Source organism: Podarcis raffonei, chromosome 10 (genome assembly GCF_027172205.1).
Source record: "Podarcis raffonei isolate rPodRaf1 chromosome 10, rPodRaf1.pri, whole genome shotgun sequence".
Classification (NCBI taxonomy): domain Eukaryota; kingdom Metazoa; phylum Chordata; class Lepidosauria; order Squamata; family Lacertidae; genus Podarcis; species Podarcis raffonei.
The window spans coordinates 64627401-64688348 of NC_070611.1; the positions used below are offsets into that span (position 1 = coordinate 64627401).

Below are 60948 nucleotides of genomic sequence, written 5' to 3' on the forward strand. Positions count from 1 at the left end.
TTTCTTAAAGGAAAAAAAAACCTGTACAAAAATCATATTTAGAGACATATTAAATTTCAGACTTAATCTCATGAATATGTGTTTTATCTCCATGCACACATTTCTAAATGAATATCCTAAATTACTTTTTTAAAAAAAAATCTTGCAAAATTCAGTATTTTATTCTATTTGAGCCGGGGAACTGTATCCACAAGATTTAGAGAAGTGCAAAATGCAAAGGATAATGGCATTCTGATCCCATGTGTTAGACTAGGAGGTGGAAATTAGGTCAGTTCACTTTGAAGTAAGGACCAGACTCAATTCTCTCCCTTTCCTAGGCCTACCTTCACGCTTTGAGAATCCGTTTCTCAAACAGCATCTGACCCCCCCAATCCATTGCATCCTCCTGTTTAAAAATAAATCACTGGGCACGTACAAAAGTAACTGCAGCTATCCCAGGCAATCTACTTAAACCGTGATTCATTCATCCATTTAACTTAGACACCTTTGTCCAGCAGGTCTACACACTTTAGGTACCTTACAGAGGATTGTATAATCTATTCACCATCGATTTAGAGGGAATGCTAACTTCCCCTCAGCATTCAAGCCCATGATTTCCTTCGTCCAAGTCACCTCGTTAAAGAAGAACTTCCTCAGCTCAAGAAAAACCTGTCTTTTAAAGAGCAAACGCCTCGTGGTGGTGTTTCCACCTTGCCCAACCAATTAAGGTGAATCAGTCTTCGAGCACTTAATCCGAGGCCATTCGAATCTTCAGCAGCCATGGTTTGGTCTACTATATCTTCAGCACTGTCAGAGCCGGCTCTGCCATTAGACAAAGTGAGGCGATTGCCTCAGGCAGCAGATGCCATGGGGGCAGCAGAGGCAGCCCCACCAACTGTTTCACTGAAGCTCCCTAGCTGTTCATCCTTGTTGGAAATCAGACCTGTATACACCACCAGCCCGTCACACACTTCGTAAACAGTGCAGAAATCTGTCCTCCCACTTCTCAAAAGTTTTCTTCTTCTGAAAATGAGGCTTCCATTTGTCTGTCTCAGTCTCAGATCAGGTAAGAACTACTTCAGCATTTTGGTGGGCACATGCTGCTGTTGTTTTTAAGCTTACCTGATACTTACAAACTGGCAAAGGGCAGCGTGTCTGTTATTTTTTTCTGTAAACATTTATTCAGCACTCTGCCAGCCTCCCCTGCTACCCACATGTCCTAATCTGAAAAGGCCCTCTAGGAGGAAGGCTTCACAATGTCTCGCTCTGGGCTCTAATTGAAGTGCAGGCACCCAGGGAGGCTGCAGAGTGCCAAGCGACTGCTGACTTGATTGGCAGAATGGTGGAAAGGACACCTGCAAACACCCCTCAGGCACCTCAAAAGCAAAGTAAGTGCAAAAAAAAAAAACCCTGCACCCCACACTCATGAGAATTTCACACCAAAAATTGCTCTCCCCTATTTTTTTTTATTCAAAGTTATAACAAAACATATTTTCCAAAAACATATCCTTATTCCCCCCCCCATTTTTCCTCCCCCCTCTCCCCACAAAACCCACCCCCACCCCCTGACTTCCCTCAGTTCCAGTCTTTGGTTTCTCCAATAATGCTATTTTCTGCATGTTACAGAGTTGTATAGATCCTCCAACTGTTTAGCTAATTATTATCAGTAAAAAAAATTTGTGGGTGTTTATTCAAAACCTGCCAAGGAGTCCAGTTCACTTTGTTGCATCTTCAAATACTTTGCGAAAGGTTCCCATTCATCCTTTGATCATTTTCAAATGCAATCTCATGTTTTGTTGCAGCTGGGGCAGATGAAGGCGTCTGGCTATCCTGCTGAAGACAGAGCCGTCTTTCCCATTGGGTTTACTGGTGCGCCAGGGTGCCAGCCTCTCAGTGGCACCCCAGTGAGTGGGGGAGCTGCACGGCTTTGCTGGCGGCCTCCCCTTTCCCTCCTGCACACCTGTCAGCTGAGCCCCGTCAACCATATGGCTGGCAGACATGCAGCTTCCTTCCCAAGCCTCCACGGGAGAAGAGCAATCCCGCAGAGGCTTGGGAAAAGGTCGACAACTCTGGGAAACGGGGGGTGGGACGCAGGAGAGATCTTTGCACCACGGCGCCGGATATGCTTAAGATGGCCCTATTGGCAAAACCTATTTGGTGGTTTCACAACAGCCTGACTTATTGCAGGACCTTAGCCGGACCTAGCAGAGTAAACGCAGAATCCACGGAAGCAATTGGCAACTTGGCTGCAGACAGGATAGACGAAGCAGGAACCAGGAACTTGTAGTCAGGTGTTTATTATATACAGTGGACTATTTACAGGAACAGAACACAGATCTTTAGCTAGCTCTCTCTGACACGACTCACAATTCCTACACTCACTGACACCCTGAATTCTGAACTACCAGTTAGTAGGCCATTAATTATCACTCCCTTGAGAGAGCTTGACCAATCAGGAAGCTGTCTTCAGGTCTCTGTTATCTCCAGGCAGACTTACTCCTTCAGATTGCCTTCTGGCTGTCTGCCAAACCTTCATTGACTCTGTGTGAGTAGCTGCACGTACACAGTTTCCCAACAGGCCCTGGCTGCAGATGCACCATCGCAAGACTTCTCTCTGTGCTCCTCCCAGCAATCATTCCTCCTCTGGTCACTGGATACATGACCTGTCTGTCTGTGTCCAGGCACTGTGGTCGTCTGCAAGGGATTCCCACATTGAGGTTGATGTTGCTAGCCTTCATGCCACGTTTGCAGAATTTTTTTGTATTCATAGGAGTCAACTCCTAGGGGCTGAGATGTTAGGATATTTCCGTTCCACCTTAAAAGGGAGCAGGATGTTTGTATAACAGCCTGCGTAATTTCCTGTCTCACAGGATGTTTATGTTGTAAGTTCCTTTCGTTTTCTGCTGTTTTGCCTGAGCAGTCGGAGCAGACGGTCATGCCTTCTTTGTTCTGACCAACGCTGAATAAAACTGTAAATATGCATGTTCTGCTCTCATGCTGTGCAACTTCATGCTGTGTGAATTCTGCTGTCAGAGTGTGCACTAAGCCTGAGGCTTAGTGTCGCTAAATTGCTGATATTGCCTGACTACGGGAGGTCGATGGATCGTCCGGCACCGAGCTTGGGGGCTCAGATGGACTTTATCTCCCTGGCAGTATCCCAACAACAGGTTTCGGGCCCAGATTCACGGCACTTGCAGGAGAGTAAGACAGCGACAGACTGCTGAGAGGTATGTGCTGGGAAAGTGAAAGCAGAGGCTTTTCTGCATGCCGGCATACGTCTTTGATGTCCGGCAAAGACTAATTGGCCTGGGAGCCGAGCCAGAGGCATCGTGATTTATGAGCTGCCGAGATAAGAAGTCTTTGGAGGCATATCGGCTCACGTAAAAAGCTGGAATGGAGTTTTTCCAAGCTTCGGAGGCCACTGAGTGCCCTAAGTTAAATCGGCACAACTATCAGAGCTGGGCAGAATGGTGTGAGAGTTTGCTGCGTCAGTTTGGAGTCTGGCATACTATATCAGAAGCCACTCCAGTTCCTCGGACAGAGAAATGGCAGGCCCAGGATTCGAAGGCCGTGGATATTATAGTTTTATCCGTCTCTCTGGAGGAAATAAAGACGCTTGCTGGAAATCTCACGGCACGTGACATGTGGGATGCTTTGAAAAAGGCCCACCAGCCAATAATCCCAGCCCAGTGTTTGAATGCATCGGAGGTCCTGGCTGTTTCCCAGAATGCTAGTGAATGCAGGGATGCTGAGGGCACCGGTTGCAAGCTGCAGGGGGAGCAGACTATAACGTCATCCCAGGCAGCATTCCAGCCTCCAGGGGGAGCCAAGGAGTCGGCTGCTGAGAGCTCTGTTTCTCGTGAGAACCAAGGTCAGAGCCTATGCAGAGGCCGGAAGGCCAGATGTAAACAGAGCAAGATGCTTGCAGGTGGCCAGGAGCGGGGGGGCAAGTTGCAAAAGCCCATGCCAGTGGAAAACAAGGCTATGTTTGCTGGCACAGCTCCACCAAAGGCTAAAGGCACGTCTGATGGCCAGGAGCGGGGGGGCAAGTTGCAAAAGCCCACGCCAGTGGAAAACAAGGCTATGTTTGCTGGCACAGCTCCACCAAAGGCTAAAGGCACGTCTGATGGCCAGGAGCAGGGGGGCAAGTTGCAAAAGCCCTCGCCAGTGGAAAACAAGGCTATGTTTGCTGGCACAGCTTCACCAAAGGCTAAAGGCAAGCTGCAAAAACCCACGCCGGTGGGAAACAAGGCCAAGGCCAGGTTTGTTGTGGACTCTGGTGCGACGCGCCATCTCACCAAAGACCGCCATCTGTTTATCTCCTTCACACCTCAAGATGGAGAGGTCCACCTGGCTGATGGAAGGACTTTGCAAGCTACAGGAGTTGGGACTGTGAAACTTGCAAGTCTGCATACTACCATCAAAGATGTACTTTTTGTTCCAGGAGCTGCGGACAATTTGATTAGTGTACCACAGCTGACTGGGCGTGGTTTTGAGGTTTCCTTCAAGAGGACTGTCTGTGTCATCAGAAAAGGCAAAGAGGACATTTTGCATGCAAAGTTGATGGATGGTTTGTTCTGTCTAACTTATGATGACAATGCTTTTATATCTAATGCTGATACTTGTTGTGTTGCACAAACTAACAAGGTTCTTCATGCAGGATGCATTCATGATGCACATCGCAGATTTTGTCACCTCTCTTGGCAAGCGCTAGCCAAGATGCCTGGGTTGGTTGAAGGTTTGGACATCAAACCTTGTAAGTTTCACATGAAATGTGTATCTTGTGCAGAGAACAAGGTGAAGGTTGCTCCAAAAGGCAAGGAGTCTAGCAGGCAGGCTTCCAAACCCTACCAGCTAGTTCACGCAGACCTGGTAGGTCCTCTAGCGCCCTCTTTGGGAGGAGCAAGGTACTTCATGGTTCTAATTGATTCTTTTTCCAGGTACATTCATGTGTTTATGCTCGAGCAGAAATCGCAAGTGTCGGGGCTACCCTAGGTCCCAGCTCACAAAGGACCAACGCTGCTTCGTTGTTAAGTATAAAAGTCTTTATTGAAGTTCAGTTTCATTTCCAGAGCCGCAGCGCGCAGCCCCACGTCTAAAGTGTCAGACCACTGATGCTCCGTCTGAGTCTCCTCCCCCCTGACACCAATTTAAGATCCTAGCCTTGCTCCACCTTCTCCGCTGCTCCTTCCTCCTCTGGGTCCGCCTGCCCGCCGGGGTTCCGCCCTTTCTAGCCTCTTCTCCCGCTGATTCCCCTGAGCCTTCTCCCTCCCTCCGGCGGGCTTTAGGAGCTGGTTCCCCATCCGGGTCTCCTGCTGTTCCGCGCGCCTGCACATTTGAACTTGGCGCGCGCGCGCAGCCAGCAGCTTTCCTCCTGACCGTTTCACTGCTGCTGCCACTGCTTCCCCCTTCGGGGGGGCTAGCTGCAACTGACCTCCCTTCCGTTCCCCCACTCTCCGATGGAGGCGTGGTCAGCCCTGACTCCCTCTCTGGAGGAGACGCTGGCCCTGACACATGTGACTCCTCCCCCCCACTATGCTCTGGTGGGGAAACTGGTCCCGATCCTCCACTGCTGCTTTGGGGTTCCCCTCTGGCTCCTTGTTTCTGGTGCGTCCCCCCTGGGACCCCCCTTGCCCTGACCATCGGCGCCCCCTTCTGGGAATCTTCTGATTCGCTGGAGAAGCTCATGGAATCTCTCGGGCCACTGTCATACTCCCCTACGCTGCCCTCAGATTCTTCCCCTTCGCTCTCCCAATCCTCTCTCCCCAGTGCTCCTGCTCCTGATTCCCTGACATCCATCCCCCCCTCGAAGCCCCCCCTTCCCCCCTCCCCCTCTTCGGGTGTGGGTTCCGGGTGCTCCAGTCCTGTGGGTGTGAGTGCGGGATACCATTCTTCCCCCCTGGTGTGTAGCCGGTCCACTGGATCCGGCCCAACCGCAACGGGCTCGTCGACGTCGATTTCCTCTGCTTCCATCTCTCTGCTGATGTGCTCGAATCCAGGATCCTCCCCCAACACGTCCATGTCCTCCCCTCCCCCGGGTACCTCTGGTGAGACTGCTTGCAAAGGTCCCCGCAGCAGCTCCCTGTGCCACCCCACCTCCGGTTGAGTGTCCCACCAATAGGAGCGGTCTGTGGCAAACCCCGAGAGAGACCCCTCCGGGGAGCTAGTGTCCGGCGTCATCTCTTCAGCTGATGAAAAACCCTGGAACGTACTGGCTGACAGTGTGGGTGTGAAGAGCCAGTCGTCGAAAAACTCTGCCGGCATAGGTCTGTGTGGGAAGAGTGCATGGAACTCGTCTTTAAGATAGTGCTCCTCCACGGCATAGCACGGTACCCACCTGTTGGCACTGGCTGGGGTACCTTCCCTGGCGAGGAGGTATTCCACCCCCTCTTCCCCCCACCTCGAGTCCAAAATCTCCGTGACCTCGTTGAGTGGCGTCGCCCTCCGTGACCCCTCCCTCTTCGGAGATTCACTAAGTGTGTCTGGCGCGTTCCCTGTCGCCTGAAACCTGTGGGGTTCCCTGTAGGGTGTGAGCACTGACCTATGAAAGACTGGGTGCATTCTGGAGCCCTCCGGGAGTGTCAACCGGAAGGCCACTGGATTGATTTGTGCCGCGACCTGGTAAGGTCCCAGCTGCTTGTGCTTGAGCTTCCTCTTAGCTAGCGTCCTGGCCGGCACTGCCTGGGCTGCTAACCAGACCCAGTCCCCCACCTGGATGTCCTCCCCGACCCTCCTGTGCTTGTCTGCCTGCATTTTGTAGGCGTGTTTCGCCAGTTCCAATTGCCTTCGGAGTTGCTCGTGGACCTCCTGTAACTCTGCTGCTAAGTGCTCTGCTCCCCTTGGCTCCCCCTCCCCCTTCATCTCTAACCCCGGGAAAGTTCTGGGATGCCGCCCATTATTGGCGAAGAACGGTGTCACTCCCGTAGACCCGTGCTTCGTGTTGTTGTAGGCAAACTCGGCCAGCGGTAGGTAGTCCACCCAGGTCGAGGGTTGTTGATTGGCGTAGCATCGCAGGTACTGCTGCATGATGGCGTTGACCCTCTCCGCTTGTCCGTTGGTCTGCGGGTGTCGTGCCGACGCTAAGTTGATCTTGACGTTCAGGATGCCCAGCAGCTTCTGCCAGAAGCTCGAGACGAATTGGCGACCCCGGTCGGACAGGATGGACCGCGGCAAGCCGTGAGCTTTGAACACGTGGTCTATGAACAGCTTGGCGGTCTGTTCCGCTGTGGCCACCTTCGCGCACGGAATAAAGTGCGCCATCTTGGTGAACATGTCTACGACCACGAGCACCGCTGTTTTGCCTCGCGAGCTGGGCAGATCTGTGACAAAGTCCAGGGCCACTCTCTCCCACGGTTCGAGCGGCGTCTGTAGGGGTTCTAGTAGACCCGCCGGCTTCCTGTGTACTGGCTTGGCCCTTTGGCAGGTGTCACACCTGGAGACGTAATCCGCGACTTCTCCCCTCACCTTGGGCCACCAAAAGTCTCTGGTTACTAATTCCGCCGTTTTGTCCTTGCCGAAGTGCCCAGCGCTGGGCGCGTCGTGTAGCTGCTGCAAGACTTTCGCGCGGAGGTCGTCTCCGGGCACGTAGAGAGCCCCTCTGCGGATGAGCAGTCCGTCTCGTATCTGGAACTCGTCGTCCTTCGCTGTGCCTTTTCGCACCTCCTCCATCTTGGATTGTGCGAACGAATCCGTCTGCAGCGCTCGACCCACCGCGTCCAGGTCCACGGCAGCTGAAGCGCACGCCCACGCTTTCGGTGCGAAAATGTGCTTGGCCGCCACCGGCGCCGCTTCCTCGAGATACTGCGGCTTCCTGGATAGTGCATCCGCCATGACGTTGTTGTCTCCCGGGATGTATTCTATCCGGAAATCGAAATCCGCAAAGAACTCCGCCCAGCGGATGTGTCTCTGGTTCAGGAACCACGCCGTGCGCCAGTACTCCAGGTTCTTATGGTCCGTGCGGACTTGCACTGTGTGTCTGGCTCCAACGAGGAAGTGCCGCCACGCCTTGAAAGCTGCATGAATGGCCAGCAACTCCCTGTCCCAGATGGTGTAGTTCTGTTCCGCCTTGCTGAGTTTCCTGGAGTAGAATGCGCACGGCCTCCATTCCCCTTGCGGATCTTGCTGCAACAGGACGGCCCCCACCGCTCTGTCTGAGGCGTCCGTCTCAACCCTCATTGGTCTGCTGGGGTTTACATGTAGCAGCTGTTCTTCGGACGCGAAGAGACGCTTGAGTCTCCGAAAGGACTGCTCCGCCTGGTCCGTCCAGGTGAACTTCTTCTTCTTGGAGCTGAGGGTGTCCGTGATGGCCGCCGTCTCCTTCGCGAACCCTTTGATGAACTTGCGATAAAAGTTGGCGAAGCCGACGAACCTCTGGACCTCCTTCCGATTGCGCGGGCTCTTCCAGTCCAACACCGCGCGGACCTTGGCGCTGTCCATGGCGATTCCCTTGTCGGACAGCTTGTAGCCCAGAAAATCCACCTCCGTCATGTCGAACTGGCACTTCTCTAATTTGGCGTAAAGTCTGTGCTCCCGTAGCCTCTGCAGGACCTCCTTGACGTCCCTCTCGTGAGCCTCCTGCGATTCCGAGAAGATCAGGATGTCGTCCAGGAAGCAGACGCACTTCTTGTAGAGGAGTCCCGCTAACACGTGATGCATGAAAGCTTGGAAGGTATGGGAGCCATTTTGCAGACCAAAAGGCATTACGCGATATTCATAGGTGCCTAAAGGTGTAAACATGGCTGTCTTCCACTCATCGCCCTCCCGCATGCGTATAAGGTTGTACGCCCCTCGTAGATCCAACTTGGTGAAGATCCGTCCCTTCCTCACCGTCGCGAGCAGGTCGTCGATCTTGGGCATGGGGAATGCTGCGGGCTTTGTTTTGGAATTTATGGTCCTATAATCAACTATGAGTCTCCGTTGGGGCGTGTCCTTCTTCTTCACGAAAAACACGGGACTGCCCCCCACTGCTTTAGATTCTTGGATGAACCCCCGCTTCAAGTTGTGATCTATGAACTCCCTGAGTTCTTGCAGTTCATCTTCAGACATGGAATACAGTTTCCCAGTCGGCAGCGTCGCTCCCGGCAGGAGGTCAATCTTGCAGTCGTAAGGCCTGTGGGGAGGCAGCTTATCCGCTTCCCTCTCGCAGAAGACCTCCAAAAACTCCTTGTACTTGTTGGGTACCGCTTGCACCATGCCTAGGTGTAGCTGCGGTTCATCCTCTTGCCCCTCCTCCTCCTGGCGGGTCTGGATGCAGTGTTCTGCGCAGTAGGAGGAGCAGAAGGTCAACTGCCGCTGGTACCATGCTAATGCCGGGCTGTGCCTATCCAGCCAACTCATACCCAACACTATGGGCGTGTCCGACAGGTGGGTGACGTTGAAGCTGATGACTTCGCGGTGGTTTCCAATTTGCATCACCATCGGTGGTGTTTGCTGTACCACCTCTCCTCCCAGTAGCTTCCTGCCATTGACCGTGACGACGTTTAGGGGCATCGTGGCTGGCATGAGTGCTATGCGATGTTGCTTGATAAAGTCCACTCCAATAAAGTCTGCGTTGCTCCCAGAGTCAATGGTTATTGGTACTTGCATGGTGTGCCCATTGGGCAACTGGAGCGATGCGGTGAGTTGCACCACTGGTTTGGGTGGGAGGGGGTCTGTGGGCTGTAAAATCTCTGGGGACTGCTTCACTGACTTGCCTGGTTGGGCCCCAGTGGCTCTGTTTCCAACCAGGCTTCTTCTTCCCCCTGCAGCTGTTTCGGCTGCTCACCTGTTCCCTTTACTGTTGCTGAGGCTGCAGTGTGCTTCTGGAGCCTCTGGGGACACTCTTTGGCCATGTGCCGTGCACTGTCGCAGATGTAACACTTCCTGGTCCCTCTAGGAGCCTTCCCCTTGACTGCTCCCGGTGCTTGGGCTCTGCTGGCAGTCTGAGCCCTTGCACCACCAATCTCCATCGGCTCTTCTCCCCCTCCCAAAGGAGGCATGGACAGCGCCCGCCCCGCCTCTCTGGGAAAGAAAGGGGTTGTCCTGGCTGGGGTGCTTGCCTTACGTCCTTCCTCCCTGCTCCAAGGGCGTCCTTCCAGGCGCACACCAATCGCCAACGCTCTTTGGGCAACTTCTTGGGTACTTTGGGGCCGTTCCCCTCTTGCCAGCTCATCTTTCACCTCTCCACTTAGCCCCTCCCAGAACAGGTCTCTGACAGCAATAGAGTCCTTCTCCCAGCCCAGCACGTTCAGTAAGGCAAGAAAGCGCGAGTGATATTGCCTCACCGTCGCTTTCCCTTGCTGTAGTCCATGCATTTCCCTCCGAGCAATATCTACATCTACCGTAGATTTAAAGCAAGCGTCCATAGCTTTGATAAATGCATCGGAATCTTTGAGGGCGGGGTCTTTTTCGCGCCACAAATTCCGCAGCCACGCTTTTGCTTCCCCATGCAAATGAGTGATTATGAAGCCCACCTTCTCTTCCTCATCTCTAAAGTCTTTCCGAAGCAAATTGAGCGCGTAAACCACGTCAGCTCTGAAGTTAGGGTATTGCTGCAGGTTCCCATCAAAGTGGGCTACTAGGCTGCCCCCCCTCTTTCCGAGGCCAACTCCCTCCGGTTTGGGTCCTGGCAGCCCCTCTTTCCCCCAACGGTCCCACCTGGCCTGCAGATCCCGGCAGAGCGCTACTGCTTCTTCTTCTCTTTTCCTGGATGCTGCTACTTCTGCGTAAAGCGTCGTGACTGCTTCTTGCAGTTCTTTCACCTGGCTCTCTGTAGTCATCTTTGCCTATCTTCGTGAGCTCGCAAAACACCAAGTCTTGCCCCTCGCTGCACCAACTCACGCTGCGAGGTTTTTATCTGAGACGGAGCATACTGTCGGGGCTACCCTAGGTCCCAGCTCACAAAGGACCAACGCTGCTTCGTTGTTAAGTATAAAAGTCTTTATTGAAGTTCAGTTTCACTTCCAGAGCCGCAGCGCGCAGCCCCACGTCTAAAGTGTCAGACCACTGATGCTCCGTCTGAGTCTCCTCCCCCCTGACACCAATTTAAGATCCTAGCCTTGCTCCACCTTCTCCGCTGCTCCTTCCTCCTCTGGGTCCGCCTTCCCGCCGGGGTTCCGCCCTTTCTAGCCTCTTCTCCCGCTGATTCCCCTGAGCCTTCTCCCTCCCTCCGGCGGGCTTTAGGAGCTGGTTCCCCATCCGGGTCTCCTGCTGTTCCGCGCGCCTGCACATTTGAACTTGGCGCGCGCGCCCAGCCAGCAGCTTTCCTCCTGACCGTTTCACTGCTGCTGCCACTGCTTCCCCCTTCGGGGGGGCTAGCTGCAACTGACCTCCCTTCCGTTCCCCCGCTCTCCGATGGAGGCGTGGTCAGCCCTGACTCCCTCTCTGGAGGAGACGCTGGCCCTGACACATGTGACTCCTCCCCCCCACTATGCTCTGGTGGGGAAACTGGTCCCGATCCTCCACTGCTGCTTTGGGGTTCCCCTCTGGCTCCTTGTTTCTGGTGCGTCCCCCCTGGGACCCCCCTTGCCCTGACCATCGGCGCCCCCTTCTGGGAATCTTCTGATTCGCTGGAGAAGCTCATGGAATCTCTCGGGCCACTGTCATACTCCCCTACGCTGCCCTCAGATTCTTCCCCTTCGCTCTCCCAATCCTCTCTCCCCAGTGCTCCTGCTCCTGATTCCCTGACAGCAAGCATTTCCTAGGTTCAAGGCATTCTGTGCTTGGTTGGAGAATGCTCACAGTAAACGTATCGGCTGTCTGTTTACTGATCGGGGCGGGGAGTTCACTTCTCAGCAGTTTGAAGCTTTCCTGACTGAGAAGGGAGTCCAGCATGATTTGTCAACGTCTAGATCGCCATGGATGAATGGGCTTGCGGAGAGAGCAAATCAAACGTTGCTGCAAGGGATAAAAACCTTGTTGCATGATGCCAATCTCCCTGAGAAGTTTTGGGGGGAGGCTTTGGCGAATTTTGTTTATTCTTTTAACAGGAGACTGTCATCACCTATTGGCTGCACTCCCTATGAGAAGTTGTTTGGTAAGAAACCTAATGTCAAGCACTTGAGAATCTTTGGTTCTGACATGTGGGTACACACCCCACAAAGCAACAAGCTTGGGAAGCGTGGGGCACATGGTTTGTTCATGGGGTACGAAAAAGGTGCATACAGGGTATGGATGACTAACTCTAAATCCATAAAGTTCACAAGGAGTGTTGAGTACAATCCTAAGTGGGGGGAAAATGTGGGAATTTTCCAGAGTTACCCAGAGGAGGATGAAGGTGATGTGAAGAAAGCAGATCATGCTGAGAAAGCTGAGGAAACTGAGGATGATGATGATGATGATGATGATGATCAGAGTTCGGATTCCAGTTCAGTGGGTGGCGCTGCTGCTGCTGTCAGTGACAGTGATGACACGGCAGACTACAAGAGCGCAAAGGCCTCAGTCAGACCATCTGATGAGTCTGACAATGAACTGGAAGAACCACTGTTCACCATTGGTCACTTTTCTCCTAAGAAGGAGGAGATGAGTCCAGAAGACTTGCGTCTGGTTCGCAGGTCTGAAAGGGCGACCAAAGGCAAACCTCCAAAGAGATTTGCTGATGAGTTTGCTAAGACGGCAACTGCTGTTCTTAGTAGCTCAGAGAAGGTGTGGGAACCTTCAAGCTTCAAAGAGGTCCAGGAGTTAACCTCTAAAGATGCTGAGCCTTGGCTTAAAGCCATGAAGGCTGAAGTTGATTCCTTGAACAGGAACCAAACTTGGGAGCTGGTACCGGTAGACCCAGGGATGAGACTGGTTGGCAGCAAATGGGTCTTCAAGGCCAAGACAGACCAGAATGGCAAGGTTGTCAGACACAAAGCCAGATTGGTTGCCAGAGGTTTTTCACAGGTACCAGGGCAGGATTACCACGAGACCTACTCACCCACGGTCAAATATGAGAGCATTCGGCTGATGCTCAAGATCGCTGCGGAGGAGAAACTGCATGTTTCACATCATGACATTAATACAGCTTTTTTGTACGGGATTTTGAACGAGCAGCTGTACATGCTTCCACCTGATGGGATGCAGATACAGAAGGGAATGGTCTGTAAACTGCGGAAATCCTTGTATGGTCTCAAGCAGAGTGCCAGGTGTTGGAACACAAAACTCACTGAAACGTTGCTTTCTCTAGGTTTTCACCAGGGCAAAGCTGATCCATGTGTGTTTGTCAAGGAGGAGGGGCAAAACAAACTGTATTGTTTATGTTTTGTTGATGATCTTCTGATGTTTTGGAAGAATCAGGCTTTTTACCAAAGCACCCTAGCTCAGCTGAAGGAGCACTTTGACATGAAGGATCTTGGTGAGGTATCCAACTATCTTTCTCTGCAGGTGGAGAGGGACCAAGCAGGTAATTTTCTGGTACACCAAACACAGAAAATTACTGATGTATTAACCAGGTTGAATTTGGTTGATGCAAACCCAGCAGACACACCGATGGTGACAGGTTACCAGGTAGATAGTACTGCTGAAGCGTTTTCTGACACAACGCTGTACAGATGCATTCTAGGCAAGTTGAATTTCATTGCTAGATGTTCGAGACCTGACATTGCTGTAAGCACTAACCTGCTGAGCAGACATGCTAACAATCCTACTGTTCAGGATTGGAAAGCTCTGAAGCGCATAGCCCGCTATTTGAAAGGGACTATGCACTACAGGCTGAGGTTCACCAGTCAGAAGACTGGAGGTCTTGAAATCTTTGCAGATGCAAGTTTTGGAAGTGACACCACGGATGGTACAAGCACTTCTGGAGTATGCTACATGTACAACCACTGCCTGTTTGACTGGTTGTGCAAAAAGCAGACGACAGTTAGCCTAAGTTCCTGTGAAGCAGAACTCAATGCTCTGTCATTTTCACTCATGGATTGTGAATGGTTGATGCAACTGTTTAAGGACATTGGGGTTTCTGTGAAATGTCCTATACAAGTGTATCAAGACAATAGATCTTGTTTGGCTTTGCTGAACTCGGAGAGTTGCAAGCAAAGGACCAAGTACTTGCAGATTAAGCTACATCGTGCAAGGGAGTGTATTCAGAAAGGACTCATTCAGGTGTCCTACATGCCAGGAAATGAAATTCCTGCTGATCTGTTGTCTAAGGTTGTTAACAGAGAACAACTGAAGGTTTACGCACAAAGGTTGCAATTGGGTTGAACCACAGGTACTACAGGTTACACGGAAAGGGGGAGGATGTTAGGATATTTCCGTTCCACCTTAAAAGGGAGCAGGATGTTTGTATTACAGCCTGCGTAATTTCCTGTCTCACAGGATGTTTATGTTGTAAGTTCCTTTCGTTTTCTGCTGTTTTGCCTGAGCAGTCGGAGCAGACGGTCATGCCTTCTTTGTTCTGACCAACGCTGAATAAAACTGTAAATATGCATGTTCTGCTCTCATGCTGTGCAACTTCATGCTGTGTGAATTCTGCTGTCAGAGTGTGCACTAAGCCTGAGGCTTAGTGTCGCTAAATTGCTGATATTGCCTGACTACGGGAGGTCGATGGATCGTCCGGCACCGAGCTTGGGGGCTCAGATGGACTTTATCTCCCTGGCAGTATCCCAACATGAGATCCCTTCACCCCCACAATAAAATATATGAGGTGGCCACCCACCCACCCCCCAAAAAATTGGTGGGCATTGCCATCTTGTGATTATGTGGGGTGGGGCTTACCTGGAGCCCTGCAATATTTCATTCAAGTTTGCACCCCTGTTTGCAATGCAAAGTTGTTCTGCCAACAGGCCAGGTGCCCATAGAGCACGTCTTTGGGGAATACAGAACAAACATCTCAAGATGTTTATTTTTAAAAACCCTTTGCTTTTGACTGGTCTCATATACTTTCAGAGGGACTTAGATGTTCTTGAGAGCAGAAAGAACCCAGCAGCAAATCTGGTACTAAAGGACCAAGTTCGGAAGTTCTGTTATAAATGATTAAAGCAAGTGCATAATCAATTTGGTTGAAGCAACCTGATGAGTCAGCTCAGGATTTTGGCAGGAGCATCCGTTAGAAACAAAAAAAGGAACCTGAGCAAATCTCCTTTAAAAAGCAGTGAGAAAGAATAAACTACAATGTGTCACTCACAGAGTGGGCTCTGCATCTACCTGCCATAAACGCATGCCAAGGATGCTTCCCAGCCAATATTATGTGGATGGGGAAATTTTACCCCTATCCGTAGGAATGGAGGAAAAGAGGGGCTCTGGAATGGTTCAGAAAAGAGCAACCAAAATGATTGAGGGAATCACTGTGTCCAGTGTCTGACTATTGCTTTTTGCCAATCCTACACTGGGCGGGATATTCACAGAGAAACTAAAATGTTTGTTTACAAAGCCATTGTACTACCAACTTTACTGTATGCTTGCAAAACATGGACCACCTACAAACACCATCTCCAACTACTTGAAAGATTCCATCAGTGGTGTCTTCAAAAAAAAATATTAAATATTAAATATTACTTGGAAGAAAGGCAAGCAAATGTCAGTGTACTGGAAGAAGCAAACATCACCAGTGTCAAAGCAATGATTCATCAACATCAACTTTGTTTGACTGGGCATGTTGTTTATCATTTTCCAAAGCTATTTCCAACTTAAGAATAGAAAGCAAAATACTGGTAGACAACAAAAGAGGTTTCAATATTATCTTAAGGCATTTTTTTATTTAAAAAAATATAGTATAAGCATCAATAATTGGGTAACACTGCCCTGCGAGTGCTCCAATTGGAGAATAGCCTCTACTAGAGGTGTCATGGATTTTGAAGAAGCACAAATTCAGGACAAAAGGGAGAAACATGCTGAGAGGAAGGCACACTTGGCAAACCCTCACCGTGATCAACTCCTGCCCGGAAACCTATGTCCCCACTATGGAAGGACGTGACACACCACTAAGACTGGGGTGCCCAAGCTTTTTCCAAATAGGGCCAGGTTTGATGAAGTGAACATGCGTGAAGGCCAACCAAAGTTGCTGAGCTTTTTAAAGGATTTTTACCCCAGGACGTATACTGCCACGGGGGCCGGATTAGGCTCCCAAGACAGACTTTGGACATGCCTGATCATAGAAGACAATCTTACTTGGTGAGTCAGGCACAAGTGTTGTCAGAGAGAGAGAGAGAGAGAGAGAGAGAGAGAGAGAGAGAGAGAGATTCTACTTCTTCCCCGGTTCTCTTAAACTTCTGGTTTGCCTTCTCCTGCACTTCTTTGTCTCTTCACCTCTGTATCTTAGCGTTACAGCTTTGTGTTCGCAGGAGCTCCTCATCTATGCACCCCTCGCAGAGTGCTACCCCTTGTGAAATGCAAATTCCAAATGATCAATGAGAAACCACTCTCCTAAACTGTTTCATGTATCCTTATTAACGAGCATGAAAAACATAACATCCCTTTATTCCTCCGCCTGTGCTAAGACTAATGCAGAAACAAAGTTTCTCCTTAATTTCTACCAGAGAACACACAGAGCTTCTGATTTTCCCAGCCACTGGCTTGCTCAAGAGAACCCCAAGGTTTGCAGAAGATCAAATCAACTTTAGGAGAGGAGGAACATAAAAAAGGATGCAATCCCCTCAAAACAACCCAACAGTGTTCTATGGCCATGGGATAGTTATTGACTGCTTCAGTTCTCCCATTGTTTTGAAAAGTGAAAATGAAGTAGGTTTGCCTTGAAATATGAATTTAGTTGATTTTCCCCCTCATCCCTACTCTGTACCTCCTAATCTAGCTTATTGCCCTCAGGAAAATGTGTTCCTTTCATCAGTGTTGAAGGAAGATTCATCAGAACAGCATCACTTCTCATTCACAAATCTTTTCTTTATCATGAGCAGCATACTTATAATCTAAGTGTTGCTATTTTCTGATTTAGGGCTTCTTTCTTTCAGATGGAATGTTTTTTCAGTGAAAGAGTTGCTTGCTTGGGGTGTCACAGGTATTCAGATATCTGAAGGGCTGCCACATGGAAGGTGGAACAAGCTGGTTTCTTGCTGCTCCACAGGATCGCACCTAAAGCAATGTATTTATTTCATGTAATTTATATACCATTTGATTGGGAGGGAATCTCAAAGCGGTTTACAATTACAGTGGTACCTCGGTTTAAGAACAGCCCTGTTTATGAACTATTTGGTTTACAAACTCCACAAGACCGGAAGTAGTGTCCCGGTTTGCGAACTTTACCTCGGTCTAAGAACGGGGGAAGGGCACCGGCGGCAGGAGGCCTCATTAGGGAAAGCACGCCTCTGTTTAAGAACGGTTTCAGTTTAAAAACGGACTTCCGAAATGGGTAAAGTTCGTAAACAGAGGTACCACTGTATATGAAAAGGTATCCCTACATTCTATCGCGAGATCAAATTCCAGAAATTTGGTGTGCTGGGTTTTTTTGGGGGGGGTTGTTATCATTTCAGAAAGTGCAAATATGTTAGGCTTGTCTTTAAATGCAAACTGAACCCCTCATTCCTAGCCACAGGTACCTAGCTCAGCAAAACCTCTCAGCTACATGGTAAAATTGGAGATGAAGGCCGTGATGGGTACCTGCATCTCAAACTGGCCTTCCCTGGGCTCCAAGCTGCTGTTCACCAAGGTGCAGGAGACAGTCGTAAATGCATAGCGAGAAATGGTTGTGGATCTCACTGAGAATTCAGGCATCCCGGGCCTGGTCTCCTGTTGGAAGAGAGCAGCCATTCCTTAGCGGCCTCACAACGTGTCGATGCACCTCCAGCAATCCATTACAGCTCTCTGAGCTTTTCTTCCCGGTTTGCGAACTTTACCTCGGTCTAAGAACAGAATCCGAACGGTGGAAGAGCACTGACTGTGGGAGATCTCATTAGGGAAAGTGAGCCTCAGTTTAAGAACTGTTTTGGTTTCTGGCAAAACTAATATACAAGCTACGGGACAAGGATAACTGTGACTTTATGGATGAATGGGAACCCTTTACAAAGTATCCGAAGACGCAACAAAGCGAACTGGACTCCTTGGCTGGTTTTGAATAAACATTCACACTTTTTATTGATAATAATCAGCTAAATAGTTTGAGGATCTATACAACTGTGTAACATGCAGAAAACAGCATTTTTAGAAAAATCAAAGACTGGAACTGACGGAGGTCAGGGGGTGGGGGTGGGTGGGTTGTGTGGGGGGAGGGAGGGGGAGGGAGGAAAATGGGGGGAATAAGGATGATATGTTTCTGGATAATATATTTTGTTTTAATTTTGAATAAAAAGGTTATTAAAAAGGGGGGAAAGAACACCCCCCCAAAAAAAAAAAAGAACGGTTTTGGTTTAAGAATGGACTTCTGGAACGGATTAAGTTCAGAAACCACCTGTTGGGCATTCTTAAGCTGTGATTCCTGCATTGCAGAGGGTTGGACTAGATGACCTTCGGAAGTACCTTCCAGCTCTAAAATCCTGTGGTTTTATGATTCTATTTCTATAGCCCAGGCCACGTCAATGCCCCACAGTTCCTGTTATTAGGTAGAAAGGATTTATGTCATCACCTCATTTGCTGCCGTCTTCTCTCCACTTCTTGGTGTCATCTGAGTCACAATAACAATAATGGCAAATTTTGGGACTGTCCATTAAAGTATTCCAGTGGCATAGAATGCTACAGGGTGCCTCCTAATTAAATCAGAGAAGAATTAAGACTGCTGTGTGTTTCTGTTCACCCAGAGAGTGAAGTAATTATGCCTAATAAAAAGATCAGGTAGGCAAAAGCAGACAGTCATGGCAACCTTACAGTTGCTTCAAAAACTGAGCCGGCAAGTACATCCATACATCTTGATCCGAGGAGCCTCGGTGCCAAGATTATTAATACAACACGGCTTTAAGAGAATAACATGAGCAAGAAGAAAATATAGAGGAGGTCCCTGCCCCAATGACCTTGCAGTCAAAATGCCAGTATGTGTGAGGCAAGAATTAACAAGGAATAAGTGCGCTGGATCGGGTAAAAAGTCACAAATCACCCAGCTGCTTTCATAAAATCTCACAGGCTCAGAAAGGCTCAGAGCCGGCCCTATTATTAGGCAAAGTGAGTAGACCAGGCATAGGCAAACTCAGCCCTCCAGATGTTTTGGGACTACAATTCCCATCAACCCTGACCACTGGTCCTGTTAGCTAGGGATCATGGGCGTTGTAGTCCCAAAAACATCTGGAGGGCGGAGTTTGCCTATGCCTGAAGTAGACTCTTTTCACTCACCTTTTTTAGATAGGATGTGCCAAAAAAATTCCCCCTGCACATTTTTCGACCGTTCTCCATCAATTAAGGAGAAAAGAAATTACACTCTAAAATGATCAAATGGGAGAGAAAGGTTCAGAGCGCTTCTCATTGGTATAGGTGTAGGGTTTTTCTTGCTTACCTTTCTCTCGAGGAGGTCAGGGGGTGTTTACGAGTAGTTTCTCTCCCTTTCATTCTAAAAATAAATAAATTCTGCAGCCTTCCTGGGTGGCCTGTACTTCTTGAAAATGTCATGATGACATCAGCTGGGCTTTTCTGTTAACACAGGAAGCTGGGGAGGCTGCCTTCTGGACACCCAACTCGTGTGTGCATGTGACAAATTTAAAAATAAAGAAAGATCAAAGCCATCCTTCCCTTACTTAAATTACAGCTCTGAGGAACATGTTGCGAGGTCACTTCTCCCATGGGGCTTTTCCAGATCAGGAAGTATGGTCAGCCAGGGAGGCTGAAGGGTGTGGGAGAAAGATTTACTGAAAAGAAATATACCAGCTGGAGCCACCTCACAAGAACAAAGCGAGCTCCAGTCCACACTCACCAAAATTCTGAAGAAATCTAGATGCTCCCTGAGAATGAAGAACAACAGAAGCCTTTCATTTGGGAAGACACCTTTTGAGAAATTGAAGGACAGGCATCGCTGTTTGCTGTTTTTATCTTGCCCTGCAAGTGATGTTATTGGACATCCTTACTCTGTTACATTGTCCCCTGGTCTTGGGGTTGCTTGTCGATGGAAGGCTGATTAAAACTAATCTTAAATTTGATAAAATAAATGGTGCCAAGTGCCATTTTAAATTTGCTCGAGGATAAACCGCCCAAACAAAGCCTCACACCTCAACGCTCTGGAGGGCTCGGTAACAAATACCCAAACCTTTTTCCTCTTTGGCTGCACATTTCCCCTTTTGCATAGCAGAAATGGATGTCCTCAGGAGTAAGAAGATGGAGAAATTTTTGAATAAGGGACATCTGGCAATCCTCTGTGTCTAATGATGGGTGAACTCCCTTTGGCTCATTTTGGAACTGGACTCGGCTAATAAGGTTTAAAAAGAACAAAAAGGAAACCAGAGTTTCCCCACTGTAGAGTTTCCCAAACTTGGGTCTGCAGCTGTTTTTGGGACTACAACTCCCATCATCCCTAGCTAGGACCAGTGGCCAGGGATGATGGGAATTGTAGTCCCAAAACAGCTGGAGACCCAAGCTTGGCAAACCCTGATCTAAAGCCTGGCCAGACATTCTGACCCCCACACACTCGGCGATATGGAAATAAACTGTCCTTACACAGACCACTGCCCTATATAGTTCAGTATTATCTACCCTGACTGGTAGCAGCTTCCCAGAACCTCAGGCAGGAATCTTTCCCAGTGTTGCCTGCAGATGCCACATAGAGTGAATTCATGATGAATGTCTGGTCTTTAGCCCGTCCAGACAGGAGGGAGTTTCTGTAACATTCACCCGCATTTATTGTGTGGTCTTATTTGTAGAAAATGACTTCTACGGACTACCTGATCTCAGAGGAGACCACCACAGGAAAGATGGATCCTAGTTGATAGGGGGGAAAGAAAGACAAACTTTGGAGAGTCCGAGTACTAGAAAATGAGAGAGTGCAAAAAGGGGAGCAGCTCTTTAGGACCCAAGTTTCCTGTTACCTGGTGTCCAAACAGCTCACTTATCAGTCACAGCTCTAACCTAGAGCAGACAGACGAGAGGAGCCAGGCTGGTTAATTTCACAGAAACTGCCTAAGATACCTTCACATTTTGCTTCATAACTTTCTTTCTAGGAAGGCTAGAGGTATGCTTTTTAAAAAATAAATAAATGAAAGCTTGAAGTCGGGGGCATCGCTGGTGCAGCATCAACAACCCCTATCTTTCTTGCGTTAATAATGGCGTCCACTTTTGGATCCTTCAGGCCATAAAGGTAAAGGGTAAAGGGACCCCTGACCATTAGGTCCAGTCGTGACCGACTCTGGGGTTGCGGCGCTCATCTCGCTTTATTGGCCGAGGGAGCCGGCGTACAGCTTCCGGGGCATGTGGCCAGCATGACTAAGCCGCTTCTGGCGAACCAGAGCAGCGCACGGAAACGCCGTTTACCTTCCCACCAGAGCGGTACCTATTTATCTACTTGCACTTTGATGAGCTTTCGAACTGCTAGGTTGGCAGGAGCAGGGACAGAGCAATGGGAGCTCACCCTGTTGCAAGGATTCGAACTGCCGACCTTCTGATCGGCAAGTCCTAGGCTCTGTGGTTTAACCCACAGCGCCACCTGCATTCCTTCGGGCCATAAACAGGCATATAAATACACCATCGCATGTTTAAGCCACCTTATATCCCAGGAAAACTGACATAAATGTTTGCAAATATTGGCATAGCCAAAGCTGGCATGAACCTAGAGCATGTTTTGAGAGTAACGGTTGAGAAGCAGCCTATGCAATTCACTGCTCTGGGTTTATTCAAGGAAAGGTAATATTCTGGGATAGTTGGACAGTTCCATCAAACTCCACACAAGACTCCCTATGAAAAAAATCTGCAATAATGGTTGATAGAATATGAACCTCGGGCTCTTTCAAATGTATCAGTAATAAGATGGTCAGAAATGATCATGCATTTGAAGCCTAAGGCAATATTGGTAATGGCTCGCTGTCACAAAAGAGACAGAGAAGCAGGCTAACAAATTCAAGATGCTCTTAAAAGTCAAATACTCGCTTGCTTCCTCTTAAGGTAGGTTTTTTTAAAAAAAATAACCAGAAAATCTGGGGGGAAATATGCTGTTTTTATAGCACAACACAGTTGGCAATCCTTCACTTTCGCAAAGTGTGGGTTGGAACATGCCTGACTAACGATTAATGATGCTCATTAAAAAATGAAGTTCTGGTAAAATTCATTAATGCTTGGCTTGAGTCTTGCTAACAGTTACGCAACATTAAGAGCAAGGCAATTACAGATCTTGGCTGCAGCTCATCAGGAGATAAGCAGGGTGGGAGAAGAGAGAATAATACCTTTTTTCCTGGGTAACACAAGTGTGTGACACGTGGGTTTTCTCAAAAGCGACTCGAAAGAGCAGCATGGTAGATACTTGCCATCTGGAACTAGTTCCGAGAGGTTGCCCTAGGACAGGCATAGGCACACTCGGCCCTCCAGATGTTTTGGGACTACAACTCCCATCATCCCTGACCACTGGTCCTGTTAGCTAGGGATGATGGGAGTTGTAGTGACAAAACATCTGGAGGGCTGAGTGTGCCTATGCCTGCCCTAGGAAAAGTGTGACTATAGCTCAGGGTAGGGTGATGGTTCAATCCCTAGCATCCTCACAGGTAGCAGATGACAGTAAAGGCTTTGGGGCCGAAACCCTGGGCTTCCTACATGCTTGGATCTGGAAGCTGCCATTTCCGCAGAATGCTGCAGCACAATTGCAGGCAGCAGTGACAGTAACCTGTCAGCATGTTAACAGCTTTGCTTGGAAACCTGCACCGTGTTGCCAATCTACTACCAGGCCAAATTCAAGGTGCTGCTGTGTGTATATAAAGCCGTTAATGGCTAAGGCCTAGTTTATTTGTGGAACCAGCACTGTTAGATGTGCCACAAAATATTATTTCCACACTTGTAAGAAATAAGATATTTTGGTGTGGCAGCATCTGCACTCTGGAAGTCCTTGCCTATTGGACATCAGGCAGGTGCCTTCACTGTACTTTTACAGCACCTGCTAGTAACATTTATTCTTTAGGTAAGCCTATCTAGGTACAGTGGTACCTCGGGTTGCAGACGCTTCAGGTTACAGACTCCGCTAACCCAGAAATAATACCTCGGGTTAAGAACTTTGCTTCAGGATGAGAACAGAAATCGTGCTCCAGTGACACGGCAGCAGCAGGAGGCCCCATTAGCTAAAGTGGTGCTTCAGGTTAAGAACAGTTTCAGGTTAAGAACGGACCTCTGGAACGAATTAAGTACTTAACCCAAGGTACCACTGTACGTAGAAACTGTTGTGTGTTTTAACCTGGTGTTAGCTTATTTTCAATTTTAATTATTGTTGGAATTTGCGGGGGGATGTGTGTGTTTAGCTGGGATTTTATTTTTGTAATTTTATTGGTTTTCTCCTTTTTGTAAGCCGCGTGGTTTAACTGGTAGCAAGTAATGTTTGTCTTGACAAAGGCTTGCCACAAGTTGCAACAAGCTTAAGTAAAATAGCCGCCAGGACAAAACTCATCACTGCAGTTAGAAACCAGCTTTATTGTTACAACCAATTTTGAATTATTTACATAATATAAATCTCTTTGCAAGATACATTCCTTCATTGAAATCAATAGTAAAAGGCCTTGTTACATAGCTCCAACAATGCTTAGCTTAAAAAGAAATACATTTCACTCCAGTACAAGCCAATGAACAGAATGCACAATTTAATTCCATTCATAACATACAGATGAGGTTACTTTTCTCCTTTCCTTAGACAGGCAAACCCATTATATTCACAGGACAAGATTGGACTCACAGACATAGGTTTAGAAGTGTAATGGGACAAAGAAAGTTACAGGAAGTGCTCCAGGTGTGCTGTTGTCAGAGATAAGGACAGTGGGCCTCAAGGGAATACCCCTTCAATGCTCTTTTTAATTACCTGAGGTACCAGAATATTTTCAGTGCTGAGACAGTTAAGTACCAAACTATCATGGCCTTTGAAGATGGGCAGCTGCATAAAAAAAAAGGGCATCCCAGAAAACATGAACTTCTTACACCCATGTTGCATGGAAATTGAGGTCTAGCCAGTTACATTGCTGAGTTATGGGCACTTTGTGACTGCTGTCTACTCCTGATCCTTATTTCCCCAGCGGCCATGATGCATTTAATAGTGTTGTTCCACTATTTCCTCTTTTGCCCTTAAGAAATCACCTTCGCTACAGGCACTTTCAGCTTGCAGTGCTTTGCAACCCAACTTAAGTGCTTTATCACATCCCTTCGAATCCAACCTGTGAATTAGTACTGCCGCTGTTCAGATGGAGAGCAGTCTGAAAGAATTTACCGAGGACCATCTAGAGAAGATTCTCGATTACTATTGGCTGGCTTCCAAAGGGCTTTCAAAATGGCAGATTCCCACACAATCTTAACTCCCTATATTTATTCGTCTTCTAACACACCACGAGATCAAGTTGATTCTATTGCCATGAGAAAAGCTGGATGTTGTGTAGCAATTTTACAACAGCTGACACCAAGGTGTTTCTGGGAGAGTGGTCAGTAATGGGTTTTTTTTGGGGGGGGCGAGCAGGGGAGCATGTCACTGAAATCAGAAGATAGTACAATGTGATTTTATCAGTGAATAATGCTATTTGCCTAATCAAGGTTGGTAACAGATATTTTGGTAAACTGTCACCAAGCTAGCATATATTAAGGTTGTAGAACCACTTTGGAAAAACAAAATGCCCTATCAAGTTTTTCCTGTCATGGACGTTGGCAAGGAATTGTCATACGCACTTTCCTCATTCCAGAGGTCTACGTACTAAAGAGATACTGGCTTGATGGGGCACCATCTGGCTGTATCACTTTTGAGTGTCTTCCTTGTTATTCTAGGACTGCGATTATAAAAAAAAATCCAGGCTCAATAGGAACACAGCAATTATGCCCTTAATTCACAGTGCCAAGTTCAAAGCACCAAAATGTGAGGTGCCTGAAACTACAACAGGAATAAAACTGCTTGCCATTCTATTACGGACAGTTGTAAACTATGTAGAGGACTTGGGACTAGCAGATAAAACTGCTTGAGGGGTGGGGTGGAATCAAATATTGTGAAATAAATATTTGAGATAGGCTCAGCTGAATAGAACGCAAGTCCGCATGGACGGAGGTTTTACTAAAGAAATGGGATCAATTATTTACAGATTTTGCTGCAACAGAAAGAAAAAGCTAGTTGACACATGCAATGTCAACAATCTTCAAAGATGCCTCCATTTCTCCTTCTATGTGTATAAGGCTTTGTTTTTTTTTTAACCCCAGAACATCAATGTGTGCCAGTTTGTAAAAAACGTTATGAATAACTAAGCAAGCCTAGATGCAAACTGGAGTTCTTCTAAGCAATTTAATGAAATATTTCATCTCATTTCCTTCTAGTACCTGCAACCAAGTTACAGCCATGTCAGAACACAGAGCAATAATATATAGGGTTTCATTTTTCTATTGCATTCGACCCGCCTGATGTTTCTGCCATTTACATCACAGGGCCTCTTGCACAAGCTTTTTCTTCAGCAAAAGCCAACGACCCATGCGCTGAGGAACCGTAACGTTTTTAGGAATTAAGTCAGCCTTGGAATGGAGCTTCACAATTCACCTCACATAAGCATTTCCCCCTCTAACTGGCCAATCTGCTTCCCATTGGAACAGTAGGCATTGTGAGTTAAAGCCAACTATTGTACCAACTCGTTTTCAGAATGATTACTTCCTCCAAAGTAAATGTGTGAACATGAAAGCAGACACCACGGGCACAATGAGAAAGATGCATTATGAAAGCTAATGTGGTTACCTCCTGGTACTATTATTTTGTTCCCAAATGTCGTTTTCCCCTTTGAATGTGGTCAATTTAACAATAAGGTCAGCACATTTCGGATTTCTCTTTACATACATCAAAATTTCTACAAAAGGAGAGTACAATGAAATACATGAGTTCATAAATGCGAGGTACCATACAATTCACACTAATTTACAAATGGTTATTTACACTATTGTATATACACAGTCAGATCCGGTTACTGTGAATCAGTTCGCTAAGCCATCCGCAAAATTCACCAAGAGAACCCCAGGCCAGAGTTCAAAACAATGCAAAAAATAAAAATCACCATCATTACCTAGGATGCTTTGATGTTTGGATCAATCAGGCATAATGATTAACCTGGTCTGATTGCCAAACTGTGAAGTAGAAGGAGGAAAGAAAATCACGCAATTCTGCTTTACAAAAGCTACTAGGCCACTACGGTCTGTCAGGTGATGTTACACAGGGCTGAACGCCACTTCTAAGAACCCTCTTCACGTTTTCAGTATTTTATTAGTGTCGTCGGTGACGGCATTCAGAATCAATAGCTTAACGGTGAAGGCAAGAGAATAGATTTTGGCAAGTCACAGCCAGAATTACATGAGGTTGTTTCTAGAGCTCTGGAAAAAATAAGAGTTCAAATACTTGATAAATGTGAACAAGTTTGGGGGGGCAGTTCTAATTTAATGACAAGACCACCACCCTTCTAACTGAGATTAGAACAGGACAAGACAGTGTCGTGTTAGAGGCAAAACAGCTAGTTTAGAAAATGAGAACCAATTTTCTCTCCATGGCACCATTACATTTGTACAAGGCCTGTGTCAGAATTATTTTAATAGTCTAAATCCATGATGCGGAAGATGCCATACCAAGTAGACCCTTTTCCCCCTCAAAGTAGTGTTTCACAAAGAATAGGCTCTCCCCTACTTGTTATTTTATCAATGCTTTTATGGAGTTAAATTAGTGGGTGTTCTGTTTCCCTGTTCAACTTGGAACATGCCAAATGCAATGGCAGAGACCAGCTTCATATCAGTTAATGACAACAGCAAAAATGAAAATAATGGGAATGTAGTTAGCGCCTCTTATGATTTGACATCCTTGTGATCAGCAGCTACCTTGGAGATGTACACAGATTTTGAAAAAACCCAATCATCAGAGAAGCATTTTTCTTCACCAGGGATGTGCTTGCCTTTAACATCTGGGAAATATATATTGCTGCCTGATGATACTTTAATTTGCTACTACTGGAAATGCTGATTATAGGATGATTCACAATACGGCTTTGTCTGCCTTGTACAGCAGCAACTATAGAGGGGCATAGAAAAAATTCATCAAGTCAGCCAAAATATCCAATACCAAAGAAGAAATCCACACAGTTGGATGATGCCCACCTGTGAGATCGCACATCGCAAGAGTGGACACCAAGGTCTAAAAATAAGTTTAATGCAAACTGGAGAAGAAACAGGGAGACCTGGGGGGAACTGTTCCCTCAAGGCAGGAGGAAAAAATTGAGATTCAGCCTGCCTCCCACAATTCTTTGCTCCTGCCTCGGTCACATGGTGAGGTCTAGCAAATATAGTAACACAAGGCAGAAATACAACCAGCCACTTATCTCTTCTATAGAACTCAGTATTTGTCAAGAATGGAGGCAGCCTGGGTCATTCTTTACTACCCAGAAAAACTGTCTTCCAGCAGATGCAACAAGCCTTCTGAGAGAACACTGTGATCTGTCTAGCCAATTTCAAAAGTAGCCATTATTCCTTAAAATCTGTGAGTGGGAAGAACTAGTTCCTGCATTCAACAATGTATGGCAATTTTTTCTTTAAAAGCCTTGTACACTTTGTTGAAAAACATTAAGGTTTTCAAAAATAATATTTTAATTCCATCTATTCATCCAGTACCCAAGACTAATGATTTTAGAGTAAGATGCCATTAAAGACTACGAAAAAGCAAGGACCAGACCTTGGTAAAGAAATTCAGTTTTCGCAAGAGAGATTTACTCTGTGCTGACTTTTTCTAGAGCTCCAGCAACACCCTTGACCTGATAAATTACACTTTCCTCTAACTAGTTAGGTCAACACTGAACATCAAGAGAAGCTGCCCAATTTAAGAAAGTATATCAATAAGTGCTTTAAAAAAAACCTTATTAGAAAGTATAGATACCATAATCCATTAGTATTAAAAGTTTTAATAGTGACTAGATTTGAATGCAGCCTACTGTCTAGTGATTAGTTCCACTGTCCAATGGAACTACCCTCCAGCAGGGCGTTTGAAGATTGTGGCTTTAGAAACGAGATAATTAGACACCTCAAAATGTGTAAAACCATGAGATTATTTACAGAAAGAAACAGAAAAATCATTCAGTGATCTTTGGGGTGAACTTTTCATCCTTGTTAATTGCTGTATGTATCATTAAACAAGCCAGGCTTATTTTAGCCAATGTTTAATTTACAGAGTACTATAAAATAATTCTGAATAAATATCCTTGCTGAGTCTGTGCAACAGGCTCCCCGTAATATTTCTTAAGGTTTATTTGGGTTTACATATACTGCGTATGAACACAGACTTTGTACAAATGGGCACTTAAGTGGCCAAAGTGAAGTGTTTCAGACTAACAGAGTTGACTGTGTGGCAATTCAACTCAATGCAGTGACTTTCAAAGTTTAAAGCCTTTTACCCTACCTTCGAAGACACACACACACACACACACACACACACACAGCGCGTTAGCTAAGTAAACATTTGTTTCCCATTTCACATTTCTGAAATTCAAACCATTCTTGGGTAGGATAGCTTTCGAAAGAAAAAGAAAGAAACGTGATTGTGATCAAATCCTCACTCTTCAAACACCATCTATTTCAAGAATGATCTTGTAACTTCGTGGCTTTGTGCTGGCCACGAACTTGCCACCATCTGGCAAAGAAAAGAAGGCAACCTACCAAATAACAGATCTAATGACCAAAAAGGAAGCAAGGTAAGAACAGATTATAAACGAAACATGGCAGAGTTTTGCTCCCAAACGCTACAGGACTGCTCGGCGGCTTGTCCTGCTAGCTCCTTTTTGCGTCTCTTATGAACATGTATAGTCCCTAGACTACATGCCAAAGCGTTCAAAGAGTTTTTTTGGGGGGTGGGGAATAAATCATTTTTTAAGGGAGGGGAATGACAATGACACTCTGGAACAGTGGTCATTTAAAGCTTGCATTTGAAGCTAGAAGCTGCCTCCGACAGTATGAAAACATCTACAGTAACTATGTGGTGGCATGTTTTTCTTCATGAGCGAGCAGACCTCTGTAAAAAAAAATCATCTGTATGTTACATAAGAAGGATGTCCAGTCTTTTTTCACAGTACTGAGGTAGAGCTTGGAGAAATATCAGCATGGGAATTACCTCCCATCCTCTCCTAGCAAACCCAAGTCAGCACCAATGAATTGCACTTTAATGCAAACTGCTTCTGTTCATGTACAGGTTTTTGTACACAGTCTGCAAGAGCACTGAAGTTGCTCGTAAGTTAATGTCAATGTAACATCAGATGTGCGAAGTCCTTCACAGTATTAGAGCCCACACCCCCTCCTTTGAAGAGAACTGATGAAAAGCAGCAATGGAATGTTAAATTCATAATAAATAATTCACATTTCACGTTAAAAATTACAAGAGAAAAGATTAAATTTGCTCTCCCTATGTTTTATAAATCTAATGCTTCTATTCCTTCTACAACAGCAGTAAGATCCTCATTTTAGGTTTAACATTAAGAGATTGTTGTTTAGAGGCAATGAAAAGCAAAAAACCACCATAGGAACGATACAAAACTAACAAATGTTTAGCTTTTTCCATTATCTGTACTCGGATGGAAAAAAAAACTTTTAAGGAATCTGATCCAGATGTAGATAACTGAAGCTCTCAGTTGTTACTCAGGAAGTTTTAATGTCATGACTTCATTTTTCATTTTGAAGTACTGATTGAAGCGAACAATTGCATACCTATTAGAGGAAATAAAAAATGTTAAATCATGTCTTACTGCCTTTGTGGCACAATTAACATGACTCTACTTACAAGCTTTTTGCAGTTAACTTTAGTTTTTCCTGCCATCTAGTGGTTATAGAATGCCTTGCATATTTGAGAAACTTAGTTGTCATATGCAGGGAAGTAGCTAAAAGGTATTTCATGCCAAAATGGAAGACAGGCCATAATGCTTCATTCAGGGGTTGGTGGATTCAGGTTTCCTTTTTGAGACATTTCAAGCACAAAACAACTACTTAGGCTAATAAATTCAACCCAGATAGCACCATAGCCCCTACTCTGTAATGGCAAAATATTGGAGCTGCAGGTTTTGATAAATGCTTATTTAACTGGCATTTACACAGAGTTTGCACAATGCAATCTTAAGCATGGTTATTCAAAAGTCCCAATAAATTCAATGTGATTTACCTAATAGCAGGTGTGCTTAAGAACACAGTTCATATACATTGCTGCCTTGTAATCCTAAAAGGTAAAGGGACCCCTGACCATTAGGTCCAGTCGTGACCGACTCTGGGGTTGCAGCGCTCGTCTCGCTTTATTGGCTGAGGGAGCCAGCGTATAGCTTCCGGGTCATGTGGCCAGTATGACTAAGCCACTTCTGGCGAACCAGAGCAGCGCACGGAAATGCCGTTTACCTTCCCGCCAGAGCAGTACCTATTTATCTACTTGCACTTTGACATGCTTTCGAACTGCTAAGTGGGCAGGAGCAGGGACCGAGCAACGGGAGCTCACCCCGTCACAGGGATTCGAACTGCCGACCTTCTGATCGCCAAGTCCTAGGCTCTGTGGTTTAACCCACAGCGCCACCTGCGTCCCTGTTGTAATCCTAACCACCGCATAAACCTTAATTAGTACTGTTAGCCCTATGATGCAGGTGCAAAGCTAAGTGTCACATGTTAGTTCACCTACCGAGTTCATGGTAAAGGCAAGATTCAAAACAAGGACTTCCTTAATCATAGCTCAAGGCTTCTAGTATGCTAAAACAACTCTCAAAAAATTAATCTACTGAGATTAATCTTGGTTTAGCTGATTAACTGGGGGGTCAATTCTAATTTGTGGGGCTAAGTTCAGTACATTTTTAAAAGGGTGTTTTAAGCCTTTTGGCTGTTCAGCGACTGACAGGAATGCAAGAAAGTATTAAAAATTGCTTCCAGCACACAGAGCATTGTTTTTTAAAAAACTAAAATAGTTAATATTGGTCATTGTGACAGAATACTGTAAGAAGCAGAACCAAATTTTCTAAATTCCAATTTGAAGAAGAGTAGCACACAAAGGATATAGAACAAAAGTGAGCAAAGCCAATTATAAAGGTAAAGGGACCCCTGACCATTAGGTCCAGTCACGAACGACTCTGCGGTTGCGGTGCTCATCTCGCTCTATAGGCCGAGGGAGCCGGCATACAGCTTCCGGGTCATGTGGCCAGCATGACTAAGCCGCTTCTGGCGAACCAGAGCAGTGCACAGAAACACCATTTACCTTCCTGCTGTAGCGGTACCTATTTATCTACTTGCACTTTGACGTGCTTTCGAACTGCTAGGTGGGCAGGAGCTGGGACTGAGCAACGGGAGCTCACCCTGTCGCGGGGATTCAAACCGCTGACCTTCCGATCAGCAAGCCCTAGGCTCTGTGGTTTAGACCACAGTGCTACCCACGTCCCAATCCAATTATAGTCACCTATATATCAACCAGTTTGATATACCAACTACTACCACCTTTGGTAGTAGGAAATTTTACTTTAAACAATTAGGCAGTTAAACAGTGGGTAGCTATTCGTCTTAAACAGTCTACAGTACAAGAAAACAGAACTAGTTATATTTCAGAAACAGCACTTCAAAATTCTGCATCTCAAACCTGATAGTTCTCTTTACAGAAACAGCACTAGTCAGAGGTTCACAGGCAACAGAAACACTTGTAGACTAAGTTACCTACCCAAGAAAATCGAAGTCAATGGTGGAGTATTTGGCTTGAATCAGGGCCCACAATCCCCAGAAGAAGTGAGAGGCCTACACAAAAAAAAACACACAATGAGGGTTAACACACACTTTATGTCCGTAACAAGAAAGTTATGCTACTATCTCATTAGCACTGTTAGAACAGTGCTGTTAATTGACTAGATATGCATAGCAACACAAGAACTCTTGAACACTTAACATAGCCTTGTCTTATTGGATTTCAGGGTATCTGAATTTGATAAATTTACCAATGATTTCACCATCTCCCTTCCTCCTCAAAGTAACTGAAAGGAGTCCTCTGATTTTTAAACGCCCCAAAATATAACATTATTAGATTTTAATCCCACCCTGTGTTTCAAAGAACACAAGGCAGCAAGCAATACCAATATATTAATTTTTAACCAAGTGGCCTTGCAGCGAACAATTTCAAGGTTGCAAACAACAAAATCAAAACCATGACTTACAACTACCAATGGAATGCCACCTTGGGGGGAAAATCCACTTCCAACTTACTCAGTTACTGTGTGACACAAGTGGTTTGTGGGTGTATGTTAAACATTAAACCACAGCTATAATTTACCCTACTGCTAATGCGTCCCTACTGCAAAAGACACAGGCTGTTGCTAGAGACCTTCAGAAGAGAGAGAAATGCAGGGAAGGACGCCAGGTGAAAATGGGATGCAAGCAACAGATGAGAGCACTTAAAGGCCAAGGCTGAAGAGAACCACCTCAGATGAAGGAAGCAAGAGTGCAGCTGAGGTCTTCAAGGCAACTCTTCCTCAACTTTCTTGTTCACTACCCTTTTATGAATAAGCTGGAGGAGCCCACCTCCACACCCAGAGCTTTATGCCAAGCATCCTGAACATGAATCAAAGAAAGGCAAGTGTGTTCTCTTAGCTGCATCCAGCCCATTAAGTGCTCTTGCGTAGGGAAGACTATTCCCCAACAACCGTGATGTTTACAACAATGTCATCAGGACACAAATACATATTCCAACAGATTAGGTCTTGCTGTATAGTATTTGCCTTTTTCTGTGGCCTTTCCTGGATCTTGTCTCACGTAGCAGTGAGATGGCCCAAGAGTATTTTATTTCACATTTCAACGATCTAGAGATAACTCTAAGCCATTCATTTGTGTGCAAAACAGCTGCCAACCCAAAGGATCTGTAGAAGCATTATGTAACGTTCATGCTACGTTTATGTATTACTGTAATTACTCAAATGTAATGCATTTTTTTTGCCAAATTACATTGCAAAAATTAGGGTGTGCATTAGATTCGCGTAAATATGGTACAGTGGAACCTCAGTTTTTTAATGTCCCAGCTACCGAATATTTTGGAAGCCGAACACTGAAAACCCGGAAGTGAATGCTTCCGTTTTCAAATGGCTTCCGAGGCGCATTTCTCAATTTTCACCATAGACTTTGCCAACAGCCCTTTGATCCTCAGTTTTCGACCATTTCGGAAGTTGAACCGTCTTCCGGAATGGAGTACGTTTAAAAACCGAGGTTCCTCTCTCTCTCTCTCTCTCTGTGTGTGTGTGTTACCTAAATTGAAAGAGTTTATCTGAAATTTATTAAGCCAAAGAAATCTTTAACTTACCAGAGCAAACTGGTTGACTTGGACGTAAAGCACCTCAACCTCTTTCTCAGTCACATCTGTTCCAAATCCTTTATACTCCTTGTAGGCTTCCAGGTAAGATCTCAGCCACTGCTCTTGCAGTTTTCGGCTTGGATAGAGGCTATAGTCAACCTCACTCACACCTAAGAGACAATTGTTTTTGTTTTTTAAAAAGCCTAGTATTTCCAGAAATGTTTCTTCTGCACTGTCATTAGCTCACATGCATAACAGATGTGTGTGTCCTGTGTTAGAAGTAATAACAAGGAACAGTACAGTTGTACCCTGGTTTTCGAACAGCTTACTTCTTGAACGTTTTGGCTACCGAACGCCGCAAACCTGGAAGCAACTGTTCCGGTTTGCGAACTATATTTGGAAGCCGAACATCCAATGCAGCTTCTGTGGCTTCCGATTGGCTGCAGGAACTTTCTGCAGCAAATCAGAAGCCGCGCTTTGGTTTCCGAACGTTTTGAAGTCAAATGGACTTCCGGAACAGATTCCGTTTGACTTCCAAGGTCCAACTGTACATATACCAAGGCAAAATACATTACGATTTTTCAGTACTAAAAGGATGCAAACTTTTTGCTCTACGAAAACATGTACCTTAATGGATGATACTCCTGTGTGGCAGAACCAAATGTATGCTTTATCTATGGATGTTAACTTGTTCTCTGTCTTAGCCTGCTAAGCCATGAAGCTTGTTGGGTGACCTTGGGCCAATTGCTATCTCACAGCCTAACCTACCTCTCTCAGAATTGTTGTGAAGGTGAGAAAAACTATGCCACCTTGAGTTCCTTGGAGGAAAAGTGGATTATAACTGATAAATTTAAAAAAGTGATAAAGGGTACAGGAGGCTAAAAATGTTAGGATTCTTGCTCCATGTTTGCAGTCATGAGATTGTTATCTATCACATCACTGTGTATGTTTTCATTCCACAGTGTGGGAAGTGACAGAGACAGGATGTTTATGTTACTGTGTTCCATGAAGTGGGACTATTGTCCTTCGTTTCTTTTTCTCTTTGCTGTCTGATGAGAAAGAGGAAGAAGCGGAGTCAGAATGCTCCGAGTGTATTATATGTAAATAAATCAGATTAGCCAAGATGCTGTGCTACTGAGTTCTGTTACGCAAACTGCAAATACTCTGCAGGATTGTAAGTGTACTGATGCTTTTTGGTATCAGTCGCTGTGATGTTCGGGATGAAAAAAGCTTTTGAAGCTCCCGAACGACAAACCAGAAGGGAGAGAACTTGCCAGTCGGGCATGTGCCAGGGTCCTACACGAGAGTAAAAAGGTAAAGGGACCCCTGACGATTAGGTCTAGTCGTGACCAACTCTGGGGTTGTGGCGCTCATCTCGCTTTATTGGCCGAGGGAGCCGGCATACAGATTCTGGGTCATGTGGCCAGCATGACTAAGCCGCTTCTGGCAAACCAGAGCAGCGCACGGAAATGCCGTTTACCTTCCCGCCAGAGCGGTACCTATTTATCTACTTGCACTTTGACATGCTTTTGAACTGCTAGGTGGGCAGGAGCAGGGACCGAGCAACAAGAGCTCACCCCGTTGCGGAGATTCGAACTGCCAACCTTCTGATTAGCAAGTCCTAGGCTCTGCGGTTTAACCCACAGCACCACCGGCGTCCCATTACACACGAGTAGGACAACCCTAAAAAAACCCACAAAGCCAATGACATATGACCTGCTCAGCCATTTCTTCTGCATGGTGGGATCATTGAGAATCATGGGGATCTCGAAACATCGTCTCCTTTGTATAAGATTCAGTAGCTGTGTTCAAACCCCACCACGGGATCCTTCCTCCAGTCCCACTTCAGCCATCGTCCTGCATGGACTGAGGAAGTGGGCGGGAGGGAAGGGGAGTAGTAAGGATCACTGCTCACAATAGGAAAGGAGAATGAACACCTGAACAGAGACAGGCTTGCCATACGTCCAAAAAATTCCAGACACTACGGAAATCAGACACCTAAAATGGAGGGGGGGGGGATTTTTGAATGTTAAGAGATCTCCGGAATTCTCAACGCATGGCAACCCGTTTTCTGCTTTTGGGGTTTTGTTTTTTTCTCCCAGGGGAGACTGAGCCCCAGTGGCAGTGGAAGTGACAGGAGGTCACTTCCCTTGGTGGGGGAGGCAGACAGGCGAAGCAGCGGCCTAGCCGCCCCTAGCATGTTGAAAAAGGGACCCCGTGCCAGGTATGTCCTGCAGGCGGCTCAGTCATAGCGGCAGTGGCAGTGAGAGAGGGACAGCAGCTGGCGCAGCCACCCTGCCCGAGGGGGTTGAGGTAGCGGTCTTGGTACAGTTCGCCCACCGGGTACATGGCAGCAGGCACTTCCTTGTGTTGCTGGGGCAGGCTGCAGCCGCTCACGGTCACCGTCCTCGTCCAGCTGCAGCATCGTAGAGGTAAAGACAGGGCCCAGGCAAATAATGTGTGTGTATGTGTGCGCAGGAAAGAGTTTAAACGAGGCCTGGATAGCGAGGGGCAGCAAACTATGAGGAAGGGGAACAAAACTGGCTGTGGTAAGTTTGAGGTTGGGGGGGAGAAAGGTGGAGGCGCCTCACTACATGTTTCTAAGGGCTGTTGCGGGCCTGAGCAGTTGGGTGGGGTGTAGTAGTGAGGAATGTAAGTTGGGGGGCTATGTTGGAAAAGGGGATGCATTAGGACCTGGCCATTTTTGCTTTTTTCCAGGAGGGGTTTCCAGAGTTTTTTCCCCCCTAGGTTTCACCCCCCTTTCTTTCCCTGCTAGAAGAATTGGCTCCTCAATATGCTTGGGGGGAGGTGGTTTTTTGTCTGTTTTTAGGCATTTCCTAAAAAAAAAAAAAAAACACCTCAACGACTTTGGGTGTGTAAGGAATTTTACTTTTTGAAATATTGCAAGCCTAGACATATTAACAACTGATCCAGATCTCAACAACAGAGCTTTAAATGAGACGCGATATAAACAAACCAACTAAAATACCTGCAAATTCATTGAAGTGGTTCCCAATGTCATAAGCCAGGTAATTGTATCCACAGTACTCATAGTCAATGAACTTAACGTCACCTACACGAGACACAAAAAATAAATTTTGTAAGAGTAAGCACAAGGCAGTACCCCAAAGCTTCACTGTGCCTTTAACCACTTGCCAGTGTGTCAGTCTGTTGTGCTCAGATGCATGCACTTAAAGACATTCAAGGTTAGGGCTGTGTTTTTGTTTGTTATAACAAGTTTATTAAAGATATATACTGACCATAGTCTCACTAGAGAGCTTAAGATCTCTAATCATCACATCTGCTTTTGTGCCACCAGGGGCATCAGTAATGAACATATAATACTTTTCTTATTAGCTAGCATCCTTACAGGATGTTTGTTTTTTAATGCAATGCTAGTAATTTTGCACAAGGGAACGTGTGCTACGCTATTTTGTCTAGCCATTTCTTCCTTCACACAAGACTGAATGCTTTAAAGAGTTTTTATTTTATTTACATTTCGGCACATATTCTCCCTGGCAAATTAATCTAAAATATCAGAACAAAAAAGCTGCATAATCCATTATAAAAGAAAATACTGAGAGAGGAATTCAGTAATCTTTCAATTAAACTTTCCTCACATTTTAAACTAAAATTTTGAATAATTCTAGTAGCACTATTAGAGAGTTTCAAAACAATTTGGGAAGAATGGATATACATCTCAAACCTTGAAGACTTTTGAGTGGGAGAGACTAGCAGTACAGTGGTGCCTCGCAAGACGAAATTAATTTGTTCCGTGAGTTTTGTCATCTTGCGATTTTTTTCGTCTTGCGAAGCACGGTGTCGGAAAACTTTTGGAAAAGCTTCAAAAATCACCAAAGTCTTCAAAAACCTCAAAAAAGGCTACCACACCGCGTGCTATGAGTTGCTCCTCGAAGTCAAGTCGCAACTGTATTAACGGTGTTAAGAAAAAGGAAACAAACTTGCAAGAAGTTTCCGTCTTGCAAAGCAAGCCCATAGGGAAAATCGTCTTGTGAAGCAGCTCAAAAAACAAAAAACCCTTTCGTCTTCCGGGTTTTCCGTCCTGCGAGGCATTCGTCTTGCGAGGTACCACTGTATGACTGATTAGGGGACAATATTGGGTTGTGATGGGAAACATTTTATTGTGAAACCTGGTGTTTAACATTAGGTGTTCCCACTACATGAACATTTTGCTAGTAAGCCTTATCTGCACTACAGAAATGAAATAGATCTAAATCAAGTTAACTTATAGTTCTGGAAGGGCAAGTTAACTTATAGTTCTGGAAGGGGCCAGGAATCTCAGTCTCTCCATAACTACAGTTTTAACAGGATTCTTTGGGTGACGTGATGACAGTTAAGTTATAAAACCAATACAGGATTGTAGCATATATATTCCCTTAAGAGTTTACAAGAAAGTTTTTAGACTATACTTTAAATCAATGGAGTTTCTACAGAGGCTCCCACACCAATGCATTAACAGCAAGCTTGCGGACAAATCATTTAGACCCTACTGGCAAATCATGAAACTAGTTGTTGTAGCCTCTAAATGAATGCCATTTCCTAAAGTACTCAACTTGTTTCATAAAGATATACTAGTAAAAAAATCAATTCTGGTTTAAATCTCGTTTTGCCCAAACACATTGTTTTAATGCATATGTCCACATTAAAAAAAAAATTCCAATAAAGATGGCAGGTGTAAGGCCTGCATATACAAAATGTAAGATAGTTATTTAAAGATAAACATTGTTTGGATTCAAGCTTATATACATTAAAATATAGGTCTGCAGTGCCATCATCACCACCAGACAACCCTTGCTTTTATTCAAATGCTAATTTCCAGGAATAATTAACAGTATTACAAAATAAGAAAATGAAGCTAAGATACAGATGAGGCTGTTACCAGGCTCCGTGCTCTCCTAGGGGGGAGGTGCATGCGAACAAGTGATGCGATAAACCTCCAGTCAGTGCCTTTAAGTAGCACGGTGCACGCCGCCACTTGGCAGCAACAATGGCATACCTAATCTGTAGCAGATGAAGAAAATTTGGCAAACTCATATTTGACAAGACACAAAACTTTAAAGAGAAAAGTTCTGCATTTCACTGGTCCTCCTGTTCTAGACTTGATATCACAGTGGAACTCAGCCTTAAATTTTAAGTTTTGCAAGAAATACAAATGTTCAAGATGCACTGCTCCCTTCGATTTTGGGGCTTCAATGAAACTTGGGTGTTGGCAAGCGTAATTTCGTCTGTCCCCTGTCCCGTCCCCCCATGTTTCATTTTTTAACAAATAAGCATTTCAACAAATAAATTAAAACAATTCTCACCTATCAAGCCTCCACTTCCATCCCTCTCAACGGTTCCATGAGTTTTCCCTCTTTTTTTCTTCTATATAACCCAGTTAATTCTATTTATTCTTTTCCTCATCTGTTTCACCTATGTTTCGTAATTTTAATTTTTAAGCATAATGCTCTTCAACTGTATGGCAGAATCAGTAAGCATGTTTTTTCTTGAAGGGCAGCTATTCTTTCCAACAATGTGCCAAGATGAAATTAACAACTTTGAAACATTCTTCTCCTTATATCAAAGAGGTATCATTACAACTTAAAATGTGAGCAAAGACTGTAGACACTTAAAATATCACTTCTTGAATGTCTGATTTTGTGACTAGTAGGTTGAATTCAATGCAGCGCAAGCAACCGGGGGGGAACTGGGTGGGAGCAGCTGACACAATTTCCCCTTCCACCCTGCTCTACACCCAGGCTTGGTACCCTGCCTGGAGTTGGGAGAGCAGGGAATTCTCTTTATGCTCACACTGCATTGAATACAAACCAACCCTTTCAAGAGCCTCAAATGAAAATCAGAAGTAATCCTAGCTGTTCCATAACAACTGGGGCTTTGAAATGGTGAACAGCTTCTCAGGACAGTTCTACCAGAAAGAAAAACTAGAAAATGGGACAGGGAGATACATAAATGCACTTGGATTTAGAGTCAATACAGAGACTACTGCAGCAGTACACTATATTATTGCTGGGAGAGTGAAATATGAAAGCAAGAGCTAGGCTTCCATGGTTGCTTCTTAAAGGTGTAAACGAAGTGTAAAGTCCCGACAAAAGACTAGCAGTAAGAACAAATGCTAAAGCTATTCAGCAAGCTGCTTATTCATAAATGATAGCTGGCAATTATATGTGTTTTATGCAAGGCAATACAGCTTAAAACATTTAACATCCTGAATGTTAGTAGCCTGAATTAGTAAAGCAGGAAGAGGCAGCAGCTTCACCTGGCATATTAAAACTAAATATTATTGATTTTAAAATTATTATATATAAATGAGAATCGGACCAAGTCTGTCAAGTTTGTCAAGTTAGAATGTGCTGGAAGAAGGCATTTTGGAACCCTTATTTTATGTGAACTGTTATAAACAGACATTCAGATATTTTATAAAATATATTTATAAATATTTTCCTATTTTATAAAGAATTGAAAGCCCATATGGTAACTTTAAGACATAGCTGTGAACCACTCTCCTCTAGCAAATAATTAATATAATGGGGATAAAATTAAAGGGGTAATCAATGTGGCACATTAGTACTGTGGGCCAAAAGATTAAAATCAGAATAAAAAGTTTTAAGTAAAGAAGATAGTTTAAAAGGGAAGAAAATCCAGAGAGACGCGTGCTTCTTTCAAGTAGCTTGCAAAACATTTTTAGCATGGCAGCAATATTTTAACTGCATGATTTTTATTTCACTGCATGACCAGGTTAAGTTAAAAGTTAAAGCTGAGTTTCCACTGCAAAAGTATATAGTTCCTCTTAAAATACTATTATGCACCAGATTCATAAACATTGTGCCCAGTACAAGACAATACACAGTGCCAGACTTTTATTCATGGTTTATTTGTTCTAAGATAAAAGCAGTGCTCAACATTTCAGCATTGCAGAAGTCTTCAGCACTGCTAGAGATAATTCACAAGACCTCTTGAGGTGGAAGTTATCAAATAATAGCATGGCTATAATTTGCTAACTGCAACTTTCACACTGAAAACATAATCAAAAAAGATCTTTCCTTGCTGTGAATACTTAATGCACTACACACTTAGTATTTACCCCGTTTTTAAAGAGTTGCAAGCATTTCCCCGTATTTAGAATTCTCCCTCTCCCCCTCCCTGTTCCCAAGTGCTAAACACTCACACACTGGTTTTTGCAGAAATGCTCTTAAATGATGCACTGCTCTCACTGATTTATTCTCCACTCTGTTTACAAAAGAAAATGACAGCAGATTTGTTTCAAAGGGGGGGGGTGTCAAGCCTAGAAACTCTGACAGTGTTCAATTCTGAACTTTTTGTCTTGGGATATTTAGTAAAAATGGTTCCAGTATGTTGTAAACTGCCCTGTTATCTTCAGATGAAGGGTGGTACATAAATTTAATAAATAATAACAAACTGCCTATGCAGAAAAGTCACTTTTCTCAAATTTGAATAATTCACACATAATTCGATTAGGTTTACATATCTCTTTTCAAAATATTTTAGGACTGCAAAGTAAAATCTAAGGAGTATGATCTAGAAAAGCCTCCCAAATGGCCATCTTTTTTTCTCTTAGACTCATTTGTGGGCCAAAGGACTCTTGTGGTAATACACATTGCAGCACAACATATATAGGCCCCCAGGAAGAGCCAATGTTACACCTTTCATAAAAAGTTTGGAAGGCATTTGATTGTTTAGAATGGGAAGGCAGAAAAAACAAATGAGCACAGTAGCCATGCAAAATACATTGAATAGTATGACATGCATACTATTATTTTTTGCACAACCTTAGGCGAATATTACTTGACCACACTGAAGGTAGAGAGAGAGAGATGCCTCTAGTGCCAGGAAATTGGAAATTTCAAATGCTAGTCTAGTTTGGTTTCTGTTTGTTTGTTTTTAAAGGAGAAGCTTGCCTCAACAGCTGTGGGAACTGTTGTAGAGGAAATATATTTAAAAGACCTATCTTTGTGTGCAGTTTCCTTTCAAATAATTTATTTGGGTCACATTCAACATGCCAACTTCCTGATAAATTTATCTGTTTTAAAACAATATTCTATAAATCCATATTTCTAGTTCCTAAATGCTGCATTCCCTTCAATATGAACATACCAGTTTGATTAAGCTCAGACAAAATTGGAGCACAGGAAATGCTGGTTCCCTGCAAGGTATCTTTTGCAAATCAGAACTCAGCCTTGGGTATTCACATTTCCGCCCGCACCCAGAATTATTTCCCGTTCTTTTCCTAGAATTAACTATGGTTTTGTTACAAGGTCTATGCAAACAATATTATAAACACGGATTACAAGTTTCAAACCATGCTTGCAATCTCTAGTTTATAATAGGACCATTTTTTGTACTGATGCACACAAAACACAAACACATGGTTAATACCAGCAAGAGAGGAAAAACCACTCCCCAAAGGGCAAAGAATATCCATTTCTAATGTTACTTTTAAAGGGGTTTAAAATGTTTTAATATAACAACTAAATTTATCACATCACCAAAATTAATAAGCTATAGGTGATTCATTTATTCAAACACAAGCAGTTAAAACTGACAATGAAAATAAATCCAATTTCCCAGTCTTCAGAATACCTCTGACCTCAAATATATTTACAAACAAATCTTCAACTTTAAAGATACCTATGTACCTCATCATCAGCGTATAAAGAGAGCCTTGGAAAGTATCTTTCCAGATACTTCACCATGTAGAATTCATCATGTAGAATTCCTCGGTGTCATCAATATATCTGACAAATCAGAATACAAAGATAATACACAGTAACCTGGAGACATTTGCTCCCAAGGCTGTTTGAAACAGTAAAATCTGGATCAAGGACAGTTACACAACAACAATTCAGCTTGAAATTTCTGCTGTCAACACAGTGGAATAATAAAATTATTATGGTAAAAAATATTTTTTTATTCTGTAAACTATTAAATATTAATTAAAGTATCAGTTATAGTTATCAGCAACAATTCTATACAACAACTGCTATGACACAAAGTTTGCATCAAGCAACAAATGGTAATAAAGTATAAATAGTCAGATGTTATTTAAAACGAAGTACGGTTGTCATTATCCACCCACCACAATTTACTGTTGTGTATTAGGCAATACAAAACAAGCCTTAAAGGTTACTTACAGCTGTGTTCAATACCTACCTTGTTTTCCATTGTAGATTATATTTTTACACAACAGATCATTGTGACAAAGTACCACTGGGGAACCCAGGTTGGACAGTCTCTCTTTCATCCATGCCATTTCCTCTTGGAGGATTTGAGGACTTGGTACATCAGCTATAAACCTTTTGAGTTTAAGAAAAGGGAGGGCACATGTGTAAATAATCATTTCAAAACTTAGACAGCACCAACAGAAAACAGTTCTCAAGACTTTAATCAGAAACGTGGTTTTCTCCATTCTCTCATTATTTCAGTCATATTATTCAATAAACAACAACTTCTTCTTCTTCTTCTTCTTTGGCGATCACTAGTAGCCAAGTAAGATTGTCTTCCATAAACATGGTTTTAACACAGTCCGTGACTGTGGAGGCCAATTCTGGACCCTCACATCCTTCCACAGTGGGGAAATTGGTTCCCAGGTTAAAATCCCTTAAGCAACATGAAAAGCACTATGGGTATATTTTACATTTCTGAAATGAACATGGGTACAATCAGTTTACCGCTTCCATCTTCATTAACAAGCTTTAGAACGCTACAATCATAGAAACAAGAATTGGCATTCACCTTTTGTGCAACTCCTCATCAGCAAATTCTGTTGGAATGAGAGAGAAGTATTTTCCCATCTTCAACCACAAGTTAGACTTGGGGATCCATCCATTGTGAGCATGAATAGCATGTATTTTAGCAAGCTGTCTGGCTATGAGCCTGCAATAAAGTCAAAATTATACCAGAATAAATCCTTTGTATAATTACAAATACATTATTTCAGCTCGGAACACTGAGAATCTGTTAGAAGCACATTAATAGGGTGGGAGGAGGTAACGAAATATTGTCATTATTAAATGGCAGCTTAGGACCTATTTGTTCCAGCAGGCCTTTGGAGTGACACCATTTGCATAATTAATATTAATTATTACTGTTCACTGCATTTTGTATTGTGGTTCTAGTTTTGCTTTTTACACTGCATTTTTACTCTTTGCCACCCTGGGCTGTCATGAGAGAAGGGGTGGGGTATAAATATATATATATTATTATTTTAAAGCACACACAAAAATTCAATGACAGTTTCATGGAAGCCGAGGTCATGAGAGGCTAGGCTAAATAGGCTGAGACTTAATTCAAAAACATGAGTAGGAAAACTGATCTGGGATTAGGTGTACAGTCAGTTCTGGCTGAGGATATGATTTCTTGAAGGATCCAGTATGCAGACTGAGAATGCCCCTGGGTGCTCAAGTGGTATCTGTGGCATAAAACACATCCAGGTTAGTCTACTGCAACAAACCCTATGTGGATCAACCTTTTTTTTTTTTTTTTTTTACTTGTTGACACTGCAGTTGGAGGCCACAGCGCCAGTGTGGGCCTGTTTTTTGGAGTATCTTGCTCCCCATTGTGAGATCAGAATTAGTTGTTTCTGCGCCCAATTCAAGATCCTCACTATCTCTTGTAAAGCTTTAAATTGTTTGGAACAGAGGTATTTACAGAGCCTCCTACACTTCCACACCTGTTCATTAAGACTTTCCTGGGAGGCTGTGTAGCATCCCACTGCCTTCAAGAAGTATGATGAACCAAACACTGGACAGGACCTTCTTGCTTGCAGCATCCAAAATGTGAACTCCCTCCCTCCCCAAGGAGGCATGTCCAGCACTTTCCCTTCAGCAGCTGGTAAACACCATCTCATTTAGAAATGCATAATATCCTGGCTAGCTGTCTCACTAATTAGGCTCCTGGTTTTTGTTTTTTTTGAACTTACTATATTTCTGTACTCAAGACATTGTGAAATTGGTTTATAAATTTAATTAAATTTTAATTTTTCCATATATTACCTTAAAAACCAATTGGGTGCAAAAAATGTGTATAATTTTGATATAAATATAAAATACATGATGGCTTTCCTAAAATTCTTCTATTTGCTTCTACTTGTCTGCAAAAAAACAGGGGTTTCTCACCTGTGGTCCATGGACCCCAGCAGGTCCGTGAACTGAGCACAAAAGGGGAGACCTCCTTCCTGCTACTTTGAAAACTGCCCTTGTGGAGGGGGATATGGGGAGGAGGTTCACAGCTTTCAGATTCTCAAAGGCATCTGTGACCCCCCAAAATGTTACGAGGCGCTGTGCTAAATACGATAAATTACACTGAAATGCAGTGGTATACATGAATCTGAAGGAGTTCAATAGGATGTGTTAACAGGCAGATTAAATGCTCCATAAAGCAAGATCATTCATTACTGACATCTTTAGAACAGCAATTATTGTCCATCAGCACCACATTTTGTTAAGTTTCTGCTCTGGCAGTAACTTCAGAAACTTTGCTTATTGCTTAGGATGTTTCCGTGTCCTTGATGGTTCAGTCAGTTCTAAGGCTTCAGCATGGAAGAAACCTGGATATTTGTAATGGCTAGAGCAGAAGTTTTAAACCTTTTTGAGTCCATGGCCCCCTTAACCAACTACAATCTTTCTGCGGCACACCTGTGGGGCTCAGGAGCCCAGTTATGTCACCTGTTGCCTGCAGAGATGGCAGCCTCTTACCCATTTTCGAACACCCTCCCTTGTGGAGTCTTTCCTCCAAAATGCAAACTCACCAGTCTTAATGAAACTGAGAGCAGCATTCTTCCAGTGGTCTGAAGAACAAGCCTGATGACTGAACAGCTCTACTAATCACAAAGTCATCAAATTGGCCCTGCTGCCAGTCAAAAGTAAAATGAAACTTTAAAATCTCCTGTGAATGTAAGAAATCTGGCCCTAAATAGTTGTCAGAGAAGAGAGGAAAAACCAACTAAGTCTCAAGTCTGTCACAATGTTCCTAGAGCCATCACAGGCTGAAGTGCGCAAGATGGACAGACTGCCTTCACAATAGTCTAATACAGGGTTCCCCAATATGGTTTCAAATGTTTTGGACAACTCCCATCTTCCCTTATCCAAGCTGTCTGGGGCTGATGGGAGTTTTGGCCAGAACATCTGGAGTTCATCAGGCTGGCCGATCTCACAAATTTGAAAAAGTAATTGTATCAATGTCTATTATGTTCCACATAGTCACGTTTGAATGTCCCATGCAGATATTTCTGGAAAAGTTCTGGGAACAAGGAAGGATAGAAAAAGACAGAATAAGCAAACAATCAGATATCTTTGGGTGACAGGGGATGGCCAAACTAGAGAAACAATGGAAAGAACACATTGCAAGACAGATTAAGAAAACTAAGGAAGGGCAAGTCCATGAAGAGACTTCAAGGAAAGACTAAGTTAAATGTGTCAGAGGCCGAAGCAATGGGGAACCAGTAAAGACATTTGAAATGGGTGTGCCACCTGGTTCAAACAATGGCAACTGAATTGCTTTGGCAGCCATTACGGACAGAGAAGTAACAAAAGCATGTCAGAAAAAAGAAAGTTACAGTAGTTAAGATGGCAGGTGACCACAGCATGAGCCAGTGTTTTAGCCAACAAATAGAGGAATGGCTGGGTAACAATACAATACAATATTATAGCAGCTGCCTATACTTACGGTCAATCATCTAAGTATCTATTCATCCTCAAAAATAGCATGGTCTCAGGAATGGGGCATCAGGCACCAGAGAGCCCTATGGAATATGCAGCATGGGAATATACCTAACATCCCTCTTTAGAAGAAAGAGTGCTGAAGGGCTTACCGAAAAATCTCTGGGTTGCAAACATGTTCTGGATCCAGTGCTTCGCCTTCCATAAACTCATAGCACAGGCCGTTGCGGAAAGTACAGTAAAGTTGTGGAGCGCAGCCGTGCGCCTGCAACACACGGAAGCTCTTCACTTCTTCCTCTCGATCAACTAACAGCTCTGTTTTATTTCCATAAATTCTAACAAGGACAACATCATCCATTTCCTCACCCACATAACAGCCAATAAGCTTATTGGTGATTCCATCTGTAAATACCTGTAAGGAAGAGTAATTCAGATTTGTTTTAATTAAAACTTATTACTACTACTACCACCACCACTACTACTGTATATTTATTTATACCCCTCCTATTTCCCCTAACAGGGCCTCAATACGGCTTACAGATAAAGCAGGGACGGCTATAGTCATTCATGGTTTCCTGTTTCTCAAGAGTGAGAACAGGTGCTGTTTCACAAAGGCAGGACAGACTGACATGCTGCAATGCACCATGGCAGAGCCTGCTTCCCACAATGCTGTGCCTGCCTTTAGTGATCGACAGATTCAGTCCCAAAGCAGGAGGATAGAACAAGAAAACCAAAATACTCCAAGGAAGTCAATGAGTACCTGACTACTCTCTCAGGGGTGAGTGCACAAATGCATCCCACCAATCCACTCTAATTCAGGTTAGACCTGCAGGACAGGCCCATATGCTGCACTCATCACCAACAAGAACCCTTTATGGAAAGTCCACCTCTTCATTCTTGGTCAAAAGAGGTGGTTGCTCAGAAGCAGTATCTCCAGAGACTAATAAGAGAACCTCCTCTTGTAGAAGAAGAAGAAGAGTTTGGATTTGATATCCCGCCTTTCACTCCCTTTAAGGAGTCTCAAAGCGGCTAACATTCTCCTTTCCCTTCCTCCCCCACAACAAACACTCTGTGAGGTGAGTGGGGCTGAGAGACTTCAAAGAAGTGTGACTAGCCCAAGGTCACCCAGCAGCTGCATGTGGAGGAGCGGAGACGCGAACCCGGTTCCCCAGATTACGAGACTACCGCTCTTAACCACTACACCACATTGGCTCTCAATTGTAGTGAGTGCTGGAGTACTCTTCTGTGATGAAAGGATACCTTGGTCAAGCCAAACTTGTCTACTTTGTAGTAATGATAAATACAAAGGGATAAGTCCAAGTGGCCACCTTGCAAAGTCTTCCAGAGAAGGATCTATTATCTTTACACATTGGAACGGAAGTACTTCTCAGTTAGCTTTGCAGTGTTCATTGCCACAAGATGTACTGATTGCCACTAGTTTAGAACAGACAAGTGGATGTGTCAACTGGAATAACTGAAAATAGAGTCTCTGTTAAGAGACATTGCAAATCCAGCATCAGATGCTAGGAGCACACAGAGTGGCTATTGTCACCCCACCCCCCGGCACATTCCCCAGGGCTGCCAACCATTGTTCCTTATAGTGGCAGGATGCTGGACTAGACAGATTTTTCACCAGCTACAGAATGACAATACTTATGTACTCCTCACAGCAGCAAACTTTGTCTCTTGGTACAAGATAAAACACAACTCCCCAAGTGTTAAAAGACCACATAAGAAAACATTTTAATGAACTGATTTGATGTTTTTTGCATTCACAAAAGCTATGCAGAGATACAGTGGTACCTCTGGTTAAGAACTTAATTCGTTCTGGAGGTCTGTTCTTAACCTGAAACTGTTCTTAACCTGAAGCACCACTTTAGCTAATGGGGCCTCCTGCTGCCACTGCGCCGCCGCTGCACGATTTCTGTTCTCATCCTGAAGCAAAGTTCTTAACCCGAGGTAATATTTCTGGGTTAGCGGAGTCTGTAACCTGAAGCATATGTAACCTGAAGCGTATGTAACCCGAGGTACCACTGTATTTAATCACACTGATAAGCTAGTTTAAAAAATAATAATCAGGTTTCTAGTAGTCAGTAGCATAAATTAGTAAAGTCTTCCACAAACAGAAAAACTGCTCACTCGCCCAGTGTCGCCACCCCACCTCTAGCTCCTTGGATTTTATATCCCAAATAGCTGTATGCCATGTGGTTCAATTTATTTAGGATGAAATTGAAAGCAGGTTCATTGGCATGTGTTTTTGTATAGTTTCTCACTGATGGATTGATGTTTACACACAGCTGTTTTGGTTTCTGTGATTTCTTGAACTATACTGTCATGTTAGTTACAGTATAGGGCCCAGGATACACAATATTTTACACACACACAAAAAGGGATCAATATTCTAGCATGACACAGTATTTCCTAGAATAAAATAATATATTCCAATGAAAACTGTATTGCCTAATATAATGGCATGTTTACCAGGGCATGACACTGCCTGAAGAAGTTGCTGAAGACACTATGAATTAAGGAATGAAACACATGAAAGGTCCTGCTCATAAAGTTAACAGCAGAGGCAGACTAATAATAGACATTAAGATAACGATTTTAAGCTATATTGCATATTTATTTGGAATTTATGCCCTTACACAGACCAGAAATTAAAATGAGCAACATGGAATACAAAAATATGACATGAATTGCTGAATTACTAATGTGATTAATGACATACATTAAGGAATTCTACATGCACAGAAATAATCTAAGTTAATGCAGTCAATTCTGACTCATTCAAGCGCCATTTTTCTTGCTCTAATATCTATGAGCCAGGGAGGTCAAGTTAACGGAGTAGTGCTGCCAGTTCCAAGCAAGGGGTAACTTCAATCTTTATCAATGTTTAAACAGATGCTACATTAACATTGCCTGCAAAATGTATTACTAACAATTTTGATGTGCCCTGTCTTGTGAAGACCACAGTTGTGCTAGTCCCTTCCACCCTAAATATTTCTTGCATGCTTCCCCCCCCCCCAATTGTGGACTGTATCCAAAACTAGCAGATAGCTTGAAATTGAAAACAATTCAATACATAAGAGTAAAGAGGGTCCAACAGCTACTTATGGGAAACTGCAAAATGCAGTCTTCATTTTCTAAGCTCTACCACTTTCAGCCATTTTGAAGTGGTCCTAAAACTGCTCAATTCTCGCTTGCTGCCTGTGTCTAACTTCCTCCCAGAATTTCCTCAAACCTAAGACTTTCCATTAAGGTTTAAATCCCCATCCACAAATGAAATAAAGTCTAACTACAAATGCACACATTTACCCTTGGTGACCCTTATCTCTTATCCCTCACCTTCATATAAATTTAAACTATGGGGTCATCAGGGCAAGGACCCATCCTTTGAGTATGTCATGGTGCTACTGTATATATAGCGGTACCCCATTTTATCTTCCCAGTAATCCAGTGATGTCCATTTGTACCCTGGTCTCCTCAGTCCAAATCCATGGTACTCACTCTACCACAATGGCCATTTTGTGTGAAACACCTGAATAAGACCGTGCAAAGGCAGTGGGCCGCAAGGTTGGCAGGTCTTGGTTGACAGCACGGTACCAAAAATAAATGCATGGGAGCCTATAGCCTGATTGCATCCAGCCCTCAAGAGTCCTCCAGACACTGCAGACCACTCTGGGAAAGCACATGCAGGTAGAAGGTTCTTCTCCACAGAAAATTAAGTGAGGTGATAGAAGTGAGTTGGGTGAGGGCCTGAGAAGGTGACGACTGGGTTGGGTGACAATCAAATCCATGATTGCAAAAGTATCTCTTGGGCCATACGGCTGGCCACACACACACACACACACACACACACACTTTTTGTGGGTCATATAGCCCTTGTGCACCCTGCTCCATTACTTATGTTAATATTTTCTTTCCTGCAGTTGCATATTTTAGACACTGGATGTCACTGTGGGACTTTGCTGAATATACTCAGCAATCTTCCATTGCCTTTTCAGTAAATCTTTTAAGTACATGAACTTCAGGCTTGGCTGACTGCTGGTAACAAAGGTATTCCACAAAACAGATGCCTAGGATATGGAGAGCCAAGGTGGGGAGGGTGATTAGTGATTCACTGTACAACTAAGTTACAACACCTCAAACTGCAGTTCTGTCTACACTGTGCAAGTGCCAAATCTGTCCAACAAAGCAAGCCAATTTCAAGTCCACTCACAAAAATTACGCCTATGACACAAGCAGTACTTCATCCAAATTAAAATGCAGGTGTGGTTTACCTGTTTTATTGGTAGCTATAGCACATGAGGTGAGTTACCTGGATCAGAATTCAGTTCTCTTGCTTTAACAGTCATTATTATGACCATGAACCAGTCTCTCCTACCCAACCCACAGGGTTATTGTAAGGATACAACTGCAAAAGCATTTAAAACATTGATGGGGTTTAATTAATTGGTATTTCTACATGGATTTGTAATACTCTTAAAAGACAACCAGCAGCAGTACTTTGAAAGAGGATTAGAATCTAATCTCTATAAATTTCACACTTATCCAAATGCTTTAATTGCTGAATGCTGGTCATTCTTTTAAGTCATTCATTTCTCCTCAGTGTGTCAATGTGCAAACAATTCTGTTTAAAAGCAAGACAGCAAAATCTAGATCTAAATTACTTTCTCTAGCACCCAGACCCATGCAAACCAAATTATACAATAATCCAGAAACAGAGTGCTATAGCCATTTGCTTTAAAAGGATCATAAAGCACATGTTTCAGTTTTCATATGGTGATTACTATGTAGTTGCTCCAGGCCTCATAGTTTGTCACATTGTCACATGACCAGATGATTCTAATCTAGATTACAAAATAGCTGTTGCATAATGTCATAAAATACATGTCACTGAACTATTTACCAATTCAAGTATTCTATTAACATTCTAGTAATAATCTCTTCTTTTTTATTAATAGTACCTGTCTTTCAAAATGGAAAGGAGAAATGTCTTATTTTTACATCAAAAAGGTTATGGTTAAGAGTTATCTAAGTAGAAGCAACTGAATTGTCAGTGCCATAGTAGAAACTTGTGCTACTAAACAAAACGTCTGGTGTGAAAAAACTAATGAGTATCAGCTCTCATGCAAGCACAGCAGGAAGCCAGATGATTTGACAAGAATTACGTACTAAGGTTTAAGGTGCAAGTGAACAGAACAAGACCATAGTTGACAAGCACAAGAAAAGAATCTTAGTAACGGAAGTCTCAAAAAGTCAGATCACTGGAGAATAGATCCCAAACAATAGAACTACATGAAAGATTTGTCCATAACTCCAGGTTCTAGAATTGAGCTCTGAATGTTAAAAAAAAGTAGCTGGGTAATAGTCACTGAAAATGACAGCGTACCATGCAAGCCAGGAAGTCATGTGACCACATCTAGTTTGAGAGTGCATCCTAGAGGCAGCCAACCTTTTTGAACTCAAGGACACATTCAAAAACCTGAGGTCCCAGAGTAGGTTACAGCAGGGGGGGTTTAATAATAATAAAAAAACAATATTAAGAACAATTTAAAACAGCTTACAGACCTATACTCAGGTCTACTCAAAAGTTAAGTCCCACTGAGGTGAGTGTGTGTAGGACAGCAGCCTTAGAAAAAAGGAATGTGGTAATAGGTCAAGCTCTATTCTAAACTGTAACGAATGACAAAGGCTGTAATTAAAGATAATCCACTGAGTTGATGTGCATTGCACACAAAAGCTCATACCAATAACTAACTTAGTTGCTTTTTAAGGTGCCACTGGAAGGATTTTTTTTATTTTGTTTCAACATGGCTACCTACCTGAGTTGATAATGGTTAGACTTTTAAAAGGCGAGTGCCAAAGCTTAACATAACTCCAAAATAGCAATTAGTACACTGGCTAAGTGAAACTTGAAGCTGCAATATAATGCTGCTGCTAAGTAAAAAACAAAACAGAACACCCCTCTACAATGGAGCTAGTATGCCAACCTTCAGCTAACTTGCTGCAGTTTAGTTTAGGAATAGCCATTTCTGAAAATTCTACAGGGTAGAGACATGGTTCACTAAAAGATATTAAAACAATACAACTGGAGGAAGTGCTGTTTCCCTCTTCAGTTTCACATTCGTATTACCAGAATTTGTTGGCACTTTCATAATCTATATTACAATAAAAGACCCACCCAGAATATAGCATGCAAAAAACACTCAACTTCCATGGCTTGGTCTTGAGTGAACTAGTCTTCCCTCAGTTGTCCAGGCTGTACTAATCTTACACACACAAAATATACATATATTTACATTTTTAAAAATCTTATACCACTTTCTCCTCGTCATACAACTGAGTGGCTCACAAGGTAAACACCCCCAAACATCAACAGCGTATAAAGCATTTTTAGAAAACCTGTAACCATATATAAAAAATAATAAAATGATATAAGGAACAGCACAAGCACATATCAAATTTAAAGCATTCAGCCAAGGGTCTTCTCAAACTAGGTTTTATGACTTCTGTTCTATTATGGAGTAATCTGTCCCAACAGCTGAAAGTTGTCGGTGTACTACATAATACTGTTAGTTAAATCAGCTGTAGAACCATTTATCCTGTTGCAAACTGTTGAATTTTATTGCTTAGATGTAAGCCCTTAATTCATCTAATTTTATATTCGGTCTTCTAATTATTCTACTCCATTTTTGTTTGGTAGGTTGTGTCAACCAAATCACATATGATCGATGGGAGTGTTCTTCAAAACAGCTCACAACCAGATTCACCTCTACATGGGCACTAGCCATTATGTTTGTTCAGCAGAAGTTCCAAACTTCTAGGAGAAAGAGATAGACCAGAGCTTCAAGTAACTATTTGCTACTTCTTTAACAGAAATAGTTGGTTAAAGTATCCTTTTCAAAAAGGCAACACAATAGTCATTCTTCCTCACGCAACACTAAGAAAAATGAGATAATTACTATTTAGTGCCTTCTTCTCAACATGCACAATGAAGAGCAGCAGTCCTCACTGAAAATAGCAATGTGAACCACATATAACTAATTCATCAGGGATGGCGCCAACTAACACTGCTTGTAAAATTAAGTGCAAATGCACTCATTTTCAAGTACATATTCAAAATACATATTTGAAGTGTGAATGAGGACCACCTGTTTGAGAATGCAAATTTGTACTGCGTAAAGAAAGGTACCAGACAGAAAGCTATCTATTTCAGGAGTTTATATCTGAAACAAATCCATTTATTGCAGGCTTATATTAAATCACAAGATACCTGTATATGGTAACTAGAAATTCCAAGAATTCTATTCCAGTAACCGAATGGGATGGTATAGAAGGAATAGAAGCTCTGTACCTCCTCTGCCAGATCACTTGGGTCCTATAAAGAGTTGCAGCGAGGGAGAAGGATTGCACTGTCCCTCATTCACCAACCTGCTTGGCTTCCTTGCTAGAGGAAGCAAAGCCTCTTGTTTTCTGGCAGCACAGAAGTCAACTGGCCACTACACTTTTCAGCTGGTCATGCAGGAGGCAACGCTTCTTCAGGCATGACCAATATAGAAATCAAGTGGTCTGGCAGTAGTCGTGAACTGCTCCATTTCTCCAAGGCTAGAACACCTAAACTGGATAAATACATTTAATTCACTATGGCTCAATTCAAACAGACTGACTCATGCATTGTGGAATGCCACAGTCACAAAGTATGACTGAGCAGCATTTGTACTCAACTTTCTCTCATAGTTTGAAGAACAAGCACTCGTTTCTCGTGCAAAACTAAGCCAGCACTATGATTTCTTTCCTCTTAGCCACGGAGGACCCAATTTGAACAGTGCACACGAGCTTTTTTTAAAAAAAACAAACCTGTGGCTCACTGTAACATGTAGATGAGGAGAATCCTTCAAATCATGATTTGAAGATTGAGAATGTGCCATGGACTCATGCACCCCATCCTATACTTTCCGCCTCACTGTGGATTGCCTCCTCCATGTCTAATTTTCTCTAACAGCTTGCTACAACATCTGAATTGGGCAACTACTTCCAGTCAAGTATAATCCATGTCAAACAATGAATTGGATGTTACAGCTAAAGACATGCGTCCTAATGGTCAGGAGGAAACTCCATTAATTTTTGTGGTTTTATATTGTAAACCACCCTGTGATTCTCAGATGAAGGGCTGTATAGAAATATTATTAATTCCCAGAGACAAGTGTGTACATTCCTGTTCTGGAATATTCTATTTGAATCATACCTAATCAGAAATGCTATACATAGCCTCTAGGCCAAAACTAATCTCAGTTTACAAACTTAATCTGTTCTGAAAGTCCGTTCTTAAACTGAAACCATTCTTAAACCGAGGCGCGCTTTCCCTAATGAGGCCTCCCGCCACCGGCGCCCTTCCACCGTTCAGATTCCGTTCTTAGTGGTGGTAAAGTTTGCAAACCAGGACACTACTTCCAGTTTTGCAGAGTTTGTGAATTGTTTGTAAACTGGACTGTTCTTTAACCAAGGTACCACTGAAATTTAAGCTGTTTAACCACTATTTACTCTTTCTAGTGAGACCACCCCCACAGGTATGCTTAGTAGGAATGAAGGAGAGGGCTTTGGAACTCTCACCTTGAGAAGCTAGGTGAAGACTTTGTTCCAACAGGCTTTTGGAAACGACAGTTTTTAATGAAATGACTAGTGCCATGCTATTTTTATTATAATCATTGCTATGGTTTTAATAGAGTTAAGATATATATGTATTTAATTGTTTTTAATGATTATTTTCTATGTTTTTAACAGTTCTAATATTTATCTGTAAACTGTCTTGAGTCCCACGAGGGGAAAAGATGGAGTATAAATAAATATAGTAATAATTATAATATATACTCCCTGTCACTGATGTGGGGTAGAAATTTTTTCAAAGCAGAATTTTTATTTATTTTCAAATGGAAACATTTCTACATATTTCATAAGTTAATTTGTAATAATGTAAACTGCAAATACAATATTGTAATTAATGTTTTTAGGTGATTATCCCTAGAAATCATGTGAGAATAAATATCACTGATCTGTAGGCAAAGGGGAGAGTAAAAATAATAAATATGTTATTTTAGAAGAGTTTATCTGGGATGATTATGTATTGTATTGATTTTTAATTCTTGTACATGCTTAGAGCTGTTGATCTTATTTATTTTAATACTGCACTACCTCCTTCAACATATATTTATTTAGAGAGGAAGTATTTATAATATTTAAGTAAATAAATTGAAACAAAAAGAATCCAATTTTTAATGGAATTCACCACACTGACCACGCAGGTCAAAGGAAATCCCAACCTAAAAGATTTTAGTACAGGCGTCCCCCCACTTATGCAGGGGTTATGTTCCGGGCACCCGTGCAGATAAATAAACACCATGTAAGTAGACAGCACCCTCTAAAAGCCCATTTCTCCTGCTCTACAGTTTTCTCTCCACACATCTCCCTCTTCAACAACAGTTGAAGCTCTTGGGCTGGCGGGAGGCTGCTGCTGCGCTGCTGTGCAAATCAGCTGCTAGGCGGGGAGGCAGAACAGCCTAAACAAATCTCTTTGGTCTCTCTCTGGAGCTTCCTCTGTCTTCACTGAAGTCCTCTTCAGAGTCCAGGAAAGGTCTCCTTGCAAACAACTAGGATTTTCCAGCTCTCTCCTGCTATTTCCTGGTTTGAATCTACCTATTTATTTATGTATTTCCTGGCACCATGCATATTTGCGGTTGTGCACAAGCCACTTATGTGTAATAGGGTGTGTGTGCCTGTAGTGACATCAGACTGGAGGGCCCCTGACAAGCAAAGTGTAAAAGAAATGAACTTTGCTGAAATAGATTAGTTGTCATCAGCAAGTCAGAGTTCTTTGAGTTGCTAAATTTAGTGTAAACAAGTTTCAGCAGCAACTTAACTTTTGAGCAGTACATGCTATTTTGCATTTTTATAAGGATTCCAATAAAAAACATTTAAACCACATTAAATGTGAATACTCTAATAAAATGTTTCAGATACTGGGACAAAAAACTAATAATGATTTGTTTACTAAATACATGTTAAAAAGGCACTCTAAATTAAGTCACTCCAAGGCATGAGATTTTTTCCCTCATTGCCAACTGAAAATTTCCCAAATAAACCTACATCACTGATGTTTATTTTTTAGAAGTACAGACATTGGCAAGCATAAACAGATCTTCAACATCCCTAACCAGGAAGCTGAATAAGCACTGCAACACACATGTCAGGAAGATAATCCAATCAAATGTTGAAATTTTTAAATAACAGCTACAAAGCAACTTTTATGAAGACCACAAGCTGTCCCAATATTAAGACCAACTAAGGAGCCAAGACCCTCTGCTGTCAAATCTGTTTGCCTGTAACCTACCTGATCCAAGAGATTCAGGGCAGATTTTTTTAAAGCTATTACTATAAATGCATCTCTTGCAGTAAGGAACTCCAAAAAGTTTTCTGGCTAACCCACAGAAGGTATATTTGTATGTTTTATATCAGCTATATTCTGTTTGTAACCCTTCCCCTCCCACACTTTAAAACAATGCAACTATACACCACAAAGTGCAAAATAAAGCTATTTAACATAGATAGTTCAATTTCTCAACTTAACATGCTAAGTTTATTACTACAATGCAAAACCTCTTTGAGATTGGGTAAACACCCATTTTGAAGCAGAAAAAGGTTAGAAGGGTGAAGTTGCCCCTGAAAAGACTTGAAAGAGAGACAAGAAAGGAAGACAAGGGGTTATATCTAATGCTAGCCATACATGGAGAAGACCCATTGAAAGGAAAGGACTAACTTAGATTCATTAATTTCAGTGGGTATGAGTATAACTTAGTTGTATGCAAGCTCATGCCACTTTATTCATGCTCTCCTTCAGAATGTTTAGCACCTAGCCTTTATTTCCTATGTGCTGCATCAATGCAATAGTTCATTAACACCTTTCCTTGAGGTCAAAACAAAAAATTTTTTTCCTTCCAGTAGCACCTTAAAGACCAACTAAGTTAGTTCTTGGTATGAGCTTTCGTGTGCATGCACACTTCTTCAGATACACTGAAACAGAAGTTGCCAGATCCTTCTATATAGTGAGAATGTGGGGAGGGGTATTACTCAGAAGGGTGGTGGGAATGGGTGATTGGCAGATAGCTGTGATGAGCCTGTTGACCGACTGCAATAGGTCTTACAGGAAAAAGCAAGGGGTGAGAAGGTGAAAAATGGCTTTGTCATGTATAATGAGATAAGAATCCAATGTCTTTGTTCAGACCAGGTCTCTCCAGTCTATAGACTGGAAAGAGAAGCTGCTGAATTGCAACTTATTACCAAACTTAAAACCATGGCAACTTCTGTTTCAGTGTATCTGAAGAAGTGTGCATGCACACGAAAGCTCATACTAAGAACTAACTTAGTTGGTCTTTAAGGTGCTACTGGAAGGAGAAAAAAATTTTGTTTTGACTATGGCAGACCAACACGGCTACCTATCTGTTTCCTTGAGGTGAAAGTGATAACCTTAAGCTGCCCCATGCTTAATTATTCAGTAGAGTGTGAAAGATTTGACAGGGACAATGTTGTTTGGGGAAAACGTGAATAACTACAATATGCTCTGAGAGAAAATACAGAAGAGTATTCACTCAACTCCTGCTGCTTTATTATTGTAATGCTTAAATCCCTCTACAAAGAAAAGTGCATTGGGGAAAGGGTGGAGGAACATATTGTCCTCCCAGCATTCCTTTGGGCTAAAACTTGACAGAGAAATTCAAGTTTTTCTTATGGTTTTTCTGGAAAGACAAGGAGATAAAAGAATGCTGACTTCCTCAACTGAGATTTGTATGGATGTTGTGTGCTTGCTACATGGCAACCCCTTTGCCTCTCAAGCTATACACTGCAAAAGCCTACATGGCAACCTATACTAAGGAACCCAGCCCTACCCCCCCATCTCTCTTGTTCCATTTCCCTCTTCCTGCAAACTAGCATGTTTTATGTGTAATTTTTGCACAAATCAGTTCAGGGTGGATCCCATTTTAAAGCAATCATAACCTCATGAAACAGGGTTGGGAGGGGGAAGCAAGAGAGAGAAGAGATGAGCCCTGTGGAAAGAGAGAAGCAAGAGGTGAGGTTTTTTTAAGGAAAGGTGAGCAGGGAAAGCTTATTCTCCCTTTCTCTATATGCATGGTATACACACCCACAAGTACACATAAGACTTCAGGCTATACTACAAGAATACAAGCTCACCAACACACACTTAACTCCCTGCCCTATATCCTTCAGGCTATATTAATAGAGTAGAAGCTCAGTCAGATACAAAGATGTATCACATGTGCACTCCTCCCTATTCTGCATCCGTTGAGCTACGTTGCTGGAATAAAAGCTCAAACATACCTACAGGTATCTCTCTCTCTCTCTCTCTCTCACACACACACACACACACACACACGTATATTACACACTGCCATGTCACATAAATACACATATATATTACACACAAGTGTTTTACACACACATGTATTAAACCCAGGCATATCATATATGCACATATATATTACATGCAAGGATGTTACACACTTGTATTTAATATGCGTGTATCACACACACCTGTATCACCTGTGTACACTACACACAGGCATATCACTCTCTCACACACACACTCCTCCCCATCGTGTATCATCTGAGCTGTTACTAGAATATAAACGCTCTCTCCTTCTCTCTAACACACAGGCGTATCACGCCATACGAGCACGCACCCCTCCCCCCCCCCCCAGCTCTATAATTAGAACACGGCTCGGGTTCCGACTCGTCCGCCTTGCACAGAAACGTGCGCGTGTGAGCGCGCGCCTCCGTGTAGTCCATGTACGAGTTGGAACCGCACGGGCACAGCGCGCACGCCCAACCTGCCTGCTCCTCCTTCGGGCTGCGCGAGCGGAATGGAAGCCGAGGCTGCCCGAGCCGCTCTCTCCCTCTCTCTCCTCCTCTCTCATTCTCCCCCTCAAGAGGGAAGCGCTGAGGAGAGACAGAAAGAGAAAGACAGAGCCGCCGCCGCCGCCGCCGCTCCTACTCCTCCCTCGCCTCGCCACAATGGCTGCCCGCCATCTCTCCCCCTCCCCACAACCTGCCTCCTCCTCCTCCTCTTCCCCCCCCTCACAGCCACCCTCCGCCGCTTCGCCTCAGCCGTTACCTTCAGCGTCACCTCCTCGGGCTTCCAGGCGGGCCTCAGTTGGCTGAGGAGACGGAGGGCCCCGCGGCGGTAGCCGGGCCCGCCTCCTCCTCCTTCTCCATCTCCGCCGCCGCCTCCCGCCCCCGAAGCGGGGTCCCTCTCGCTCACGACGACGTCCAGCTTGGGCACCTCAGGCGAGCCCGGCGGCACGTGGATGTAGTTGGCCATGGAGGCGGCGACGGCGGTGGGCGAGCGCAGGCGGCGACGGAGCCTCGGCAGCAGGGCGAGACGGCGGCGGGCGAAGAGGAGCGGCGGCAGCAGCAGCGTCGTCGTCGTCGTCGTCACGCGAGCGGGAGCAGCCGGCAACTGAGCGGCGCGAGACCAACTGGCGGAGGGAGGCAGCCAAAGAGGCGGCCAGCGATTGGCTGGCTCGCCTTTCTTTCTCCTCTCTCTCTCTCCTCCCTCCACGCACCTTTCTCCGTTTCCTCGGATTGGGAAAGGGAAAGCTCCGCCCACCTCCCACCAGCCTATTTATAGATGCGGGTTTTCTGGTAGGCCCCGCCCTCGCTTTTCTCCCCCACAATGCTCTTCTTCGTTTTCACGCGGACAGACACACACACTCTCTTCGCAGGCCTCTCCGCCGAGGTTCTCTCGCCGCGGAGCATGCCGGGAGAGACGGGTGTGGGCGGGGCTGGTTCTCCAGAGCGCGGGGGGCGGGCCCCCGTCAATGGAACGCTCGCGCCTTCGCTGTCAATGGAATGCTCGCGTCTCCGCCCTTCTCTCCCCCCCCCCCCGCACCCAAACCTCCCTCCCATTCAGTTATATGGTCCACGATTTACGTGCCTTTTTCCCAGACAGGTTTTTTTCTCCGGTGACTCCCCCCTTTTTTTTTTTGCCAAAAATGACAGAATTACAGAGTTGCAAGGCACCCTGCCCCAAGTCCTTTAAGGACCTAGCACCACCCCTAGCAAAGGGACTAGCCGTGGGGCGGGGAGGGCATGTCTGACGTTCAGACATTTGTGTACACAGATTAGACGCTCATTGAGTGTGACGTAGGAAGATTCCCTTTGTAGATTTGCACAGCTGGGTGTCCGCAGCCGCAGCGCACACAGATCATACTCCTGCTGCGGAAAATTACATGTCAACATTGCAGCTCAACTGGTACCCACAGGCTTCACACTTGAACATAGGAATAGCTGTGCAGTTCCAATGATTGCATACACTTGAATGTCACGTGTGAATAACGTTTTATGAGTGCACAGCTCAAGTAGGGCTCATTCCACCAACTTTGCTAAAAGCCCACCGTGCCAGATGGTCATTGCAGGAACAACTATTTAGAAATTGGTGTCCGACGTTTGATTTTTTTTTTCCTCTTCCCTTCCCGTCCCTTTTTCCTTGTGTGTCATTTTAAAATAAATATTGTAAGCCTGCGGGTAGGGACTGGGGGTGTGGGTGTGGGTGGGTGTAAACCACTCTGGGAGGCTTTCAGGCTGAAGAGCAGGGTACCAATGCTCTAAAACAAACAAATGGATTTAATGCAACACTTAAGTCTTCCTTACGTCTTACTCATTTGAGGCAGACTTGCCATGATCACAGTTTGATTAATCATAACAGAAGGAGGAAATGGGACTGCACATTGGCTCAGCTGAAAGATCAGCACCCATCAGTCTCCTCCTATGACTGTCGTAATATGGCAGACATTCCACCGAGAAAGAACTACAGGGCCTCAGCTGAGAGACCAACAACTTTCAGCTCTTCCTTTCCCCAAATACTGTTTCCAGGGGGTCATTACAAAACCCCACAACTAAGACTGAGTTGCCTGAGTTTATCAACTCCCAGACCTC

General features: G+C 44.1%; 1 protein-coding gene across 1 annotated transcript; it reads right to left on the reverse strand.

Annotated features, from left to right (window-relative positions):
• Positions 1 to 25635: 25635 nt before the first annotated feature.
• Positions 25636 to 59538, reverse strand: ETNK1 (ethanolamine kinase 1). The gene is made up of 8 exons (XM_053405653.1): positions 59126 to 59538; positions 46092 to 46351; positions 43016 to 43156; positions 42434 to 42576; positions 36234 to 36317; positions 33254 to 33414; positions 31631 to 31704; positions 25636 to 29661 (listed from the first exon to the last, which is right to left on the reverse strand). Exons 1-8 carry the CDS (start codon positions 59330 to 59332, stop codon positions 29589 to 29591), a joined length of 1143 nt encoding a protein of 380 aa, XP_053261628.1. The 5' UTR covers positions 59333 to 59538; the 3' UTR covers positions 25636 to 29588.
• Positions 59539 to 60948: the final 1410 nt, after the last annotated feature.

Coding starts and splice junctions, on each gene's coding strand:
- ETNK1 (XM_053405653.1), bottom strand. CDS start 59,332: ATGGCCAACTACATCCACGTGCCGCCGGGCTCGCCTGAGGTGCCCAAG. Junction 43,157..46,091: donor TGCAACCCAGAGATTTTTCG/GTAAGCCCTTCA, acceptor ACTTTATTGCAG/GCTCATAGCCAGACAGCTTG. Junction 42,577..43,015: donor GATGAGGAGTTGCACAAAAG/GTGAATGCCAAT, acceptor TAAACTCAAAAG/GTTTATAGCTGATGTACCAA.